The following is a 68,430-nucleotide window of genomic DNA, read 5'->3' on the forward strand; positions in this document are numbered from 1 at the left end:
CAACGCAGACCATGATAAACTCAGCAGCACGACACCTAGAACTCAAGTAACAAACAGGTGAGAGACATGATCCCTGAAAGAAAAAATACAACAACCGGCAGCCCCGGCGCGTGCCGGGGCCCCGGCGTGCCAATGTCAGGCAAGAAACTCCGGGGAAACCTGCTCTCCACGGGAGCCGAAACATCCCAGGGTTTCCAAGACGTGACGTGTGGTTCAATGTTGCGTTCTTAAAGATTACATGGGGAGGAAAAGAATGAGCCAGATTATTTAGATGGTTGTTCTTGCTTGGTAGGAGCTACTCAGGGAAACTTGGTTCCTTCAAATACCTTTTTCGGATTCAGTTTTGAGGCAATTTGAACCTCCCACGTTCCTACAGCACCCACTGCGTTCCTGACTCCTTGCCCCCCGTGCAAAGCCTTTACCATAACCAGTTTGGGGTTTTGCTGGTTAGAATTTGCCAAAACAGCCCCCATAGGGGCGAATATGGGAGGCCAGGAGAGAACGTGGGTCCCCAGAGCTCCCGTCGGGAATGCTGACGGATCCAGCTGCCAAGGGAGGAGGAAGGAGATTGGGGCCGGGGTTGTCCCTGTGTGAGCAGCACCCGGAGGAAAAGTCCAGCTCTGCCCACAGGTATCGAACCAAAGACCAGGTCCAACTGGACCCTCCTTTTCACCCAACCGTCCTTCCAAGCCGAACTCCTTCGCAGCTACAAACTCAGAGTTGTTCATTTTAACCAAAGCCATATAAATATATTAAAAAAAAAAAAAGCAAACGTTTACCAAGAAAGGAAGAAAAGTTACAGTGAAATGAGGCCTTGTTATTGTCTTAAATCAGGCAGAAGCCAGGAATTTCCTCGGGGAGACTCATCTGGTTCTCAGTCCTGTTCCAATTGCCCGGACGTCTACGCGTCCTCCAAGCCACCTAACATCCCCTTGTCGACAAGATGCGCTTTCAGCGTGTTGAAGATGTGGAGCTGCTGGTCGGGCCGCAGGGTTAGGAACTGCTGGATCAGTTTGCTCGGGTTCGGACCTCTGAAACACAAAGCGGCACCATCAGTGAGTTGCTGCTGGGCCTCGACGCTCTGGGAACCCCGTTTGATCCAAATAATGTCTTAAAATAGCAGTTGTGCTCCTATTCCTCGTGCGCGTGGCTACACAACTATTGTATGATGCAAAAAAAATGGATTTTTGTACTCAATGAGCTCTGTTTGAGACCCAACGGGGGGCATAAGGAACACGGAGCAGTTCAGGGGGGCTGAAATAACCCAGCTTGGGAAACAAGGGTTGCATTCCCAGCTCAGCACGACCCTGGCAAGAGGCTTCCTTTCTTGGAGCCTGCATTTCCCCTCTCATTCTTTGCCTTGTATTTGCCCCAGTTAATCCCACAGGGACAACAACTGTCTCTAACTGGAAGCCGGTGTGCCAGGGCCCTCAACCTTCACCACGAGGCAGCAGGTACCTGATGAAGCTGGCGATGTACACGTTAACGAAGGTGGCCATCAGGTACTGACAGTCAAAGCGGTCCATGATTCCTCCGTGGCCTGGGATCGTGTTGGCAAAGTCCTGCACAAAACAGACAGGATTGCACTAGGCGGGTGCAACACCCAACACTTGCTCTTGCTCCACATACGTCTCTGCTCTATGCTCAGACCCACGCTCTAATTCTTCTGAGAAGATAAAAGTCGCCCAAGAATTAATTTGGCTCAATATGTCCCCTAGCTGGAAGCGTTTCTCCTTTCTGAAGGCCATTAGCACCTGAGGGACATCAAGACTTAACTAAGATCTGTCAGGGTTGAGGAAGGCTCATGTTTGTCACTTGTGCCCCTCTCCTGACTTTCAAGGTATTTTAGCTGCACAGAAGAGTGTTTATATGTAAAACATTACATACAAAACAACAAGGGAAGCCCCGATGATTGCAAAATTTCCTGACTCAGTCTTTGTTCCTGTAACTCAAGTTCTGCATTAAAACGGGGTTTAGAATATCACAGTTTGATTTCTAAGATCCTTCTCCTCACCCGTTCACTCAAAAGGAAAAACGGATTGGGCCTCCCCATGGTATTTTGCTGCAGAACAAACCTCTTCCCTCTCAGAGCTCCCAGCCTTTGATTCACTGGAGCAGAGGGACGTTATAGAGTGGTAGCAACTCTTGATGGACAGTCTGAGTCCATCCAAACTTGGCCTTTGAGAAGGGGGGTGTCCTTACCTTGATTTTGAAGGCCCTCTTAAATCCACTCGCAAAGAAGCCTCCAAAGGGCCCAATGAGGGAGGCGAAAGTGGACAGGGCGATGCTGTGGATTTGGAAGGGATACATCCGGACCGTCTTCTGCGGATGGACAGACAGATACACACGTCAGAGGAGGATTTTCACAGCGCACAGCACTGCCAACTCCTCCGAAATGGGGAAAGAGATAGGAAAATGCTACGGGGCCTCTGCAAATGCCCTTTCCTCACCTCTAAAGGTAAAGGTTATCTGCAGTCTCAACATGCAGCTCAGGGCAAATCCAGGCTGTCCAGCAGGGAGCTGTGACACGGCTCATGGACCATCTCGCCCACTGCTCACCCCATCCCCGTCCTCTCCAGGACTTGGTTCACAACTGACTGAAGCCACCAGACTTGGGCCAATTCCTCTGGGACTTCCACTAACAGGGAACGCCGTTAATCCCCCTCTTAGCTGGGTCTAGCACCTCCATTTCTTGCCACACAGAAGCTTTAAAGCTCCATCCCAGGAAAACCAGCCTTTCCAGAGTGCTCCCGCCAGCGTCCTACCCAGCCGAGCGCGGACTGCAGCACCGCGGGGACGGTGTATTCCTGCAGCTGGAACAGCTCGGAGGGCTCACAGTCCACCGTGAAGCTGTTGGTGTCGTTGTTGAACTCCACGGGGCAGGTGAAGCACCGGTAGCCGGACATCACGTACGAGAGCTTCGAGGAGACACAGAGGCGGCGAGAGAAAGGAGGATTAGCAGGTCCAACCCAAGGAGACCGGGCGAGGAGGGAGCCACGGCCCCGGCTTCATTAAGCAGATTACCCTCCTGAGAAGCATTAATTGGCTGAAGGCACAGTAAGCATTTTCTTTAAGAAGTGCATCTGTTCAGCAAGCTTCAGGCTGAGACAGGCTGCACCGTTTGGCGGAGCGGCCAGTGACCAGCCCCAGAGATGCTCATAAAAACAGGAATATTTTAATACTCAGAGATGACGCAGACCTCACAGCTGCCTATCCTGTTAAAGGCTTCACTTCAACTGTGTGTGTAAGGAAAGCAAGCTGCTGCTTCTCGTGCTCTGGTCCTAAATAGAAGAGTTTAAAGCTCGCCTGCTTTTGGGAGGACAAAACACTGTCACCTTATAAAGGGAAAAGAGCAATGAAGTAAAGTGCTCGGGACTTACCAGCAATCCAAACAAAACGGTGGCAAAAAACCCTCCGATAAAACCTTCCCAGGTCTTCTTTGGGGAGAGCTGCAGACGAAGAGAGAGAAGAGGGAGATGGTTAAAAGCTCTGCCCTACACGCACTAGGCAGCCCTTCCTCCACGGCGAGCTGTTCGAGCACGCACAAAACGGTGCAAAAAATTGGCAAAACACAAAAAAAACAAGAGCGAGGGCTCCGGCGCAACCTCACGCTGCCCTCCTTGTCCGAAAGGCTCCGTTCTGCTTCACGGCCTCGAGCACGAGACCAGGGAACAGCCCTTGGGTTTCAGACCCAAAGAAGCCCCAGGTTTTGCATTCGGCTGCTTGTTCTACTCGGGAGCCTCTTCACCCTCTTTCTTCTTGTTTAACTTCACGAACCTTGATGAGCGGCGTGCGGCCAAAGAAGAACCCGAACATGTAGGCCATGATGTCGTTGCAGATCACGCAGGAAATCGGGACGATGAACCTGGACGGGGAGGAGAACCAGAGCACGTGAAACCGATGGATCCTGGGCATCTCCCAGACCTGACGGGATGAGCAACAGCTTCCCTGAGTGTTCTCCCATGTACACCCCCCTGCCCAGGGCAATCTCACAACACCCGGAGCAACCACCCAGGAGACACGGAGGTGTCAGGCCAACACTCCAGACCAACCAGCACCAGAACAGCCTGTTTTAAGCCCAGCCTTTCCTTCTGCAACACACGGTGTGCTGGTAGAGGGCTGGGAAAACAAATGCTGCTCCAGACCAGCGCTCTGTACAGCCCAAGTAGCACAAAGTGAGTCCTACCTCACTGCAGTGTCACTCAATCTTTTGCTTTTTTACCCTGAACAAGGCAGTCCCTAGCCAAAAGCATCTTGGCCGTTTGTTTCTTTTGAAAGAACTGTCTTATCTGAAGTACAGCAAGCCACGTGGAGCTGCAGGAATGACAGCAAGGCCGGACCCGCAGCGACTCACCAAATCATTCCTTCAAAGAGGTTGTGAATGATGAGGTGCGACTGGGTCACAACGATGAGCAACGTCACGTGGGTCCATCCAAACTGGAAGAGAAGGCAGCATGGAGCCCGCTCTGCACGGAGACGCCGCTCCAGAGGCAGCGGGGAGCTTCCCTGGGAAGACTCCTGCTGCTCCGGGTGCTCCCCAGCCCGCCCATCCCGCACATCTCAACCCGCTTTTTGGCACTGGGAGAGCCCAAGGCTGAGGATGCCCAAGCTGTGTCCCTGTGCGCTGAACCTAGCTGGACCAGTGGCCAAACACGAGCGAGATCCTACGGATGTTTGGAAAAGGAGCCAATTAGCCCTCGTGGTGATGCACCCACCACCAGTTAGTCTCGTGCGGTCATTTCAGCTTGCAGAGAGTTTCTTAAGAGCATCCTCAAGTGCAGAAAGAATTGATGTTTCCAGGGCAATCCGATCAGGGCCGCCTTCCTAAACACTCAGTCTGCTCCCAGCAATTTTCCCTCCAGGCAGAATTACAGTGGCACAGGAGCCTCTGCTGGCACCTTTTCCCCTACACAAGCACCTATATTATTCATCCTTCTGCTCCGAGCAGGGGCAGCCAGCCCCTGGGTTCAACCTTACCATGTAGAACTGCAGGCGATAGTGTTTCTTCACCAGACTCAAGACAAACATGCAGAAACCTGGTGGGAAGCAGAAGAAAAATGAACCGATGGGAACAGATTTTCATCAGAAAGAAAGGCTTTCTTCTCCCCATGACAGCGCACAGCTCCACAGGGGGGTTTATTCTGAGCAAAGCAGCAACGTCAAGTGGGGAAATGGGCTTTTCTGGAAGCCACAAAATACAATTTCCTATAAATAACACTTGAACAGATTGCAAATCAAGCTGATCATCCCCAGCGAATCAGAGGGTTCTTTTCCAGAGAGGTTTCCCTTTTCCCTCCCCGTGAACTTCCTTTCACCACGTTAACTGGACACGCTACGGATACTGCATCGGATGGACGCTCGTGAGAAGAGTATTTCAAGAAACAAAGATTTCCTCCCTCCAGCAGAAAACATGGTCTTTACCTGTCAAGTACAGAGCAAAAGAAATGAAGCGGTGGTATTTGCTGAGAATTCGCAAGGGCTCCTCTCTCTGCACCAGGGTGAAGAAATAATCCGTGACGGTCTCGCCATAGAAGAAGTAGTTTACGCAGAGCAGGAAGTACCTGCGGGTGGAGGCACAGGTCTGTTGGGAAGAATCCTAAAAGCTTTCCGGAGAAACGGGGAAAGAGGCTGATCCCCAAGGTCTGAGCCCTGTGAGGAGCCGCCCTGAAGGTGACGGCCCAAACTTCATCCTGCCCCGTTTGGAAACGACGCCGTGGTCTGAACATGAGTGCCATGGCCCGAGGATCGTGGAACGGGCTGCCCAGAGAGGTTGTGGAGTCTCCTTCTCTGGAGATCTTCAAACCCGCTTGGACGCAGCCCTGTGCCACGTGCTCTAGGTGACCCTGCGTGTGCAGGGGTTGGACTGGATGATCCCTAGAGGTCCCTGCCAACCTTGAGCATCCTGTGATTCTATGAGGCCCCGCGCCATGGAGCGACCGTGTCCGTGCGGCGACAACCACTCGCAGCATCACCCACACGGGTCGCGACATTCGGATTGCGGCTCTCCAGAAACTGCGGGACAAAGCCTGTCGTGACAGGGTCTAGCAAGGTATCAATCTACTGGGACATGGGGAACATTTTCCTTCCAGGAGCTGCTAACGCCCAACACTGGAAAGCTGACAGCAACCCCTTGGTCTTGATTTTGGAGGTTGGAAGGCAATTCCCACCCCATGGTCTCCATTTTGGACCTTGGGAGGTGATTCCTACCCCGTGGTCTCCATTTTGGAGGCTGTGAGTGATTCCCACCCCATGGTCTCCATTTTGGAGGTTGGGAAGCGATTCCCACCCTGTGGTCTCCATTTTGGAGGCCATGAGTGATTCCCACCCCATGGTCTCCATTTTGGAGGTTGGGAAGCAATTCCCACCCCGTGGTCTCCATTTTGGAGGCCGTGAGTGATCCCCACCCCACGGTCTCCATTTTGGAGGCTGGAAGGTGACACCCACCCCGTGGTCTCCGTTTTGGAGGCTGGGAGGTGATTCCCACCCCGTGGTCTCCAGTTTGGAGGCCGTGAGTGATCCCCACCCCGTGGTCTCCATTTGAGAGGTTGGAAGGCAATTCCCACCCTGTGGTCTCCAGTTTGGAGGCCGTGAGTGATCCCCTTTCTGCACCTCCTCCACCACGAGAGGCAGCGCATGAGAAGGAAGCGGCCACCGACTCACCAGCTGAGGGTCCTGAACCAGGGCAGGTCGTACGAGTGATACACGTTGTAGCCGATGGTGATGATCTCGTGGAAACACTTGATCTGGACGCACATCACCTGCACGGGGACAGCAGGGAGCTGTAACACGTCCCGCTCGGACGCTCCTCTCCTCGGGGAGGAGGAAGAGGAGGCTCTGAGCTTCCTGCACCAGCGACGGGCCCCGCTGCCCACCCCAGCCACCTCTCGGGGACACCTACTATCATCATTAACACCATGGGCCCCAGGTAGATGATGATGAAGAAGAAGGTGATCATCGCCAGCGTGAGGATGCCTCTCACCCACCAATTCTTCCATCTAGGAAGAGAAGGAAAGAGGTTAGAGAGCGGCCCAAAGCCGCACCAAAACGGTGATGATTACATGTAGCTGCTCTTCCCGCGGAGCAGCCCACGGAGGACATTCCCAGGTGGATTTTCCCTCTATTCCACAGGCCCCAGCGGCAGGGGAGGCCGCTGCCCCGCGCTACCTTGAGGACAGGTTGGAGAGGGCCCTGTTCAGGACCTCCGGAGTGTCGTCGGACGTGGGCACCGGGGCCGAGCCTCCGAATTCCGACTTGCTCTCGCTGTCGGACGCCGTCTCCCCATCGAGCTTGTTTTCCGACTCGGACTCCTGCAAGCGGGAGAGAGATGCTAGGACCCGGAGAAGCCCGGACCAGCCCCGCAGACGCAGGACCTACCTCCTGCCTGACACCAAGACAACGTGAACCAACAGAAAAACAACATCAGGGGTTTCACGTGCTCGGAAAAGTTGTTTTTATTCCCCTGGCATCTCAGCAGCAGCAACAGAAACAGATCTGATCCCTTGGAAAGGCGAAAGATGCCTGAAAGGGGATGCGGAAGCATCTCCTGAGGGCCTAAGGGACACGGGCTTGTTAGCAGGAATTCCTGCAAGGTTTCCCAGTGCCCAGGCACGGCTCCAAGCAGGAGGCTCCCGGATGGACCTTCCGAGTCCTTCAAATGCCGGCGCCAAAAATAAGGCCGAGGAGGAAGGACGCGGCTTATCGCCGGGGCGCAGGCCGGGCCGCGAGGGAACCCGACACGCTGCCGGGACGCGGCGCGCGCCACCGCTGTCCCTGTCCCCGGCCCTTGTCCCCGGCCCCTGTCCCGCTGCGGCACGTCGCTCCGAGCAAAGTCCTGCATTCAGGGAGCTGCCTGAACAAACACCGGCGAGGCTGCGCGTGGCCGTGCGAGGCGGGATGAAAAGGATTCCATCCCATTCCTGACTCCCTTGCAGTCTCCAGGGGTGGTTTTTCCTCCAGCCCAGCTCGTTAGCACAGGACAGATCCAAATTTCCGCATTTTGCCCACGGTTTTGTCAGCAGAGCTTCATCCCGCTCCTTGCTAGCCCTTGGATTTATTAAGGAAAAGCCATGCAGGCCCCATCCGTGGTCCCAGGAGCTCCCCCATCCAAGGCACGAAGGGATAACGAAGCCACAAGGTAGCGGTGGCTGCAGGCCAGGTGCTTACGGCACCATCGGATGGAGGCAGCTAAAAATACCGCGGCGTTGCCAGAGGATCCAGAGGATCGTTCCGGAGCGGAGCCAAGCGCCCGGCATCGCAGGCATCACCGGCATCCGGCTGCAGAGGCTGGACACAAAACCCTTGGGCGCCAATTTTAAGGCAACCCAAGTCCCCATCCCGTCCCTCGTGGAAGCGCGAGGCTCTTGCCACACAGTAAAAGGACCGAACATTGGAATGGGAATGGCACGAGGGGAAAAGTCACCCGGCAAACGGATGGAGAACGCACGTTTTGGCACCTTCGCTTTGCAAACAACTCGGTGGCGGAGAGCAGCTTTTCTCCCAGTTAGCTCCGGGAACAGGGGGCCGGGATCGCGCGGGGCATCGCGCTGGAGACAGGCTATGGAGAAGCCTCAGTAATTGCCGCTATTTTTACTCCCTTTATGCAAATTGCAAGCACCAGGCTGCAAATCATGAGCCCAAGCAGCCCAGCGAGGTGCTAAATCATTTGCTGCAGCCTGAGCGCGACGCGCTCGGGCCGGGTCTCCTTCGCCCAGGGGTGGCTCTGGCAGGGAAACAACCTCCCCGTGGCGCTTCCATCGTTATCCATGAGCTCGGGGCCGGCAGCAGCCTCTCAACGAGGGTTTCGGTCGATGGATTTGCTTTAAATGCACGTTAGGAGTGAGCCACGGGAGCACAACGCCGTAAGGACGTCGATACCTCTCCTAAGCATCCGTGCTGTCCGATAAACGCGACAGCAAAGGTGGAATTTCACCTTCCAGGTCTTAGGAGGTGCATTTAGGAGCATCTCCATGAGACCTTCCCTCTCTGACCTGCTCATCCTTTTCTGTCTTCAGGGGATCTTCAAGATCTTGGGATTGGAAGGAGAAAACTGGGCTCCCGGCTGCCTCTCTGTGTGGTTTGGGGTACGTCATGACGGCTCCGGATGTCCATCAGGAAGAATTCTCCACAAATCCCTGATCCCAGGATTTCCACCGAGGCCATGCATTATTCAGGGTGATAATAACTGTGTCTAAGCCTCCGCGACGGGCTCCGAGCTTCAGCTGGAATAAGCAAAACCCTCAAACGGCCACCTAAGAGTCCTCCTTGCGACAGACTGCGCAAACAGGGAGATAAATACACTCAACTTGCAGCAAATTCCCCAAGGAATCGGGATTTTCCTCCTTCCCCAGCCAACACACCATCCTCCCTCCTTAATATTGCAACAGGCCTCTCCCGTGCATTAGCAAATGCAGCCAAAATTGCTCCAGAGGACAGAGGCTACTCTGCAAAGCCATTTTCATGGAGCTCATCCTAAAATCAAAGGCTCTTGGCCTGGGGCTGATGCTCACATCCCTCTTTAGCCGTTCAGGCCTTGGAAGCAGCATCCTCTGATCCCTGAACCAAAGGAGACAGAGGCAAGGGAACAGATCCTACTTGCACGTTATCTTTGGAAAAAACGTACATCTGAGCAACGTTTGCAAGTAAATATTTTGTCCCCTCAGAGAAGTTAATAGCAAAATGAGTAGCCTTAGGTTTTTTTAACCACTTGCAAGTGGTGCGAAATCGGTGCTCGCGCCTCGGCCGGTCGCGGCGCCGCAGCCGCGAGCGCTCCGGTTTTCACCCAAGGATCCCTGACACCGTCTCGGTTGCCATAGGAACAAGTCGGATATCTCCCAGCCAAAAATTTCCTGCCCAAAGGAGAGGCCGAGTTCAGCCCCGGAGGCCGGCAGATGACATTAGCTCAAGAAATCCCATCATTTGTGCACCTTTCCGGCAGCGAGGCCCCGTTTTAGTTGGATTTCCTGCCGGATTTTAACAAAAAGCAGCGATGGAAAATGCTAAAACGCTGCTAAAGAGAAACCTCACGTTGCTTTTTGTGGCTGGAACAGCTGGGAACAACCATGCGGAGGCCTCTGCTATTCCCACCTCGGAGCAAGCACCGTTTACAGGCAGCTCCCGCCTCCAATATCTGCAGGATCAAAATTGATGTAATTAATCTATGTAAAGGTGATAGCCTCGCTTATGGAAATTGCAAACGTGGCTCCGTTCCTAGGCAGATGCAGAGCCAAGTGCTTGAAGTTCTCTGGTGGGGAAAATGGGTATATAACCACTTTCTGCCCCAAAAGAGGCTCCTGAAACAGCCAAGTTAGTTACGTCTCTCTTGCCCTTCCAGCACGACGTCCCTGCAGGGTGGCATCGAGGGGAGCCTGCTCGGCTTGCTGCCTCCAAAAACAACGGTGAAGGTCAGTTTTCCCTTCTGTTGATAAGGAATTCCCTCCCCCATCCCGAAGGAAAAACACATTCCAGCCCAAAGCACGCAGGGAAATTAGGACATGCCTATAAATGGAGGTGATAACATCGCAAAAAGCAGAAGCATCTGCACAGGGGCCGAAATAACTGGAAAAAAAAAACAACTCCTGTTGTTGTCTCGTGTGCCCGAATGGAGCCGTCCGCTCCGGGGTTTGTTTATCCCGGGAAATCTAGAGGGTTAATGCTGCAAGGGCTTTGCAGGAGCTACTGTATACAAAAGAGCCCAAAAATAGGCTGCCGGTTCTGGCATTCCCCCAGGATTCCCTATTGCTGAGAAAGGAACCTGCCTCCCCTCCAAAATGGGAATATTTTGCAGATAGGCCCTAGCGCGAGGTCTCCCCGGCGTCTCCCGTGGCCCTTCCCGAGCCGACGGGCTTTGCTGTCCCTGCAGAGCCGGGGAACATTCCCAGGATGTCCTTGGAGCTCCAAGGCCAGATGTTAAAGGAGGCCGGTTCGGAAAAGCCGGCTCTGAGCCCTCGTGTTTCCCGCCTCGTGCAGCACCCTACGGAAAACCGGCCGGGAAGGGAAGATCCCTCTGCCGAGAGGGCAAACACAACTCCAAGGGATGCGATGAAACTCCAGCTGGATGTGAGGAATGGGTCTAGCATCTGCAAGGGAGAAAAGGATCCGTGCGGGAATGGCGAGAGGGCAGGATCGGTTTCAATCTCGAATCTCTGCTCTCTGTCCATTAGCGGCAGCGGCCGAGAGCCCTGGAGTCCCCAGGGTAAGAGAAGAGGCGCAAACGGCACCACTTTCCCTGGCTTTTAGAGTGAGCAGATATGGCTTTTCGGAGAAAAAGGCCGTTCTGCATCACAGCTCACAAAAACCAGCGTTCTCGCACGCCCGTCTCCATCGAACCAGCGGTTTCTCGCCTCAAAACGCTGGTGCCAGCGCGGGGGGAAAGGTCCAAGCCGCGAAAGGACATGAGGAGCAGAAAGCGAAACCGGCTCCTGCCTCCGCGCGGTCACACCAGGGCGAGGTGGGAACGAGGACAAAACAACCGGCTTACGACGTTCCGGATCCGAGCTTAAAAACAACCCTGCGCCGGCAGCACCGGATCTGTTTTTTTTTTATGTTGTGCTGTTGCATTTCCCCTGGGCTGCTCCGTGCTTAGCCCTGCGGCTTGAGGCCCCTCCGAGCCCTCGGTTCCGAGGGAAAAGCGGAGGAGCCCTTCGGAAAACGCATCCTTGTGGAGTTCACGGGATTGCGCTCCCTCTGACCTTCTTTAGCAACGCGTCGCGATTGCAGCTCGGCCCTGAAGCGACTCCGAGCGCTCCCAGGGGACGCGCTCCAACTCCCACCAAAGTCCTGGAATTAGGCAAAGCCCGGATGGACTTTTTTTTTTCTTTTCCTGCTGCAAAGGAAACTGCAACCGAGACAAATGTATTATCTAGAGGATAACAGGTTGGCTCTGTGCAAAGCAAAATGCTGGCAAAAAGGGGGGGTTTATTGTCATTTTGCTGGAGATCAGTAAATCCGCGCGGCAAGCGGCTTCATGCCGGCTATGGAAAAATAAAAAGGCAGGGATTTTAGATCAAATCAACTCAGCCTGTTCTGGGCACTGCCAGCCCTTCCCAGCCCTATCCTGGCTCCAATCCTGCCGGAGGATTCCGAGCAATTTGAAGCCGGGGGCAGAGCGGTGCAATGGGGATGTGCACAGCGGTATTAAACGCGCTATTCCCAGTGCAAAAGACGTTTCGGGGCGACGACTTCGTGCAAGCAGCGCGGTTCGGGCGGCAGCAGGGAACGGCGAGGCGATGCACTTGCCGAGGGCAAACGGGCAGGCCCGGGGCGGCCCGAACAACGGGCGCCATCACCGCGCCCGCGGCGGAGCGGGACGTCGCCCTCCGGCCCCGGTTCCCGGCCCGGTCGGCATCGCGGCCGCTCCGGGGGTGTTTTCCCTCCGCGGCTTTTCCCTCCCTCCCGCTCCGGGGAGGCAGGAGGGCAGATGACGGGAGGAAGCGGAGGAGGAGGAAGAGCCAAAACGGCTTTTTTGTTGTTGTTGTTTTTTTTTTTTTTCCCCGAGGAAATTGGGAGGCGGAAAAAAAACAGGAATAAAAGCGCAGGGAAGCGCAGAAGTTCCCGGCGGCGCCGCGGAGCAGGCGAGGCTGAACCCCCCCCCCGCCCGCCTTGATGCGCAGCGTCACCCCGGCGCTCCCGGGGAGGAGGAGGAGGAGGATGGAGGGGGCAGGGAGGCTCCGCCGCGGCCCAGGCCCCGCCGCCCGCGGCCGCCCCGCGGCTCCCACCTTGTCGTCGGCCTCCGGCGGCGCCGCCGCCCCGGGCCGCAGCCGCAGCTCGCTCATGCCGCCCCGCTCCGCGCCCGCCGCGGCCCCCGCTGCGCCCCGGCGCGGCCGCCAGGGGGCGGGCGAGGGCAAGGGGCGCTCAGCCAATGGGCGCCGCGGCTCGCGCCGGGAGGGGGCGTGGCCGCGCCGCCCGCCCCGCCCCTCCGCTCTCCCGTGGCCACGCCCAGGTGTACCCGGATGTGCGCGCCGCGCCGCCATGATGGGTGGGCGCTCCGCGCGCAGCTCCCCGCCGCCCGCCTTCGCCTTCCTGCGGGCGCTGTGCCACCGGCGCCGCGGTCCCTCCCGCCGCTGGGTCACCCGGGGTCCCTCCACCGCGCGCCGGGGCGCCGCGGGGCCCGCTAGGCCGCACCGGCCGCCCGCTGACGGCAGACGCAGCGCAGAGCCTCGTGGCGTGCGGGCGCGTGTAACGCGCGCGCTGATTGGCTCCCGCCGGAGTAGCGGGTGGGAGCAAGGGGAGGAACGGCGCGACGATTCGCCGAGCAGTGGGGCAGAAGAAGGGCCAATCTGTGAGGCGAGTGGCGATTGGACAGGATCCGGGCGAGGGCGCGCTGTGATTGGCACCGCCCGGGCGGGGGCGTGGCCAGCGGGGTATAAAAGCGGCGTTTGGCGCGCGGCACCCGTTGGTGGCCGCCTCCCCCGTTCGTCGTCGCGTCGCTCCGGTCGCTGCGAGGATGTTCGAGGCGCGGCTGGTGCAGGGCTCGGTGCTGAAGCGGGTCCTGGAGGCCCTCAAGGACCTCATCACCGAGGCCTGCTGGGACCTGGGCTCGGGCGGCATCAGCCTGCAGAGCATGGACTCCTCGCACGTCTCCCTGGTGCAGCTCACGCTGCGCTCCGAGGGCTTCGACACCTACCGCTGCGACCGCAACATCGCCATGGGCGTCAACCTCGCCAGGTGCCCGCGGCCGCGCGCCGGGGGGCCCGGCCTGGCGGCAGGGCCCGTCCGGGAGGACCGGAGGGACCGTTGGGGCGGGGGGGCCGGCCCGGGGGAAGCGGCCGTTGGAGGGGGAGGGGGGAGAAGCCAACCCTGAGGGGAGCGACCGTTACCGTCATGGCGGAGGGGGTTGGCGCTGGGGGGAGCGGCCGTTACGGCCCCTCCGGAGCAGTTCGACGTTGCGGGGGGAATGGGGCGGCCCGGGGCTGCCCGCAGGGTCCGCGGTGCCGGGGGGGCGCGGCCGGGAGCCCCCGGGGGGGCGGCGGTACCGGGGGGTGTCGCGGGGGGCGGCCGCCCCTCCCCCCTCCCCACAGCGCTCTGGCGCCGTTTTTCGCCGCGCGCGCGGGAGGCCCCTGCGTGACGTCACTGCCGGCGCGCCGTGGCGGGAAAGCCGCGCGGGGGCGCGAAACGGCTGCTAAAAAGGAGGGTTTGGGCCCGTTTCGGGCCGGAGCAGCCGCGATGCAGCCGCAAACGGAGCGGCCGCCGCTCTCTGGACGTGGTTTAATACCCGTGAAACAGCAACGAGCGCTGTTGTCCCCCTCGCCCACCGGCTGACCCTGCTGTTGTTCCCCCAGCATGTCCAAAATCCTCAAGTGTGCTGGAAACGAAGACATCATCACTCTGAGAGCGGAGGACAACGCGGATACGCTGGCTTTGGTGTTTGAAGCGCCAAGTAAGTGACATCTTATAGCCAGCCCCTCACTGAGACCTTTCGGGTGACCTTCCTGGGGGCATCGGTGGCGTTCCGGGTGGTGGGACCAGGGTACGCTTAGTCCAGTTGACCAACATCTCCATGGGGGGAGAGGGGAAAATGAAAAGTCTTTCCATGACCCCAACAGATCCTCTTGTCTTAACTGCAGTGCTTTTATGGGCAAAACTTAAATTGAGGATAATGTCTTTAATTGCTTTTTTTAAGAAAAGTTTAGGCTGACAAAGTGTTTCTTTTAGATCAAGAGAAAGTCTCTGATTATGAGATGAAGCTAATGGATCTGGATGTGGAGCAGCTTGGAATTCCAGTAAGTAGCAACTTGAATTTCTCCCTGGATTATAATATTCTTCTTGGAAGCAAAATATTCCCTGTGTTCGCATCAGGCCTAACGTTTTTGCTCATAAAGACAATGGAGAAATATCTTTTAAAGGAGCACAAAGTCTAGTGGCTGCATCCAGCTTCCTGGAGAAGTTTAAGCGCCCCTTCCCTTGCAGGAGCAGGAGTACAGCTGCGTGGTGAAGATGCCTTCTGCCGAGTTCGCCCGCATCTGCCGGGACCTCAGCCACATCGGCGACGCCGTCGTCATCTCCTGCGCCAAGGACGGCGTCAAGTTCTCGGCTAACGGAGAGCTTGGCAATGGCAACATCAAGTTGTCCCAGACCAGCGACGTGGATAAAGAGGAGGAAGCTGTAAGTTGTGTTAACGCTTGGCTCTTGTTCTTGCTTAGGTTTCCTCTAGTGGTGTATTCTCTGAGGACGTGGTTTGGGTTTATTAGACTCTAACCTGGTAAATGTTCTCCTAGGTGACAATAGAGATGAATGAGCCTGTCCAATTAACCTTTGCTTTGAGGTACCTGAACTTCTTTACCAAAGCAACTCCCCTGTCACCTACAGTAACACTCAGCATGTCTGCAGATGTTCCCCTTGGTGAGTAAACAGCCCTGTTCTCACCTTAGGGCATCTCAAGAGATCTTGCCTGGGTGTTTTTCTGAATAATATTCTCAATGTTGTGTTTTTTTTTCCAGTTGTGGAGTACAAGATTGCCGATATGGGACACTTAAAATACTATCTGGCTCCAAAGATTGAAGATCAGCAAGAAGGCTCTTAAATGGACTAGGACTGAGGAAATCTCAGCTCTTTGGGGAAGACAACTGGCTTGGAGAAGAAAGTTGCATCCATGCAGTTTATTAGCAGTGTCAGTGCATGGGGCCATCAAATGAGCACTGTTAGGCATGTTTTGTAGATATCTCTGTAAATATTTTTCAGCTTACTATTTTGCTATACTGGTGTCATTTGAAATAGGAATTTTTGCTGTTCTAGTCTATTCCTGTACCTCCAGTAGCCTTGTATGCTGTCCTTAGGTGGAATGCTGTACTCCTTTGGATTTGTAGAGGAGGAGTGCAATATTTAACATGGGTAAAGATGACCTTCTAGTTTTACCTGTCAACTGCAGTTCCTTCAGGCTTCTGTTTAATGATGCCAGGAGTTTGTTCTACCTTTGTGTTTGTTTTCAGAGCGGTATTTTGGAAAATGGAAATAAAGAACCTGGTTTGGAGTTTTTTACCCTGCTGAAGTTTGGGTGGACTAAAGTCTTGGGTGTGGAGGGTGTTTGTTTTTGTAGTCAGACGGATGGTACCTTTGCTCCTCTTCTAGAAACTGCCTGGAATAGGAAAAATTCTGCTTTAACTGCTCTAGAGTCCCCACGTGGCACCAATGGCTGTAAGTGGCAGGCAGGGATGGCCCTAGTTCTGGGTTAGCCCTGGCCCGGAGGGTTGAAGCTGAATAAATAACACCTGTGTGAGGCTGCTCTGGGCAGGTGGGGTTTGTGCATGTTTAAATGCATCAGCTTTGCAACAGCTCTTCACTAAATGCAAGAGCTGACCCCCAGGGACAGTTCCTTGTACCTGTCATCGTGCTCCAGACTTAAAATTAAGGAATATAGAGCTGGACTGTTACAATGAAAAGCAGCTTGCCCTGACCAGGAGGTTGTGTAAATCTCTGGTTTTCAGCTGTGCCTGTTTATAGTTTAGATCTAAAATATAATGTAAAGTCTATAAATCTATGTTTATACTATAAAAGAATATTTCTATAAATATATAAAACTATAACTTAGGTTTTCCAGTATGGGTTTAGGGCAAGTCCCTGCATGTTGTGTGTGTTCGGTGCCTTCTGTTGATGCCTGCAGGGCAGCCTGCAGGGATGCCCTCCTGATGGAGGGTGTTGCAAATCCTGTTCCAGGGTGTTGTTAGTGAAATAGGCAAATACAAGGCTTAGAAAAAAAACAACTTGGGTCTAAAACTGGCTCTAGAAGCCCTTGGTTGTGTAACGCAGCTCCCGGGTGGTTTAGCAGGAAGGTTTCACAAGGTGGCACTGCTGGGCTGGCGTAAGGCAGGAATGATGCAGCTGGCACCCTGGGTTTCTGCCTGCCCCCTGTCCTTTATTCTTAATTTAGTAGCAAATAACTCTTCTTTAGAAAGCTGTTAGATTTCTCTTTTCTTGGGGAAAAAAATAGTTGCAACTTCTGACACGAGCTTCAACTGTCTGTGGCTTGAGGGGGTGCTGGATTTATCCTCTTGAACTCCATGAAGCTGGTGAGGAATTTGGTGTCAAGAAAAACAGATTGAGAAAGCCAGACCCAACTCAGCTGCCCCAGGTTATAGAATGATGAGGTAAGTTCTTAAGGCAAAAATTGAATTTATAATACTACATTATTGAGAAAATGATTTTTCTTTAAGGACGTGTCAGTGCCATAAGCGAAACTGGGCTAGGAACTGAAGCTGAAATCCTTTTTGGTGTGATCTGCTGTTTTAGAAGTTACTGGGCTCCTATTGTGTCATCTGCCCCCTAAGAGAGACCGTAATAAGACCATTGGTTAAACTGCTAATTCCTTAAAATTACAACACCCCCCTTTGGGAGCTTCAAATAATAATAATAATAGTAATAGGAACTACATTGATGCCGTAAGTATCCAGCTGCCCGTGTTTCACAAATGCATGAACTGCTTTTTGGCCAACACTGCATGCCCAGATACTGTGGGAAAAAAAAATAGTGTTATTTTTTTATCCTGTTTGAGGCAGGTTTTGAGGTTGATCCTTTTTTGTTAATAACCAAGGTTAAATAGAAAAAGGGGGAGAAATAATTCCCGTGTAAGGGGATGGGGCTCTCAGGCATTCGGTAAAACTCGGAGCCTGTTTTATCAATTTAAGGGCTGGTTTTGTAGAGTTTGGGGGCTTGGAGCGGCTGCTCCAATGCCGGGAGCTTGTGTGACGCATCCAGCCCCATTCCGGGGCTGAGCTCCATGGTTTGATCCCAAACGCAGGGATTTCAGCGCGCAGGGAGGGCCCGGAGCAGCCCGCGGGGCCCTAACCTGGAAGGAAACGCGGCGGCGGGAATAAACTTCCTGGGTTGGCCTGCGCGGAAGGAGAGCGCCGGGAAGCGATGGGCCGCGCGCGGAGCGGGTCGGTACCCCGGGTCGGTACCCCGGGTCGGTACCCCGCGCCGATCCCGCGGGAGCGCCCGGACGCGCCGGGATGCTCCCGCTCCGCAGGGAGGCCGCGCTCCATCCGCGGGGTCGGCAGCGAGGCCGGAGCTCCCGGAAGGCCGCGGGGCAGAGCCGGGGGGGCGCGCGCTCAAAATGCCGCTTTTTGGGGGAAAAAACGGGCGTTTATCGTTCGTGCGTAGCGTTCCGTGCTCCCTTCCGGAGGCGTTTTTGCCGGCGATGCGGGTATTTACTGCACCTAAAGCCAGCGTAGCCCGAGCAGCCTCCCGCCATCCCGTTGGGATGCATGGAGGCACCAAGGTCCCTCCGTGTTTATTTGCTTTTTAACGAGCACCGAGCTGCGTTCGGCTCCCTGGCTGCAGAGCTCTGTTCAGCTCGGTGCATTTGTATATGTTTGTCCCTTAAGTGTGCAGTTCTGAGTGTTTTTTTGTGGTTTTGTCCCACTTTTCTGTTGATTAGCAGGGTAAGGCACAGGGCAGGAATGTGCTTTTACACTCACATAAACTGCAAATAATTCCCGGGATGCCCTGGGTTTAACTGCTGGGAATTAAAACCTCGACCCTCACTTTTTGAGGGAGCGAAGGGCAACGGCCTCGTTTTTGTGGAGAGGATGTTGGGGGTCTGCACGAGTCTAATCTGCAGGGGGGAGGATTACGGCAGGAAAAGGCAGCAGGATTTTGGGATCTAACCCTGGGGATCAGGTAACGCTGCAGAGAGAGCACGTCCATCCCGGCAGCGATGTTAGGGATTCTCATTCCCACCGTTTTGCTTTTTTAGCGTGTGAATATATTATTTTTCCTCCCCAAAACAAGCCCGTCCAGGCTGGTTTCCAGTGGTTTTTTTTTTGGCTCTGTTTTTTTTTTTTTCTCTCCTCAAAACGGACCTATTGCAAAACATCCTGCTGCTTGAAAGGCTGCTCTGTGCCCTTCAGCTCGCGGTTTATTTGTTAGTCTCCCTGTTTAGGTGTAGCGGGATATAAATGCATATCTGTGTATTTAAATGCACGTCCGACCTCAATCCGATTTTCTTTCACATATTGCCAAGCCCTGTCCCTTCCCTTGCAGTTGCAGCTCTGTATTTTAGGCTTTTCCACACACAGCTTTCTTGGAAAAGATGCAACTGTTGAAAAGGTCATTCCTTTGCTTAGCACAGGCTGTGTCTCTCCTAATGAACTTGATCCATGTGTCCCGGATTCTGTCTGGTTTGCTCTGATTTTACGGCTCTTCCCTTTGTTTTCCAGGTTCTAGCTGATGCCCGGGCTTCCCTGTTATGATGCCGTCACGCACCAACCTGACCGCTGGGATTCCCAGCAGCAAAGTCAAGTATTCCAAGCTCGCCAGCACCGATGACGGATACATTGACCTGCAGGTAAAGAGGGGGAAAAAATTCCCTTCTCCTAGAGCCTGGCTGCGGAAAAATAGTAGTGCCCTGAGCCTTGCTGGTGATGGGATTCCCAGCTGTGTTATGGCCAGGGGAAACGTGCCGATTCTTTAATATTTGTCTCCGTACAGTTCAAGAAGAGCCCGCCAAAAATCCCCTACAAGGCCATCGCGCTGGCCGTCGTGCTCTTCATGATTGGGACCTTCCTCATCATCATCGGAGCCCTCCTCCTGGCGGGGTACATCAGCAAAGGGGTGAGTTTGACCGCGCTTCCCTTAGGAATGGTTTTCCATGCGGAGCCCCGTGCTGGAGGCGGAGGTTGAGGTTTGCAGGGCTGCGCTGAGCGCGTCCTGCCTGCGATGGGATTTTCCAGCGCTCTGGTTTCCAGCTCCATCCTTCGCTCCTTGCTCTCCAAGGGAAGACCTTTCCCTCGGAGACGCGGAGCTACGGAACACAGCACCGTTTTCCTTGTTTTTCTGCCCTGGCATCAAATCCTCAGGGAAGGGAGCGGGTCTGTGCTGGCCTTTGGCCCTGCTCTGCTGCAGGGACCCGCATTCCCGCTGGAACTGACCCGATATTCCGGCACCTAAGTGTTGCTCCCATCTCATCCCTCTGCTCCAGGGAACGGACCGCGCCATCCCCGTGCTCATCATCGGCATCCTCGTGTTCCTCCCCGGCTTCTACCACCTGCGGATCGCCTACTACGCTTCCAAGGGCTACCGGGGCTATTCCTACGACGACATCCCGGATTTCGACGACTGAACCGCGCTCCAGAGCACCCGGATTCGGCCGGCGAGAGGAGCTTTAGTCACCCCGAGCAAAGGGAAGCGCGTGAGGCTGTAAATGAAGCAAATAGATCCCAAGACGCAGCTTCCCGGTTTTGTAAATACTGCCTTGAGGTGTTGCCAGATTCTCTTTTTAGGGGGAGTTTTAAACATGGGATTGACCAAAGGGATTGCAACATTATGTGGGGAGAACATGTGACTTAACCATTTTCCCTCTTTGGGTTATGTCATGCTGGTTGTTTGCAACAAGTTCTTCTTTGGCAAGGTAATTCCAGCCCTTTTCCAAAAATAGATGAGCCAGACAATTTCAGCAACAGAAGTAGTTGTTTTTCTAACTATTTTCTAGAGTTTATCATACTTTCCAAAGAGATGACGCCTCTCCTTGGGTTTACTCTTGCAAACAAACAGCATAACCATATTTTTTTTCACTCTCTGGCCATCAGAAACATTTCAGGGTACTCCTTGTCTTGTATTTGCAACTGGAATAATGGAAGATAAATGCACAAAAGAGGGAAAACTGCACTTGCATGAAGTAACTCACGTTTGCTACTCCTTTTGCTAGAATTTGTTAGCATTTACTCAGCAAGCACATTCCTCAAGGAAGCATTTTCCCCTGCCACTTTGGTTTTGGCAAAACCCAACTGGCATCCTCTGAAGGGACCGTTGTTGGGTTTTTCTTTATTGTTTTAAGCTGAATAGAGGGGGGAGAATCGGAATCCGGAATCAGGTTCAAGTGTCTGAATACCAAAGTCTTGTTTTTCACAGGTGAGGATATGGGGGACCCTTGACTTGCAGCTGCCTGTATGTATATTTGGGATCATTTTTTCCTCCTGTAGACAATATGCTGGGCATAATTCCCTGGAAAAATCTATGTACTGAACAAATCCACTTTGTATTGTTTTGCTAGCTTCAATAATATGATATTCTGGGCAAACAGCCCCGTGCTGGATGCGAAAGCTCCCGCAGTGCAAACGGTGAGAGCAAGTGCCCGGCACGAAGCAGCACCGCAAAGCTCACTTAAATGTATTTAAGATGAATAAACTTCACTCTATTCTGCCCCCGATTTGCACGCTCCGAGGTAGCAGCAAGGGCTGAGGAGGGTTTTCAGACCCGATACCCGACCTCGGAGGCGTTTCCATGAGCAGGGAGGGCTCCGGCAGCGGGAAGCCGCCTCTGGAAAGCCCTAAAATCCTGATGCTGCTGCCCATTCCCAGCGGCAGGGCTCTCCTCTCCCCGTTTTCCCCCCGTCCTTGCGTTTATTCCCTGCGGAAGAACCCGGTGCCATCCGGCGGCGGCTGCAACCCGGCAATTAGAGCCGCTCTGGCCGGGAGAGCTGACGCAAATCCATGAATCAGCCTCTCCAAGGGGTCACGACGTGGATCCATCCCCCTGGGGGGAATGGGAGCCGGGAAAAGCGAAAGGGGAGGGAAAGGATGAGGCAAAGGGGGAACGCGGGATGCAGGGAGGCTGGGGCGGCTGCGCAGCCCTCGTGCAAGGACAAAATTGATTTTTGCTCAAAGGGCCAGCACCAAAGTCAGTGTAAATAACCCAGCCCTTGAGCCCTGGCCGGGATGGCAATGGCTTCCTTCATGCAGGGATATTTTATGCCTCGTTTGGAGGGGAAAAACACCCATTTCTAGGGGGGGGAATCATTTCTAAGGTTTCCACTCCCGCAGTGGAAACCTTAGATCCAGGCTGCTTTATCCCTTGGAAGTTCATTTATTCCACGCGTGGTTTTCCCCAGGGTTTAAGTCTTCTGTTCCGGCTGTCCAGCAGTGTATGTAGTACCCGACGTTCATTTTTTTTCTTCCAAAATAGCTGAAGTTTGCAGGTATTTTGGAAGAGTGCAGAATTTCACTGCCTTTTTTATTCCTTTTTGAATTCTTGGCGAGGCAGCTGCTGCGGAGGAAAAAATAGTTGGCATTTTTATAGCTCGCCGGGGTGTTGCTCTGCACAGCAGCCTTGGAGCAGCAGCAAGTGCCCAAGTTTCAGGCTTTTCTCTAGCCCGTTAGTGCCTGGATTGAGGTCCCCAGCGCTGTCCTCCCATTGCTGCTCTGTGGGTGCTGCATTTAGATGGTTATGGCCTTATTCCATGCCATAGTGTTGCCAGAGACACATTGGGAAACAGAATTCCCGGGGCTTTCAAAGGCTGAGTTAGCAGCAGCCTCAGAGAGATCCCCCTGAAAATATATATATATATATATATATACACACACACATATATATATATACATATATATCTATAAAGTAAAAGCAGAAGCTCATTTTAAGTCAATCCTATATATATATATATATATATATATATTTTAAGTGGATAAAGCTAATGAAACTTGCAGAGCATCATCACAGCACAGCAACATTCGGGCAAGTGCTTGGTCATGAAATTGGGGAGAGAAAACAAGGAAACAGGGAGACAGAGGAGGCCCTGGGGAGATACAGGCATGAAAAGGAGGATGTGAAAATCAGTATCACGCCCCAAAGGGCTCTGCTCACTGCTGCTTTGCCTTGGAAAAGGAAAATATTTTAGAATAAACTGAGAAACATCTGCAGAGAGGAGGGGGAATGCGACAACTCGCGTGTCCTGGCTGTGTCCCGTGTGCTTTAAATGCAGCCATAAGGCAAATTTTGGAAGCAGCAGCGCAACCTGCAGCATCTGTCCTCGGTTCCCCCTTCTCCAGCTGGCAAAAACTGCCGGCCAGGACCCTTTCCCATCCTTTTCCCACCCCTTTCCCGTCCCTTTTCCTCGCGCCGCAGCCCCGGGCATTGTGAGGGAGTCGCTGTGCGGGTTGTGCTGGCCCCGTCTTGCGCTCAACACGTGCCATGGGGACCTGCACGTTCCCAGGGGCTCCTTTTCCCTCTCCTTGCGGAATACGGAAGCAGCTGGAGAGTTTTAGGAATGCTGGATTTAACTAAAAATAGCCCAGAGAGTTCAGCAGATTCCTCCCTCCCTAGAGAATTATTTTCTTGTGACACAGAGCCAAGGATCAAGGTAAAAAGAAATAGATATATATATTATATGCATCTTGTGGTGGGGGAAAAGAAGCTTAATTGTAGATAAGAAAAGACTGCTCCCAAATAATTGCATTGATCTTGCACTGATGTGTTTTGCTTCTGCAGGCGCGGGTTTTGGCAGGTGCTGGTTGGACACCCGTTACCCTGGGGCCTTCTCCCTGTGTTTTCATGGATTTTCATTCAGGGATTTCATTCCAGGCCAATATTAGGTCTTTTTCTGTGGCCTGTGTAGCCGGAGCTGATTCACGGCAGGAATCGGGAAGGAATGTTCCCTTCCTGTCTTGGCTGGGAATTGGGGTGGATTTGGAGTCCCGATGCTTCTCCCCGTCTCCGGAGCGGCCCGGAGGCTCCTCTTGGAGCTCTTGGCAGCACCGACAAGATTCATCTCTAATTTTTACAGCCCTGCTGCAGTTACGGTAAGGAACAAAACTGCAATGAATCTTCCCCGAGAGGGCTTGTTCTGCTCCGCAAAAGAGCAGTTTTGGCACAGAAAACATAAATTCCATGGGGAATCACCATTTTAGACCGAGCTGGCAAAACGAAGGGGGGAAAAAAAATCCGCCAGTCACCACTAATTAGTTTTATTTTGAAATATTTACTTGGACTGAAGTAGTAGCTGCTCTTAAGTCTTTAAAGGATTAGCTGCCTGCTAGTCTGCCGTGCCTGCAACCATTTATTTAAGCGGGTGCTGCAAATCATGCTGTTAACCTGGGTTTTAACCTCGCTCGCCTTGTCAGCGCGCGCCGCGGAGCGCCCGGAATTGCTGACGTGACGCTGGGATGTCAATGCAGCCGGGTCCTCCGGGTTTCCAGCTTCTGGAAGGAGCCGGAGGACGGGAGAGGGAAAGAGCAATCATTCCATGCTTTGCATAGGTGAGTGTGGCTTTGAAGAGCATCCAGGGCCATAAAAAGTTTATGGAATGGGAGATGCTGGTAAAGAACCTACCGCGAGGAGCGTTGGGTGTCGCTGGTCCCCGTTTAATGGAGGGGTTGGAGTGAAACAACAAAATTCCCCCCAGGGACGGGGTCCCACGTGCCAGGGCGCCGCGCCGGAGCTGACAGCCCTATTCCGCACAGGGAAACGCGAGGGGATTTATTTATATTATTTTTACTAATATGTCATTAGGAAAAGGCCACCAACTCCCGCATTACTCATGTTTCCTGTCTTTCCTAATCCTAACAGTAAATGCAGCAGCATGGGTTGTTCTCCACTGGTTTGGGTTGGTTTTTCTGCACTATTTTGGGTTCTTTTCTGGGCCAAGTCTCTGCGTATCTGATGCTGCAGGTCAAGTGAACCCTCCCTGCCAGAGCTTGCAAGGACTTTAATTTAATAAATTGTAATAATAAATTATTTAATAATAATTTACCTAATATTGAATGACCCAGTGAGGAGCAGCTGGGAGCAGGAAAGCAAGGAGTTAACTAAAGGAAGGGCAACTCGCCGGGACACCTTGGAGCTCATCCCGCGGCTCCGCTACGGATTTCCTTGTGTCCTTTCATCGGCGCTGGGAAAAGGGCTGCTAGTCCTTCCTTTTTCTGGTTTTATTTAGCCCTCCAACAGTGCCTTAAACTGCATGCGGTGGGGAGGGAGCTATAAATAGGGAGCCCGTCCGGCCGCGCGGGAATTGCCGGGATTGCTCCTTGTGACAAGTGTTTGCTCAGCGGTCGGGAAGGCGGCGCCGAGCGGCATCGCTGCGCCCGGGTCCCCGTTTGCCCCTTCGGTTTTGGCCAGGGCCCGGTTCCCCCTTCTGCCTCGGGAAGTTCATTTTCTGGCCGAGCAAATGAAGATTCCCAGGAAGCATCGGTTCAGGTGGTCCCATTTCAGCAAAAAAGCGGCTTTTAGCAGCTTGCTGTGGTGCATCTGTAACCACGTGTCTGCACTGGGCTCGCTGATCCGGGCTTTTGCTGCTCCCTGTGCAGGGCTTTATCCCACAACAATCCTTCTCCTACTGTTCTCAGACATTCACCGGAGTCATGGGGAGACGGATAAGAGCAATGACCAAATCCCGGAGCATCCTTCCCGCCTGGACACATTGGGGATGTTGTTTCCAAACGGCTTGAGGGGGTTGCGGGAAGGAGAGGTTGGACAGGGGCTGCTCCCTGCACAGGGAGGCACCTCCTTGCATCGCCCCGGGGCAGCGGTTGCGGAAAACCTGCTGCATTCCGGGCTGAAAAAAGCCCTTTAAGGGGATGGCACTTGGCCCTGGCAACGCCCTTAGCATTAAGTTGCAATAAGTCACCGTGGCCCCGTCCTGCCCGCGCACGTGTCACCGGGAGCTGCTTTATCGGGGCAGCTGGAACAACAGCCACGCGCGGGGCTGCTGCAGGGCAGCGACCGGATTGCTTGGAGCCTTTCCTTTTCCATGGAAAGGTTTGTCCCCGGCTGTTCGGCAGCGCTGCCGGCGAGAAAGTGCCGGGAAAAGAGAACAGGGAGGAAAAATCCGCTTGGCCGCTCCCCCATCCTGCGCTCACTGCTCCCAAAATACCAGGCACGTTTCCCGCTTGTTGTGAGGATTAATCCTTATAAAACTAGGGATGGAGAGGGGAATGAGCACATCTCCTTCCCTGCCGTGTCCTGACTCAGCGAGCGCCGTCTCGGAGGTACCAGACACAGCAGCACCAAGAAAATCAGCTCCTCATCCCAGGCACGAGCTGCCCGGCTGAATTAGCGCTGCTAGAAGTGTCCTTGGACACTGTTATGGCCACAGGCGGTGACAGTGTCCGCGTGACGTGGCCCGTGTGCCTTATTTGTGCCCTTATGGCTTCCGAAATCTGCTCTCCCTTTGCAAAATCTTTTGCACGTTGGGAAATGAAGGAAGCTGCCGGGGGTAAATCCACGCGGATGCTCACGGCAGGGATCCCGCAGCTCCGCATAGCTGCAGAATTGCCCTCCTATTCCACTATCGATTTCTCATCAGAATTTGGGCAGCTGTAACTTTGCAGCCTCTGCTATTTATCTTTCTACATCGCAAGCACAGCAATAAATCTCTCTCTTGGAGAGGGAGGCTGTCTGAGGCCTCCGTAATTGGAGTACTCGGATCAGAGTGGTCCAAGCTGCAGATCCTTGGGCCAGAAGTCCTATTTGCTATTAAGAGCACTTTGTGCTAATTAAATCTCATAAAACTCATACCAGGTCTAACGACCTCATTGTACAGATGACAAAACCGAGGGTTTTGCGGTGGTGACGGGCTAGGAAGTACGTCATTCAGTGTGCGAAAAATAGGACTTACAAAGAACAGCCTTTTTGTTTTGCGAGATTTAATTTCTTATTGCATTATGGAGCGGGGAGGCAGCGATCAAGTCACGACTCTCCCCGAGATAAAGCAGATATATGTAGGTCAAGGGACCGGGGTGGTTTTCCACTAGGTGGTGACAAAAAGCGTTTTTTGAGAGGGTGTCCACGCTCCCTTTCTTGATACCATGGCACAGAAACCCCATTTCGGGCTTTTATTCCACTTTTGCTGCTCTGTATTATAGAGGAAGGTGCAAAAACGTGACTGCTGGTAATGACTCATCTTTCCTCAAGGAGTTTTCTCCTCCTGGACACTGGAATCCCTTATCCTTGGGAGGCAGAATAAGGCGGGAATGTGTTCTTTAAAGGTTTGCAAAGCCCAAGGTTGCCTTTGCGGGATGCAGGAAGGATGCTCAGCCCGGAGCGAGGCTGGGATGCTCCCGCACCAACAATTCCCTATGGAGCTTTAGGGTTGCACAACGGCACGACCCGGCTTCAAAATCAACCCGGACCTGTGCACCAACATTCCAGGGGTAAGAACTGCGTATCCTGGAATCATTTCTGCTGCGATTAGATGAATATAATATTTATCCGGCATTATGGAAGCGAGTGTAATGAGCGATCAATGCGAAGAACAGGAGAAGACACCAGGAAGGCGACAGTTTGGAAGTTGCAGAGGTTTGGGACTAGCCAGGAGCACTTGTGGGAGGCCCGAGGCCACCTGGAAGGCCCTTAAATACATTATTTAAATAAATTATTAAATATTCAGCGAAATATTCCCAGAAGAGGGAGGAAGGCCCCAAACGAGCCCAGCTGGTGCTGGTGGACAGGGTGAGCCGAACCCACCCCTGGGCACCCTCCTATCACCCGTAGTGGCAAAACGGGAGCTTTTTTTTATAATTTCAACAAAAACGGGGTGTTGCGGACCCACTGCCGCCACCTCCCCCCCGGCGAGGCTCAGTGAAGCTGGATTTTGTTTCATTTTTCCATTTCTTATCCATTTATTGATCCACGTTCGCTATCCGCTCGCGGGCGGGCCCCGCGCGGGAAGGCCGCGCCATGGCGGCGCGCGCCGCGGGGCCGCCATCTTGGCGGGGGCGGAGCGGGCGCGGGGCCGGCGCCGTCCCGCCCCCGAGCGCTGCCTGCCGGGGCCGCCCCGGCCCCGCCGCACTCGCCGCTGCCCACGGAGCGGAGCGGGAGCCCGAGCAGCCGCCGCGGAGCCGCTGCAGCCCTCAGCGCCATTGCCGCCCGCTATGGCAGGTGAGCCCGCCCGCCCTCCTCCTCCTCCTCCTCCTCCTCCACCGCGAGGCCGAAGCGGCGCCGCCCGCCCGCCCCTCGGCGCCGCTGTCACCGCCGTCCCCTCCCGCTGCCGCCCTCCATCCCCGGCGCCCCGGGGGGCTCCCGCCATCGCGCCGCTCCCCGCCGTGAGGCGCCTCCATGTTGCTGCGCTTCACCTTGCCCCCCCCCCGTGCCACCCGCGCCGCTCCCCCTATTTTTAACACCCCCCTGTATTTTTAATATCCCCCCTTTATTCTTAATATCCCCCCCTTTATTTTTAATACCGCCCCTTATTTTTGTTACGCCCCCCCTTTATTTTTAATGCTTCCTATTATGCTTTAAACGCCGTTTTCAGCCGGGCGCCGCTGCGCTGCCCGTGAGGGGAAGGGGCAGCTACCTGATGGCGCGGCCTCCCTCACCCCAGGCCAGCCGCCCCCAGCGCCCTTAACGTTATATATATTATACATATTTTAAGCGGGGTGGCTGTTATTTTCTGTATTCTGCACCAAAATCACCCATTTTTTAAATTATTGCTTACGCTTTGAAACAAAATGGGTGGCAGAGCCGCCGAGCTTGCAGAGGGGAGGAAGGCAGCAGGTTAATTTTCTCCTCCGGTCCAGGCTGATCCTGTCGTCTTGATGGGCTTTTTAATTTATTTTAATTTATTTTATTTTATTTTTAGCAATTTATTTGGGAGTACGGGCGGTGGTGGAGGCACTTGATATTTCAGGTTTTGGGCGTTTGACCCCCTTGGCTGTCACATGCAGTTTTCCTTTTGTTTTAGGATAGATTTTTTTTTTCATCAGAGGTAAGCACTAACAGAAAAAATCCCGAACAAAGCTCATTCCTAGCATCCTCCTTAGATTTCCCGACTTAACATTAATAACCAAATACTTACGCAGCCCCTTTCAGCTCTTTCTGTTCTTTTGATCATTATTAATCTTAATAGAAGCTCAGAAAAGGTGTGAGCACAGGGAGAGGCTCCTTGCAGGATTTAATTCCTGCCCGTTCATCTTGAAGCCGTTGCTGTCGCATCCTCGACTGAGACAACCGATGCTTAACTGGGTTTCAGGCCCTCTCTTCCAACGGGTTATATCCCATAACCTCTCCAGCAGGTGATGGATAGGGGCTGACATCCCCCAAGGCAGAAGATTCTGTCAGGAAGGGGAAATTCCAGACGTTTTTTAGGATGAGATAAAAAACTCCGATATTAATTTTTTTCCTATCTTATTATTTGCCATGTACGACTGACAGGTAAATGCCAGGCTCCCTGCTTTTGTGCCAAATGCCTCATTTTCATGGGGAATGTCTGCGTATCCTCCCAGGCACTGCGGCCACTAGAACAAGGTTGAAATTGCCCAGCGTAAGCTCAGAAGAACAGCAGGTGTGGTTAGCGGTCTTCCTGACGCCCGGAGTTTGATGCAGGCTGTAAAAAGGTAGCAAAAAAGCAGAATAAATAACTAGAGCAATTAGCTGCTGATGTGTTGCACACTGCTGGAGCATGACGTCTGCCGTGCACCTTGATCTGCCTAGCGATTTCACTGCAGATAAGGTATTATTGCAACACGTAGCACAGGTTAGTAAACTGGAAAATAATCCTTGAGATGTGTGGAGCCGATTGGATTAGTAGCTGATGAGCCCTGGCTTCAGGTCACAATCTTGAGCTTGAATTTAGAGCAACGTGAATATGGAGGGATGCTCAAGTGGACTCAACCCTGGGTTAATAAGGAGGTTAAACCCTGGGATTTTTATCGTGTGTTAGCCAACTGGATGAACCAATCCTTTAGTTTTAATGAAGGGGCATGCAGGAGGTGAGCATGTCCATAAGGGAAGGAGCTAGGAACTGCTTTTCTCCAGGGTGGGCTGGGTTCCTGCTGTTCCTTAAGAGGCCACATTAAGATGGTTTAAAGCTCATCCCAATCTGTTACTTGTCTCTCAGCTTCTTGGCTAGGCTGAAACTCTGCAAGTTGCTTTCTCAAGGCACCTGCCCCTCTTGTTCAGCAGATGCAAAGAGAAGAATGGATATAAGTCCTCTGGACAGGGCCTCATGCTTGTATTTTCTCACTATGCTTCAATAAGGAAACAAATCTGAGGGAACAGAAGCTTTTCCAATAGCGGGATGATTTGGGCTGCATGTTTAGAAGCTAAAATAAAGGCCGTGTCTTTGTTAATTTTAGTTGGAAATGCTTTTCTTCAGGGTGAGCTTAAGGTAAGAGCGGTGTTTTGTTTGGGGATTTTTTTTGTCCTTTTTCCGATAGAAAATGATACAACTGTGGGTTTTCCCCATGTTTCTTTGAAAGACTCTATAGGAGAAGCTGCCTTTATGTGCACTTTACAATTTCAGAGGTTTCTTAATAGGGTAATCTGGAGGTTTTGAGTTAGAATTTCTTTCTTTGAGTCAGTTCAAGGGTTTTTTTTTCCTTCCCAGTATAGCCAAAGGTGTAAACTTCCGGAGGGGACTTTCCTATTCTGCTGTGCCTTGGCTTTGTCAGGTGCTCTTTAGGTTGAATGGAGACCATTCAGAATGAAATGGGGGAATTGACCCATTTTTAGTACAGATTCCTCAACAAGTGTCTGTTAATCATCTATAACGACCCACACTGAACTACAGCAGTCCACCTCTTGTAATCCTGGGATATACAGGGAGAGGAATTGGCACATTCTGGAGAGCTAGTCCCCTTCACGCCGAGGTATTTCGGAAGAGGTAATTATCCTCTAGCTGCTCTTCCATGTAGGATCTTTGCATGAACCAAGACACTGGAAAAATAGGGAACTCAAGACAGAAAAGGTTCGCGGAGCTCTTTCTTAATAGGTTTGTTTGATTTTTTTCAAACACTTCCTTGTGCCTTTATCTTCAAGGTAGCAAGAGAAAGTGCGGAAGGCTGGGCAGGAAGACTTCTCTTGGATCAAAGGTGATAGTTCACATACCGGTGAAAAAAGTTACTTTTATCACATACTGTGTTTATGAAGCCTTAGTGGGTCAGGAGACCACGTGCCAGCAGTCAGTGTGTTTTATTTTACCTGAAAGCTGCAGGAAGAAAATATTGACAGTCAGGATAAGTAAATGGATATGCGTTAGGATATAGTGTAAGGCAAGAATAAAATCATTTAAAAAGAAAACTGTTTGCCCTGTTCTCTAGCTGCTCCCTGGGGTGAGGCACATTAAGCCATTGTGCTAACCTGGTGCTACTGCACATAAATATACTCCCCAAACGGAAATATTTCATTATGGGCAAATATTTTTGCTTGTTAAGTGGTCTTATGACAGCATTTAGTGGAAGCCGGAGCAGAAATCGGCTGACACGTGGAACATTTCCGCAGTATGGGAAGGAGATGCTTAGGTGTTCCCCTGTGTGTTTATTTCTGCAAACACAGGCAGAAGGTATCTACCTTTGGGCATCTAGGCATTGAGTAATTACTACCAATTAATTAACTGTTATTAATTACCCCCCAAAATATAGTATTTGAAAAAAAGATTGATTTTTTTGCTGTGGTTATTTTGTAAGAGCAATGCATCCTTTGGAAAGGGAATCAGGATTTTGAACCATCACTGGCACTTGTTGGGGGGAAAAAAGTAGGAGGGGAGAACTATTTTTTTGCTCTTCCTAGAGCTGCTTGTGATAAGAAGCATCAAGCTGCAGTCTTTTTCCTGGCCCTGAAATGATTGAGCGTTGCAGTTTTTGTAGCCACACTTCACAACAAATAGGTAGATGGCATCAGAAGCACAGTGGAGGTAGCGACCTGCCTTCTCCCTTGTTTTTCTAATCCACCATGTGCTCTCGGAGGCTACACTTTAAGAGCTGGGTTTTTGGTACCTAATCAGTCTAGCAAATACTGAATTTTTATTCCTAAGTCTGCAGAGAGCCTCGACCATTTCCTTGGCTCTCAGTCCAGCTGTTCTTATGTTTGCAGAGCTCTTAGCAGCAGGGAGGTATCTGTATTTTTAGTCTTTCGGGCTCTATGTGGTAGATCAACAACAACTGAACTTGTTTGTGTGTGTGTACACTGTAATCTTATTGGATATAAAGCAACGTTTATTTGTTATCCCCTCTGTGGTTACAGGTACTGAGGTCTTAATTCCCTTTTCCATTTGCTGTAGGTGAAAATTGCTTTAAGTATACGGTCAAATCGATACAAGCAGTGAAAGGGAAGGTTGATGCAACACTTAGATGTTTTTGATTCGTTTAAAATCTAGCGACAGCAGAACAGGCTTGGATAGGTCTGTGTGTCTCTAAAACTTGGGGTCTGGATTTAATTCCAAAGCAAACTATTGTAGCAAAATAGCGACTTATGGGGGAGTCTGCGCGCGCCGTTAGCCGCGCGCCTGGATGCGGCTGGTAACGTCGGGGCTCTAAATGCAGTAACACACTTTAATTGGCCTCGCTCTCGTTTGTTGCCGGCCATGAAACAGCAGCCTAGGGCAGCGGAGCCTGTTTGGGAGATTGTAAAAGTTAAGCGAGTGCGATGCAGCTCCGAAACTTTAATAGACACTACCTTAAACACTTAGTAAACTAAGTGCCCTCTTAGCTGTGTTTATATGATGAGGTGTTTAATGTGCTGTTAGGGAGTTTGTCCCGCTCTCTTGTTGCCCTAATATTAGTGCTGGAAGGGAGCACTGGAAATCCTTGAGCAGTGGAGACTGCCATTAAGCACATTTTATTGATCACTATTTCTTTTCCAGGACGGAAGTAGTGAGCTTTATTTATTTATTTATTTTTTCCCCCTTCTCTGGCCTTGCTACTATTATCACTTATCTTTGTCTTGTATTTAAGTGTATAGTTCGGTGTTTCCATTTTGTGGTGCCATTGGAAATACATATATATAATATGTGTGTGTGTGTGTGTGTACAAATGTTGTCATTGCTATGCCAGATCTTGCTTGCTTTCAAGTAAAACAGGCACCTGACGACTTGTTTTGACTTTCACTTTTTATTTACGAGCTTTAAACGGAAGTTTAAAAAAAGCTGCCTTGGGACTTCTTGTTTTGTGGGCTGAATAACATGGCCCTGAGTTAATGGTTTTTATTTGCCTGCGTTTTGATAAGCTTTGAATTTTGATTGAGTGTTTGCATCCTAAGGACAGGAGGATCTGAAGCTCTGCGATTCTTGTATCTGTTAAGCTATAGTGTACTAGCTGCTCCATGGATTGTAGCAGACTTTTCCATTTTTAATCCAGAATGAATCACATCTGAAAGTTGTGTCAGATGTTCCCGATTCCCGGAGCATCTCAAGGGTTATATTTTTACAGAGCAGGGTTTTGGATGAAAACTTAGGGTGCAGTTTCCTGCTGAACATCTCATGATATGAAGGCCAAATTAAAAGCAATAATGTGGATTTAGGCTGACAAAAATAAAATCGAAGCTCCAGACCCCTATTTCAGAGGACTGCAAGATTTAACTGCAATACTCTCCTGCCCTTCTGTGTCTTTTCATCTATAGGACCCATGAAAGGCTGTTTGTTGATGCTAGAAGTGTGTATTTGTAGCAGCATCACTTAATTTTGTGTGCAGAACATGGTGAGCCCCTTCTGTGAACATCATGTAAATGCAAAGCAGAAAAATAAAACCTGGCCTGGTGCAAATGGTGAACTCCAGTGCTGGCCGGCCCCTTCCTGGGATGCCTTGTGGGATGCTGAGGTCTGTTAGCTCCGAGCCGGGCTCCTACTCCGTGGATTTCAACCAGGCTGGCAACAGTAACAAACAACAACAGTAAAAAATCTGACGTCTCATCCTAGGCTGTACTGTTTTGAAAATGATTTTATGATCAATATTAGATATTTTAAGTCGCACTTGGGTGTACTGCGCCTTCCTCTCTCCGCCTGCTCCATTAAGATCCACATAAAACCACTGTTTTTGTTCTGGAGGCTGTTGTGACAGATAATGTTTTGTTGAATGGCAGGTAATAGATTTATTGTGAAGACAGCACAGCATGCGGGTATCTTCAAAGGAGAGAGCATCTGTATTGGTCTTTCCTCCTCTTAATTATTGGAACGGGAGATTTTGTTTGAGGGCACAACATGTAACGAAAGGGTAATACTCCAAATAACAACAGCAAAGGAATCTTGCATTTTAAGTGACACCAATTAAACAGGAATAATTGATTTGTCTTTAGTACTGCTATATGGATATCCACATAATAGTCCTAATGTTAAGATACAGAAAGCAGTAAGATCCAATACTGAAACCACACTCCTGGCTACAAAACGTGTTGCTTTACTGGCAAAAATCACAAGAAAAGTGTGCCATTAAACACTGCCAAAATATTTTTTTCATAAAAGGCTTGTCTTGCTGAAAAGAAAAGGCTTTCTTTCAATGAACTATAGCTGCTATAAATATTGTTCTAAGTAATCTGAACTATGTCAAAATATTATCCATTTTTGTGATTTCCTGAGCAATCAGTCCAGTATTAAATGGACCGTTTGATTCCTGTTGCTTTGGTTGGAGGAGAATTTTCATAAAGCCGTCTCAAGCATTTTCGTTGCTCACCGGGATACTTAACGCATTTATTTTTATTTAATGTGTACTTAATTCAGGGCTTACATTTGGAAAAAAAATTATCCAAGCTATGGAGCTCAATTTTATTGTGTTTCCCTTCGTGCTAACATGTTGCGCGACACGGGCCAGAGCTCCGCTACGGTTCAGCAGGTCCCTGCCGCCTCCTGTCTCTTGCTAATGGTCCCCGTGCGGTGACAGGGCTGGATTTGTGAATGTTGGGAACTTCCTGGGAGCAAGTGGCATTCCCAAATGCGGATTCGGGAGGAGGTGACCCAAGATCACAGAGCACGTAAACGCTTTCACCTCGCTCTCCCTAAAGTTCCCTAAAGGGAATTTATTAAGCGGGTCTGGTTAGACACAGGCCTGTTTGTGTAAACACTTCCCGCTTGTCATGAAATTAATAAATTAGTAATTGGTTGGCTTAACAAGTGGGAATAAAACGCAGGGTTGCATACAGTTGTTGAGTGCGTGGGCAGAGAGTAAATCGTGCTGGGGCAACTTGAAAATCATTAGTGGCTGTAATTACTTGGTATTTTTTTTCCCTGCGGAAGGATAAGTGACTCTGGCGAACGGAGCGGCGCGTTGCGAACAAATCCCACGGGACAGGCGCCCGGTCAAGGTTATCGGTGGGAAAACCTCCGCAGCGATGGCTTAATTGCCCATGGCCTGCCTTTTGCCATGGAAGAGCCCCAGCTGGAGCAGGATGAAATTCCCTTGCTGCTGGTGGGACTTGCTTTTGGGTGGGTATTGCAGAGGCATCAAAAACTGCCCTTGCAACCATCAGTGCTCCAGAGCCAGAAGTTATTTGGGCTGCAGGGTTAACGTGAAAGGTGCATGCACAAAAGCACAGGAAGAATCATGCTGGCTCTTCCCCCTCTGTGCTTGGAAGCCTAGGAACATTTTTCTTTCTCCCCCCTGCAAGTGGGTTTAAATTCACTGTTAATTCCCAGGAAAGATTTCTTGAAATAATCTGCAAGGAATGAAAGGTCACTGAGCAAGGAGGGCATAACTCTCCCCGCTGGATAATTAGAAAGAAAATTAAAAAGTGTGCTGAGTTGGAGATGGACTTTTGGCCATGCTTTGAAGATTAAAAGGGCTTTTTCCTTTCGGAGGAAGGCGGTTGGGATCGGTGGGAGGAGGAGCCGCCGTCTCGGCAGTGCAGAGATGCTGTATTTGCCCTTCGCTTGCTGAGCTGTGAATGAGATACCAGGACCACAGAAATAAATATATCTGCTTGCTTCCTCCTACTTGAAAACTCGTAATTTTGTAGACTTCTACCTGGCTAATTGCTGTTTAGTGCAGGTAGATTTTTGTAGGCATGCGAGCAAACAGTACTGTTCAGCTCAAAACTCTGCAAGAGGTTTTGCCTTTAGAAAACGAAAATAGCAGGAGCTTACGCTAAAGACTGGAACTTTCCAGGTTCGTTGTACAGCCAGTAACCAGCTGGGTCTGCTGCTTTTTTTAAAGTCCTGCACCTCTGGGACTGTTTGCAAGCAAAAAAAATAAGATGCGATGAGCTAAAGCATGAGTGTGCTAACACACTTTTGCAGCAGAACAGCAGCAAAATAATATAAAGGTAATGGGAAAAGATGACAAAAAGTGCAACTCATCGGACATAATGGGCAGATGTTTCAAGTCTAGACTTAGGCTATAAATTTGCATTTCTCCACTGTGTTTTGTTATTTGTGGCATCGAATGGGGCAGCGAGAGCGCCGTCATGCTGATGGTGGGTTCTGTTATCTGCCCGCAAGTGCACCTAGAAAAGCTCGTGTGCTGTTTGAGAGAGCCAAAGAGATGGAATTTGTTGATGGATGTGTAAAAGCATTTGAATTTTTAGTTTATTAGGTTTAGGCTAATGTGTGTTGCTGCCTTGCTGGGTTATTACATACTTCATTTTGGTGGTGTAGTGTCTTCTCCTGAACATGTCTTGAAAATCGCTTGCATTTCTTGTCTGGAAAGCCATAAATGTCATTAAGGGCACTTCCCTCTTTGTTATTTATAAGTTATAGTATATGTTATGTTATATATAGAAGAATAAGAAGTCTAATTTGACTAATCTCCCAAAACCTGGAATTTTCTTTTAAGTATTTACAACTATGCAATTGCAGGAGTAGTCCTAAGAGACACTCTGTGATATGACCAGTAAGTGAATTCAGAATTTAAAAGGAAAAAGAAGAAACATCAAACACCAAGCACAGCTTTTCTGTAACCTGAAAGATGAAACTTCACTTAATACGCACCGATTGGAGGCCTCTTTTCTGGTAGAGGGATGAACCTTTAAATGAATTGAATCCTGTACGAGAAACACACATGATACCAGGACTGTGCAGCATTCAATGAATTAAATGGTAAGCTTTCAAAGCAATTTCAATAATTCTTTGTGTGTATTTGATAGCGTCATTAAAGAAGAGAGCATTGAATGTTTCTGTATTAAAGGGTGTCTTCTGTTGAGTGCTTTTCCAGCAAATTTATAATTCAGCGGATTTACACCCGTCTTGGTAAGATCAGACTTAATGGCCTTGTCTTTCTGCTGTTTAAAAATGTGGGTGGAAGCGGATCTGTTTATTCCCCTCTTGTGTGCTGCTCTTCTGTTTGTGTCATGTTAAATGTATCCTAGAGGATTACCATGGGAGGCTGCTCTAAAAACCGAATCCCTTTGACCTAAGGAATTCCCAATGTGTTATGACTTTGCTAGGCAGAATTAGACTACTCCCAAACCATAGCAGAGAGGTTGAGCGTCTCCAGCAGGTCGAGGGAGGGGATCCTGCCCCTCTACTCAGCCCTGGTGAGGCGACATCTGCAGTATTGTGTCCAGTTCTGGAGTATTGTGTCCAGTTCTGCAGTATTGTGTCCAGGTCTGGGCTCCACAGGACAAGAGGGATGTGGAGCTGCTGGAGAGAGGCCAGCGCAGGGCTACGAGGATGATCAGGGGCCTGGAACATCTGCCCTATGAGGAGAGGCTGAGGGAGCTGGGCCTGTTCAGCTGGAGAAGAGAAGGCTGAGAGGGGACCTGAGCAGTGTCTAGAGGTACCTCAAGGGAGGCAGTGAGGAGGATGGTGCTGGTCTCTTTTCAGTGGTGGCCACTGATAGGACTAGAGGAAATGGCCGGAAACTGAAACACCAAAAATTCCATAGGAACTTAAGGAAAAATTCCTTCCCAGTGAGGGTGCCAGAGCCCTGGAACAGGCTGCCCAGAGAGGTTGTGGAGTCTCCTTCTCTGGAGATCTTCAATCCCGCTTGGACGCAGCCCTGTGCCACGTGCTCTAGGTGACCCTGCGTATGCAGGGGGGTTGGACTGGATGATCTCTAGAGGTCCCTTCCAACCCTAAGCATTCTATGATTCTATGATCTTGCTGCCACAAGTGAGGCATCCTATGCCTTGCCTTGCTAGTGGAAAAGATGCCCTTGCAAATAAGATCTGCCTTTTTCTGCAAACCTTCTCCTGAGAGCACGCCTTCCACCAGCTCTATGTATGTGAGGCGTCTGCTTGTCAGAAGCCTGTCGATTTTGGGGTTTTTTTTTCTGTTTGTTTTAGATAAATTCTGGAGCAGAGAACCTCTCCTTGCGGGTTATCAGTGATTGCATCAGGCGAACCCTTTCTTGTCGTGTTTGTTTTTCCTGTTATCAGCAGACAACATGTGAAGGTTCAAAGGAGTGATTTAGTTGCGGGGGCGGTCGCCAGCGCTGGGTCGTGTTGCTCTCAGCCTCCGTCATGAGGAATTTCCCGTTTTGTCTCATCCTTACGGACAGAGAAGGCCGTTTTCAACAGAGTAGTAGCTGAATTGTCGCCCTACCTCCAAATGCAGCAGAATTATGAAGGATAGCCCAAAAATAAGTTTTCTAACTCATATTATCGCCTCTATGTTGTCAGTTAGTTTACCTCATCAGTTTGTTCCCTCCTGGCATTTACAGTATTACAGAATATTACAGTTACAATATGCCTTGTGAGATATTCCACTGTCTGGAAAAACTGGCTGCGGGAGCTGCATCTTAACATTCATCTGAAGTTCGTTAGTGATTAATTACCTGTTTGCTGTGTGTGATTTGAGTCGAACAACCTGTGGTTAGATCGGCCCATATGGGTTATGGAAGCTGTGTTTGAGTGAGGACATCCAGACTGTTAGCAGTTTTATTTCCCTTTTGTGTGAGTGAAAACACTTGGGATTCAGAAGTTAAGAACAGAAGAAATAACCTAATGAGTAGAAACAGAGCAGGTGGAGGAGGTAACTTTTTGGCTTTTCTTTTTCAGTGAAGATTAGTGTGGAAGACAATGTGATTTTGTTATACGCAAACGTTGCATAAAGCTGTCAGTGGAGATCATTGGCTTCCTCCTTTGCATTCTTAGCAAATGATGAATAAGTTGTATTGCACGTAACAAGTATCAGTTTTCAATGAAATGTCCCTCATCCAGGAGCGCCTTCCTTGCTTGAGGGAAAAGCACATGCCAATTTTTGATCCTCTGGTGAGCCACAGCCTTCAGATTTTGCTTCCCCAAGGGAGCAAAACAAGTGAGCAGATCTTTGGCAGCCCTGTACAGAATTTTAAATTCCATGGTGCTCCCTTAGCTCCTTAAGCGAAGGGAGCTATAGGTGGCGCCACTGGCCTGCCTTTTGCCTCCCAAATTTGGGTTCAAAATGTGCCTTTTGAGGCAAGGGAAGCTCATGGCTCAGTACTGGGCTCTTACCCACGTTGTTAATCATTTTGGATGTTTCGAGTCTCCCTTTTTTTGTTCTTGCCTCCCTCCCTAGTCTTGTCCTGGGACTCTGAGCATCACTTTTACTCAGCTTTTTCCATTAGTCAAATGAATGAGCCCAATGCAGCATATGCTGTGTATTTTAATGAGCTTACCAAAAACTGAAGTGCTTAACCTTGTGTTGGAGATGTGACTTCTGGGGTCCGGGACTTCACGCTGAAGCCTGGCTAATGGCTACTGTAAATATTCCCTCCCAAGGAACACAACTCCCTCCAAACACAACTTGGGTTTCTAGAGTCGCTCGCTGCTCATCATGGACATGGGTGGTGGAAAATCACCCTCCTCATCACAGCTCTTGAGCACGTAAATATTTACCAGGTTTGATTCTGGGGGGCTGTCTCTCCTGCTGGCTTTTCTGCCCGTAATGCTGCAGGTTGCATAAAGCCCTCGAGGTTGTAGGTTTGATTTGGACGCGCTCTGCCGTCACTCGGAGATCGTGTCTGGCCACTCCACCTCTACAGCCGGGACGTGTAGTAACAGTGTACGGCCGTGGGGTGTCTTTCCCTCTTTCGGCTGTTGTGTAATGCCCGGGTGTTTTGATTGGACAAAGTACAGTTATACAATGTAGTGAGCCTCAACCAGATTATAAAAATCCTTCTTCTCTATGTCTGCATCCTTTCAGACGGCGACTTGCAACTCGAGCTCTTGCGCTTTGCATAGGCTGGACGCAATGCTGTAGCGGAGCTGGCTGGGACGAGCCCTGGGAGTTTAGTGCAGGTTTCCTAAGGTAAGAGCCACTTCCAATTCAAGTGTTGATGGGGATGGTTAGACATATTCAACTGCTTTAGTGGGGGCATTATTATTGCAAGGTGAAAATCACTCTTAATCATGACAATCTTAAGATTTGCATAGCTAAATTTCAGTATTTTTAAGGATCTGAAGACTTTTCATTTTAAAAATATTGGTGTTACTGCTGTAGAGAGAGAAGGAGACATAAAAGTATTTACAGTCTTTCCTGTTTACCTGTACACTCCGTCTTCCTTCCGTTTAGTTCCAAAATGAGAGAAAATTACATGAGGTTTCTTCCAATAAAAACAGGGTTTGAGAATGCCTGGCCACAGAAGTGCAGCATCTTGGTTAGTTTTTGGAAATGTGATATAAAATATCTAGAATAAGAGACTGTTAAATAAAAGGAAAATATTTACTTAAAGTCAAGCTTAATGGAACCATTCTATATAACAAAGTTGTTAACTGTGTAAACAGTTAGGAGGCTTTATATTGCTTACCAGACGAAAAATTGTTTTCCTCGAGCCAGGAGACTCAAAAGTAGACTCAGGAATGCTTAATTCTTCAGAAAGAAACTTCTCATTCAGGGTTGAAAAAGCTGGCATGTTACCCAGGTTTGTTTTAATAAATGGAATTTTTCCTAGATGAGTCTCTCGCTTCACCTTTGTTTTAACATGATTAGGGTCTCGAGTGAAAGTAGCTTACATCAAAGTGCCAGGAAGAAGTACAAAGCAAGCTGAGAAAGGAACCAGTGTGTGTTCAGACTGCACGGTGAAGGAGCTTAATGAACTGTGTATTAACATCCATAATAATGTGGAGGTATCTGAAATCTTAATTATTAATGCGCCACAGGGACACTCTGGAGGCCAATACTGTTTTCACTTGAGTTAACTTGTGCCATAGGCACCACGGGAGGTGTTCTGGGCTAAAAGTAAGATTATGAAGCAGCAGTGCATTTCATAAAGAAAACTGAGGCATTTCATTCGTGTTTACAACGGTTGAGGACGTTAAAGGTGTCATTTGATATCAGTTACCTGTTATCGAGCTGTATCTTGATTTGCATCTCCTGGATTTTGCTTATACCTTTCGAAATACGTTCTTGGAGCTTGTGAGCTTCTCTTGTGAACTTCTCCCTTGGCCTTTCATTAGGACTCTTAATACAGACCATTAACTCTCTTGCAGAGAGTGGTACACATATAGCACAGGCATTTGGCAAAACTTTTGCCTACAGGAACAGCAAATACAGAGAGAAGTGGGGTAGAAGATGAGCAAGGAGCAGCTTGACAAATAACTTTTAACCAAACATGTCCCTTCAGGTTGTCCTGCGTCTTGGAAATACTCCTGTTTCACGTATCTTTATTTCAGAACGTAGCTAAATTAGCTCTTCTAAGGAAAAAAACAATGATCAACTGAAGGTGTAATTTTGAAAAGCTTGTACGATCTTCTGTTAAATATTTCATTCAGTTGGATTTGAGGCAGCTACTGAACGAGCTCATTCACCCGGGAAGTTAATGAGATTTAACTAATGTGCTTTAAATGGAGAGAAGGTTTGAACTCCTAACTTTCCTGCGTGTCTTTGTGCGGACATGCTCTCCTGTTGGTCAACTGCTAAGACGTACAGTTCTGGCCGGCAGTCAAAATACCAACTACTTAAAAATCCATTAGTGCCTCCAAAGAAAGAGGGTGTTTGCCCTTTGAAGACTGCCTTTGAAGCGGAGCGAGAAAGCAGGTCGGGACCAAGCCTCTTGAAGGAACTTTGAAAATCTTACTTTTAAAAGCTGACTTTTAGAAGGCTTTGGCATGATGAGCAGCACTTTGTCCACTTCTAATGCAGGTAAAGGGGATCGATGCCTTTTTTTAGTGTTGCCAACTTGAAATACTCTTCTTTCATACCTGTGGATCTAATTGCTCTCCATTGGGGCAGGGTATCAGCTGTAGCTTTTAAAGGGATGATAATTTTTTGGTGCCCTTTAAGGGAAAGGAAATCTGGATGCAGTGAGTAGAGACTAATCCTAAGAATTTTTGTGAACGAGGCCAGGTTAGAAAATCGCCCAAGGAACCGCCTTGCTGCAGACTAACGCACGAAGGTGGTTTTGCTGCGTGTAGCAACAGAAGCAAAGCGCAGGTGCTCCGCAGCCTTTCCATGTCTGTGAGACAGTCAACAACCCTTGGGAGGTGGAAACAAATGCCCTTTGGGCTCATCTCCGTGGGCAGGGAGCGCCGCGGAGCCGCATCCCGGTGATCCCAGCGCCAATCCGGAGCCGTAGCAGCCCGGCGGGGCCGTGGTCTGCGCACGGTGTTTTGCCTGCGTCGTGCCGAATCCCAGCTGGGATCGTTAGCCCCACGGATGAGGTGCGTGTCTGACCCCCTTGCAAAAAGGACCTGCTTGCTTTGCAGGAAAACATCAACATTTTGGACCATTTTGAGCCAACTAGATGTTAAGTGCTTTCTTTTGATCACTTGTAATTTGGTCATTCGTATTTCTTTTTCTGATAAAGCACTGCTTCATTTTAACGAGGGGAATTTCTCTGGCCTGGTGTGTTGGTTTGTTAGTGAGCGCAGACGGCCATGGCTGAGCAAAGGCCAGGGAGGCTCCGAGGCTCTCCTGGTATGGAAATTGGGATAACTCGGGACTTGCGAAGGCGATGACGAGCGTAAATGCAAATCCCAACGCCTCCGGCTCCGATTTAATGTGGGCAAGGCCAGGTGCGTTTAATAACAGGAAGCGGAGTCTTTGTTTCTTAATACTTTAATGGGGCAAAATCAGAGGAGAGATTTTGCACAACTGGCTTGACTAGAGCCAATAACAACCTGGATGGAGCTGCTGTTCCGTAATTAACTGGGAATTGCCTTGCTTTTGTGTTTAATCGTTTATCTGGCTGGGGATAACTGCACCCTGTAAGCAAACTTGCCTAATTGGAGCCTCCACAAAATTCCCTAATTGTCCGCTTTGCCTGGCTTGGGTTTAAAAGCCGTCCTGGTGCCCTAATCCGTTTGCGGCGGTTCGATGAAGACGTTTCTTTGAAACGTCCCTCATTTCTTGGCATCCCTCCTGTCGCCTCCCGGGGCGGTCGGCATCTCTCGGGATACATCCCGGCTGATCCCAGCGGCGCGTCCGCCGGCCCCCCTCCTCCTCCTCGTCCCCTGAGGAATGCTGGCTGGCAAGCTCCGTGCTGCAGGATGCAGCCTCTCCCCGTGCCGTCGTTGCTGGAGAGTGATATTAAACAACGTGGCCTAAATGCACTTCTTGGTGTATCTCTCAAGTAAACAATGTCACTGCTGTGCGTTTGGAGGTGACGCAGTGTTTTCGTAGCCGTCTGCCGCTCCAGGAACTAACGTTTCGTCTTGACTCGTGGCCCTAGCGGATCCTTTTTGGAAACACGTCGAACCGGGGACTGATGCAGCAAGGAGGATTTTAAAACCGGCAGCGTGTTCTGCCCTGCCTCCAAACTGGATCGGTTTTGACAATAAAATACCCCAAAGTGCCACGAGTCCAAGTCCCTTTACGTGTCCGTCGGCAATAATACGTTCTCAGACTCGCAGGACACCTTGTTTTGTATTTAGACACACGGTGTGCTTATTTTCCAGAGGTGCCAAATACTCGAAACTGCCACTGCAGATGGTCAAACTTGAGATCTCCCATAGTCAGGGTTATTTTCCTTAAGCGTTTTGAATTTATTTACAATTTAGGTGAAATTAAGCTTGGTTGTAAGATTGGACAACTTCTGGCTGAGCATCCTCCCCACTTGCGGCGGGAGGAGCTGGTTGATCTTCACATAATCCTCACTGCTAATTGAAAACAATAAATTGGAGTTTGTAATTAAGCTCTCACCTTAATTTGATTCTAATCTCCTTAGCGAGTGCTGCAGACAGAGCTCTTTTGGCTCGTGAGCCATCTGTAAAAGCCAAGAAGGTCCCGTGCTGGATCCGTTCCGGTCTGTGCGACGTCTCCCCGAGGCGCAGCCCTCCGTCGAGTGCTCCCGGGAGCTTTTCCATCCTTCCTGTCTAGAGAATTTGCTTTTCTGACATCAATTTCATTTATAACCACCGGTGTTGTCCTTTCCTCTACAAAATATCCGCCGCTCAGCAGCGTAGAGCCACCAAATGCAGGTCAGTTGCTCCATTTCTCCCGCGGAGCTGCAGAAAAGAGGACCACGGTTATTGATTAACCAATTAATTCCCTTGTGCTGCTTCTGCCAGGCTGGGAAGTGTGGCAGGGGCAGCACTGAGATTTCCATTCCTCCTTTTCCTGGTCCCTGCGGGCTCTTCCGCTGCTTTGCGGAGCAGCAAAGCGCTTGTGAATCTGCTGTGGTTTCTCTCTGTGGCTGTAGGTGTAGAGTGTTGCTTGCTGGTTATTAAATGCTCTGGCCCCATCGTGCAGGACGGGACGTCGCTTCTGAAAAAGAAAGGCTTGCACCGTGCCAGTGCTTTGCAAAACCAGTCGTGTTTAGTGTCCAGGGTGACCGTGCTGAAGCTGCGAGTGCAGGGCCCTGAGTGCTTCGTACCGCAGTGCGCTCGCCCTGCAGCTGTCCTGTTTGTCCTGCAGGGCCGTTTAGACCGTCCTGGGGCCTGGAGGCCCTGCCAAACTCCTTCCCAAGGGTTACCACATCTGCAGTATTGTGTCCAGTTCTGCAGTATTGTGTCCAGTTCTGGAGTATTGTGTCCAGTTCTGGGCTCCACAGTATAAGAGGGATGTGGAGCTGCTGGAGAGAGGCCAGCGCAGGGCTACGAGGATGATCAGGGGCCTGGAACATCTGCCCTGTGAGGAGAGGCTGAGGGAGCTGGGCCTGTTCAGCTGGAGAAGAGAAAGCTGAGAGGGACCTGAGCAGTGTCTAGAGGTACCTCAAGGGAGGCAGTGAGGAGGATGGGGCTGGTCTCTTCTCACTGGTGGCCACTGATAGGACTAGAGGCAATGGCCGGAAACTGAAGCACCAAAAGTTCCACAGGAACTTAAGGAAAAATCCCTTCCCAGTGAGGGTGCCAGAGCCCTGGAACAGGCTGCCCAGAGAGGTTGTGGAGTCTCCTTCTCTGGAGATCTTCAAACCCGCTTGGACGCAGCCCTGTGCCACGTGCTCTAGGTGACCCTGCGTGTGCAGGGGTTGGACTGGATGATCCCTAGAGGTCCCTTCCAACCCTAAGCATTCTATGATTCTATGATCCCCAGGGCTGCTCGTTGCACGTGTCAGGAGCTGAGCGTGGAGGCTTGGCAGTGTATCCCAACACAGCCTTGCTTCCCAGGCCTGCCGAGCTGGCGGTGCCGACGCTCCGAACCGATGCAAAACAAACCAGCAGCTGCCACCAGACATCCCTGTTGCCCCACGCATGTTGTTTGCCACCCCAGCCTTGCTTTCCCAACCGCTGCGTGTCCCCAAACCTCCCGGTAGCTTCGTGTCCCCTCCGCGCCGGGACCGAATCCCGGGAGACGCGGGTTGAGGGCACCCTCACCTTTCCCCGGATTCCGCGGATGGCCGAGTGGCTGTTGCCTCCTGTGAACTCTTGCACGTGGACATTTCCATTCCGGAGGTTATTCGTGCAAACACTGACTTTATCTAAATCGCTGTGAACCCGTGGCAGCTTCTGGCCTTAATCCCGTGTAGATATTGAAGATAATTTGATACAGTCAGAGCTATTAACCAATATATTGGCTGCAATTTCATTTCTCCCGCTTCCATTTGATCCCAAGCAGCAGATAACTTCATGTACTGTATGGACTTATCTAAGTTTTATCTCTCTAAAGGAGATTTCAGCCTCTGGTGGGTTGGGGTTATTAGAGGTAAAACATAATAAAACATCCGAGTCGCCTTGTTTAGCTGTTGCGGGTTGTTGGATAAGAGGTTTGATAAAGAACAACACCCTTTTGGGTGACCTGACCTGCTGCCTGTAGGTTTCTGCCTTGAGAGGGTGGTTCTGGTGGTGAGATACAACTTTTCCAAAGGCCTGTGCTTGGTGCCTGTGCCATACAGGGCATTGCTGAGCCAAAGTCACCGTGCTAATTTGATTAGCTGCGTGCTAATTTGATGCTGCCCCTTGGGAACCTTCAGCTTGGGGATCAAAACAGTTTTGTCTTAGGGCTGCTGCTGTAAAGAGTAGAGGAGTTGCCCTTTATGAGCTCCCATGGTGCATTCCAGAACAATTCCCAAGGAATTACCCTGTCTTCCTTGAAGGCGGCCAGTCTTAGTGTCTTGCAATGTAGGATAAAATAAGATTATACCCTCCTCCTTCCTGGACATCGCTGGAGATGCTGGTTAATGCTGCCCAAGACGATTATCTTGCCAGAATACCTTGAGCTAGATCTCCAGAAGGACAGAGTTCCTGCTCGTGTGACTTTTACACTAGTGTTTTACTGCCACAACAGCATTTTTGGAGGGAAATTCAGGCTTCTTTCCCTTTTTCTTTCCATATTTGAGATTATAAAGCTACCAGAGGAAGTCAAGCCTGTCCCCATCACTGTTCTTGGAGACTTAAAAAAAAAAAAAAAAGTCTAAATTAAACCAGAAAGGCAAATTCCTTTCAAACTCCTTTTATTTTTTCCCATGCTGTGAGGAGAAAAACTCCTCATATCTCCACGCTAAAAGTGGACAAAACGTCTCCATTTTCAAAGTATACGGAAGTATGTGGTTATTGTAAAAAATGAAATGCCTTTTTTTTTCCCAAAACACATTTATAATAGTAAGTACTTGAGCTAGTTCTCTCCTGTAGTCTTAAATTCAAGCAAGGAATGATTAATTATTCTATCTTAATTTTGACTGTAAAAAAAGAGGTCTTAATTAAATCCGTATTAGAAGGTGCTGCTTTCCATCCCATTTTGCTTTAATTAGGAATGCTTCAAGGGCGTTTTGGTGGCCATCTAGTATTTCTTATGTATGTATATGTTCTCTCTTGATCGCTTTGAGAGATAACTATCTTCTTTCACCCCAAGTAACCAGAATTTTCTAGCAAATGGGTAATTAACAGCTATTAAAAGGCTCTAAAATATTAGTACTCTGTAATTTTTCAAGCAGTCCTAAATTGCCCCTAGCAGAAGGGATTTTGTCAAGTTTAATTATTTTTGCAATTTCAGGAGACGTTTGAGCTGCTGGCGTTTTCCTGGACAGTGTTTTGGAAGGCTTTAAAAACTACTTTTTGGGTTTTCTAATATTCACGCACTGAGTTTTTTGAATATCCATGAGCTGCATTTCAACCTCTGGCAACAGCGTAGTCAAAAACATATTTAACTTGCTTTTGAAGCCCCCGGTGCGCCCGCAGTGTTGCTGCTTAAATGTGTCCTTGGGTTTTTTTGCCCAGAACGTCGCTCCGTGGTTTTGAAAAGAGCATTTTTCAGATCTGGATCTACAGCTGCGCTCCCCTTGCTGAAGCTGGATGGGACCGGAGGCTGCAACGCTCCGTTCGCTGCGGAATTGGTCGCGCTGTCCCGTGGGAAGCGCTCACATCTGTTGATTCATGCTGCTCCGCCTTGGAAATGGCCAAAAACGTGAATGATTGTGTCCTGGCACGTCTATTTTGAGGAATAAATGTGGGAAAACTATATGGTAGTGGCCCATCTGGTAAAACAAAAGCGACCCGGGGCTCTGTATGGTCTTTTCTCTTCCTGTGCCAAGCCAGTAGTGGTGCTAATTGAAGGGCAGGCTGAGTTTTATCCTGAATTAGTCACTTCTGCGTCATGAGGCAGATAACTTGGTAAGTCCCTCCAGAAAATGGAATGGTTTTGGCTAGGGATGTACAAACAGAAAGGGTTTCTGTCTGCTTGGAAGAGGTCATTGAACGTGAGGCGTTCGCTGCTTTGTTTGCTCCATGTGCTTCACTGTCAGGCTCGTGTAAGCTGGGAAAGTTTTTATTTCACAATAACTTATGTTAAAAGGAGGGGTTTGGCTGAGAAGGAAACTCATAGATCCACAAGTTTTAATTCTCTGATAAAGTACAAGTATTATTTGCAAGAGATGTATGTGGCAAACCATTTAGCTGTCCCTCCAGGGCTGAAAGTACCAGATTACTTTGCTCTAAAAAAAAAAGAAGAAAACAAAAACTATGGGAATTACAGCACAATCAAGCCTAAAAAAAAAAAAAAAAAGTACTTTTAAAGTGCTAATAATGGCTGAAGGCCACAAGAGAAGAACGAGAGAATTTCAGTATTCCAGGAATGATAAAAGTAGGAGAATGTTGAGCATGAAGGGGAGTAAATTTTGCAGGGCTTGTGTGTTTGGTACATACATCTTTTAGCTAATCCTGAAAACCTGAAGTCACCTCTTCATTTCCAGGTGCTGTTGATGGTAACGAGACGAAGAGCACCCTGATGCTCCAGCTGTGCTGCTCGGCGCTTGTCTGATCCCTGCCGCGCTTCACGAAGGACCTAGTGCTGTTAGGACCCCTCTGTCCCCTCCAGAAGCATCCCTTGGGGTGCTGTATGCAAGTCCTTGACGTCCTGGAAACCATGGGGATTGGCAAGAACACCACGTCGAAAGCCGTGGAGGCGGGAGGCTCCACAGAAGGCAAATATGAGGATGAATCCAAACATCCCACCTTCTTCACGCTGCCCGTAAGTAACACACCTAAGAAACATATACTCAAGGTTAATATGAAGCATGGACTATGGCCGTGCTGTACAAAACCTCTATCTAAAATATAGATATTTAAAAATATATATATGCTTGTGTCATTTCGGTTGGTTTCCTGTTTGTTTATCCAGTTCTAGAGAAGGACTTGTGATCCTCTGGTTCCCAGGACTAAAATAACAAGAATAAGGTATTTCTTCAGTTTCTGTTGCTGAAAGGATCGGAAATCACTTCTACAAGTCAGCTAAAACCCTGAAAACCTGTGGCCTGTTACTTTGTCTATGGTTATGTCAAGTGTGTGCTCCAAAGCAGTGCTGAGCATGCAGAACCTGCATCTCCCAAGGCAGCTTGTGGTCTTGGGTTGGAAGAACAGATTTCCACGCTTAAGAAAGCATCAGCCCTGAGAGAAGTGTGTCTCGAGTCGGCCGTCTGCAAGAAGAGCTGCAAAATTTCCTTGTCTTGTCCCACTCTTTTAGATTTTCAGCATTGAACTTGACAGCAAACTGTTGTGCTCCTGTACTCAACATGAGCTGTGGGCGCGGGGAAAATGTCTTCTACTGGTTTGTTCTTCATGTTTTTCTTCCTTGTTTGTTTCTTAAGGTCGTGATAAATGGGGGAGCAACATCCAGTGGCGATCAGGATACCGAAGACACGGAGCTCATGGCAATTTATACTACAGAAAATGGTATAGCAGAAAAGGTATGTTGAGGTTCCCTTCCACAGGAGAAATCCAGCCTGGCCTTGTCAGCGTTAGTATTTGTTCACCCAAGTTTTGCTTCACTCTGACTTGCTTTCTCTCACCAAACGTGCTGACGTGCAGGTTCACATCAGGCTGTGGCCACTTTTCCCTCCACACGTCACACACGTGATTAGAGAACTCGAGGACTGACTCGGCAAACACGAGGAGCGGTTTATGCCCTTTGCCCTGCCATCTGAATCCAGAATATGCAATTTTTGGTATTTCTTCATCATCGCTGCCCTTTTACACTCTTTCCCCGATAAGGTTCTTCTGTACTTCAGTTGCTTGCACTTTTGTTTTTAGGCAAATAAACTGGTGGTGTGGAGCACCTTCTGAAGGTCTGTCCCTGGTGCAGTCTTCCAGCCTCCTAACATCATGCACTTAATTTTCAGATCCCTTTTTTCCAAGTAGGGAGCTGCTTATTATTTTCTGGCAGCTTTGTGAGTAAACAGCTGGTTCAGAGTTAACCTGTAGCTTAAACCAGTAATTCTGAGGGAGGCCTCATAAAGCTACGCTTCAGAGGAACGTTTTAAACCCTGCAGCCTGTATCTGATTTAGTCTCTCCTTCCTTGCAGCTAGTCTATATGTAGAGGCCTGTCTTGAAAACATCTCTACTACCATGTTGATAACACTCATGTTTTAATGGACAAATTGTGGCAAGTGCTGTTGTGTGTGACGGCTGATTCTGAGTCATGCTGAGACTAGCACAGAAAGAGACAATCTGATAAAAGCCTAGAGCAAAAGTGGTTGGGATGAAATTGTGCAACTCAGATTAGCGATCTCTAGACATTAAAGCACGTCTTTGGCCTGTTTTTTTATTTTCCAAACCTATGTTTTTCTCCTTTTCACTAGCTCCACATGATCACCACTGCAAATGATGGATGATAACGTGCCTTAAGAAGACAGTGAGCTTTTAATCGACCAAATCTTCTTGAGCTAAACCTTTACTGTGTCTTAAATGAATGAACAGTGAAAGGAGGGGCTTTAACAATTAGCAGGCTCATGTATTAAGACAGCATTTGAGGCTAGTATTTCTGCTAATCTAGCCAAATCTCTTGCTTTTTCACTTAAAATAACAGTGTGTGCATGGAGCGTGATTATTCTTGGCTTTCCATTCCTCTTAAGATATCATTTAACAACAACAACAAAAAAAAGCAAGCAAAAGACCCGGTATAAAAGGCTATAAAAGAGAACTGAAATGTCCTCGAGTGCCGGAGGGTGCCTTGTGCTCACATCCTCTCGCAATATTTGTTAGCTCAAACAATAAACTGTTGGCCCACGCGAGCAATAACTGTAGCGCTGCATCTCGACAAAATAAACAGTAGTGCCCTGCTGATTGCTTCATCAGATACAGAGCTGATGACACACTGATTTCTCCAAGGGCCTCTTACCGGTTCCTCGCAGTTCCTCAGCTTTCGCTTGGCCTTTCTGCTACTGTTTTATAAGGGAACCTTCATCCCTTGCTGCTGCTCTTCCTCCCTTCTAGTTCCCAGCAACTCTACTGCTCAGTCTTGGGCTCTTTTGGGTCAGCTCCCTTTAGGTCTTATCTCAAGGTTTGATAAAACTGAAAGCTGCTTCTGCCCCTTCAGAATAAGCCTGGCTTTTGGAAGGAGGAATATCCTGCCAGGCTTTTTGCTGTTACAAGCATTAGAGCTGTGTTTCTGCTGATCTTTTGTTAGCTAGAGATGCAAAGGGGATCCATGTTATCACTGCGTTGAGTTCTAAGTAGCAACTGCAAAACTGGCCCCAGCAAAGCTAATTTAATCAGGCTGTCACTCAACGAGGCTATAAACAGTTGCTGCGACCCAGGCACTGCGTGAGAAAGACTTCCCTGTATTGCTTATCCTTCAAAATTTGAAATTTCCTTCCGTCTTTGCATAGCTCCATACGATCATTCCCGCTCCCTGAGTTCAGGTTAACACACGTAACTCGGTGGCATTTGCTTTCTCAACAGAAGCAGGGGGTGAAAGGGAAACAGCATGGGTCACTTGTTTGCTCTGACCTTGTAGATGATAAACCAGATGGAGATTACCTAAGCCTACTCCAAGCATGTGGTGTGATTTTGAAGAAATTAAGACCGTTTCAAGCAAAAAATCACTCCAGCAAAATCCCCAGCCTTTGTGTGAGGCTGCTTCACGTGAGCTTAGCAGTGGGTTAAGTCAGAACAGTAGTTACATAAGGTTTTATTCTGCGGCAAAAAACGATAAAATCTGATACTTCCCCCTGCTTTTGTTGTTGGCATTAAGTCTTTGGAGCTTTGTGTTTTGTTCTGGGGAGCCAGGAGGAAACAATTCCACTTGGCTGTGGAGAAGGCCAGAGCGTGGTCAGGCTGCAGCTTCCTGCAGGGCTGGAGCGAGTTCGCTGGGTTTTCCAGGCTGGCGGGGGCCGTATGCAGTTACAACCATGAGGGTTTCTCCCTTGGGCTCCAGTGCTGGGGAGACACAAAAATAATACATGTCGTGGCTAAAAATGGTTAACCAAGATGAAAATTGAGTAAGAATTAAGCTGGGAAGCAGCTTCCATAATAATAAGGAACTTCCTTGCCCGTGATTTAGGGCTGTTAGGCAAGAGAAGCTGTTTGACATAGTCACTTTTATACTTAGTTCCTTTTTTTTTTTCATAAACAATCTGTCACAATGATCCCATTTTCATAGCGCCATTTGGCCAGCAGATTGGTTATATCCAAAAGGAACAATTGTTGTGTTTAGTGTAAATAAGCAGGGAACGGTTTATCCAAATGAGTCTGGTGCAAATGCAGGAGGGACAGCTGGGAGAGAGGCCTGTTCACGTGGAGGAAAAAGGCTCCTAAAAATGCAAGGTACTGACGTTGCTCGAGGGTAAAACCCCAATTTCGGAGCACTTAGGAGTTGCTGCCAGCTCAAGCTCAGTTTCTTCTTATTATTCTTGTTATAAGTTTATTCTTATTATGCAGCATTAACTTGAGGTTGCTCTGTGTCCTTCACCCCCATGTTTGGCAGAGCTCTCTGGCAGAGACGCTGGACAGCAGCGGCAGTTTGGACGCGCAGAGAACTGACATGATTTACACCATTGAAGATGTTCCTCCTTGGTACCTCTGCATATTTCTGGGCTTGCAGGTATGTTTCAAAATATTTGTTAACGTTTTCCCGGTAATTTTTTTAATTTTTTTTTGCACTCGTGGATGCAATGATCTTATTCTTCCTGTGCTCTTCAAATGTTTGAAGAAAGTGGTAAGACAGTTTCTTTTGAAGTAGGTCGTGCAGGAAAATTAATGTGTTGCTGATGACCTACATCACTGCTCGCTGGCATGTGCATTTGTGTGATTTGCTTAATATTTAGCCTTTAAAGCTGCTGCTTAGTTAAATTAAGAGAACAAATGCTACGTGGTAAAGCTTCAGAAGGTGACATGCCACCTCCTGGAGCAAAAAGGTGGAGAGGGTGAGTGGTTTAGTGCCGGCACCTTGAATATTAAGGCTGCTACTGTGGCTGTGTCACTTCTGCAAGCTCGATGGCACCCTCTTGTAGTCATCACCATGCAAGTCCTGCCCCTCACTGCTAGCTCAGTCACTCAGTTGTTGTGGAGCAGCTCTCATCGCCTCCTTCCTCACACGCTGATAAAAATCTATCCCGCAGGAATGCTGGGAATTGGTTACCCTCTCCAAAGCATGCCGAGATCCCCAAGCAAGCACCCTCAGAAGCATCCTTTTGACTCCTGCCTTTCCCCAGGGGCAGGGCTCCTCTTTTGGCCTGGGTTGATGCCCGTGGTGGCCGGTGTTTGTTTCTTTGCTCTCTGCAGTTGGACTGGAAAAGAATCAATGAGCAGCTGCTTTCTGGTGCTTGGGCACTTATTTGCAGCCTCGTTGAACTGTGCACTGGGTTCCCATGTAAGCTAATGGTCTTTCACCTGGTGGAAAATGGAGTTATTTACCTGCTTTGCTAAGTTCCCTTTCAGCACAGTTACCTAGATACTCCCTGATCAAGAACAGCAGCCATGGAGCTGTGTAAATAATCCAGTGGATCCTCCATAAACTGGGATCATTAGCAGCAGCCTAACATCAGCTGAACTCGAATGTCAGAAGAAATGTTTAGAGACTGGGGGGAATAACTTAAAAGCAAAAAGAAAATCAGGTGTGCAAGACAAGATGGTCTTAAAAAGAGCTTTTAAGATGTCTGCTGGAGTATTAAACACCTATTTTCTGTCCACAGCATTACTTGACGTGTTTCAGTGGGACGATAGCGGTGCCCTTCTTGCTAGCTGATGCCATGTGTGTTGGGTTTGACCAGTGGGCTACCAGCCAGTTGATTGGGACCATTTTCTTCTGCGTGGGCATCACGACGTTGTTACAAACCACTTTTGGGTGCAGGTGAGATCCGGAGCGCGTTCCTGGGGGCTGAGACGCTGCTTGTGAGGCTATTCCCATGCTGGAAGTTCACGGATGTAGATGGAGCTCCAAGAAATAATTAGTCGGTTTCCGAAGGATAAACGTGAAATGCGAGATAGAGGTTCAAGTACAGGACAGTTAATGAAAGCTTTTGGAAAGCTTCTCCCAAAAAAAGGTGGGTCTGAAATACGAGGAGACGTTCCAGGGTAAAGAAAGTACAGCCATGGGGTGGGGAGGAAGGAGAGGAAAGAGCAAGCCATGAAGACAGAGAAAACAGAAGTGTTTCTGGGAGGAAGAAAAAAAAATCACACACCTTCATAAAGAGGCTGCTTATTTTCATTAGTTTCTTGAAGGATTTTTTTATTCTTCTTTTTTTTCCAGAAACTTAGTAGTTGTTGGGATTTATCCCAAAGCAAATTATGTGCTTGTTTTGTTCTGCTAAAGCACTTGGAGTAAAGCAGTAGGGTCTGTGGAGCCACGCCACAAGGTAAGGGTAGAACTCATGTGCCGACCTGCAGCCCTGACGCCTTCCAGTGCAGGTGCCTTTGGGTGCAGAGACCTTCCTAGCTTGTTCCTGAGCTTGATCCAAGCCTCTGAAACGTTTTGTTTCTCAAAACCTGTGCACATGCAGTGAGAAGAGGACACGAGCGACTTTATTCTCCAAGCTTAGTGTCTCTGAGCATTGCCTTGCCCCTCCAAACGAATTATTTGCTGTTATTTACCAGCCACCCTGAGTTGCAGGGAAGGATCCTTCAGTGAGCCTGGAAGGATATGTATGTGTTAGTGTGGTCTTACAGGAATTCCTGTGAGGATCCTTCAATCTGATTCTCCCTACAGGGATGATATTAGGTCATACTAATATTTGCAATAATCTGTTGCTGCTAAAAAAAAAAAAAAAAAAAGTATATTATGGGCTTTATTTATGTGAGGTTAAAACTCTTTTTTTAATATAAAATGACAGTTGTACAGTAAACACTGCAGAGATATTTAGTGTAATGCTTACTTAAACTTTTGTTGACTCTCCCCGTGACAACCAGCAGTAGATGGAACCCGCAGAGTTATTTTTGCATCTTCTTGAATAAACAGAGAAAGATAAATAATACGAGAAGGAAAGTGCATATTGGATTAGGCTGCCCTCCTGTCACGGCTCGAGCGGCTCGTGTGTCATCGCGCTCGACCCGGGGACAGCGGGAGCTGAAATCCTGCGTTCTGCTCCGAAACGGACCAAAAACCTCCCACGGTTTTTAAAAATTATCTAAAACGGAGCTGTTGTGTGTGGAAAGGTTATCCCAATAGGGTAAAGAAGGCAACACCTAGGATTTATCACTTAGAGTTGCACCTTCTCCCTCGACCTCATCAGAAAGAGCTTTTTAAGCTTCCTGAGGCTCCTTATTTGGGTTCAGGCTCCTCTGGGGATTTCTTCCTTTCTCGAACGCATCTTGGGCACTTTTTTCCTTACTGCTTGCTGGAGAGTAAACCTGGGTTCCTGTCAGAGCAGGTCTGGTGCCATTACTAGGAAATACTCCACCCTGCATCTCCCACCTCTTCCTCAATCATACATTATATTTTAATCCTTTCCTGGCTTCCCTTGCCCTGGGAAGGGCCAGTTTTGTTGGTGCTTGGGCCTTAAGAATCGGGGACTTGAGTGTTTCAGGAGGAGCTTTGGGTGGCTGAAGGTTTTGCAGCTCCCACACGTGATTCTGTCGTCGATGCAAGGGTGGGTCTGGGCTAGAGCAGCCACCTGGTGTAAGTGACACTCACAAGTATTTATTGGCAAGCCCGTTGACCGAGAAGGATTTCAGCAAATAAAGCCACGCTGCTTTCCAAAGGGCAAATTCCATGGTTTAAAGGCTCTTCAAGATGGAATTGGCTCCGTAACGTGGAGTCATCGCGGCCGATTTGGTGCCCGTACTAATTTTAGGAATTTGAGCTATTTATTGGATTATGTAAACTAGAAGATTTGGCAAAGGCTCGTGGTGGTTTCTGTGACTGAGGCCATCAGACAGAGCATTAATGCACTATTTTAGGTCTGTTGCTGTGCCCACCACTAGGCTCTGTACCCATTGCTCCATCCGTGTCAAACGTTAGGGTAACTAAAGCACTTCCAGCTGCCTTTAATGGCACGGGGAGCTCTGTCTGCCCCCGTCCTGCCCTGCCAAAACGTCGTTTTAATAATCTGGACATGAAAATCCAGTGTTATTCCAAATATGAGGTGGCACTTGACACAAATGGCTTAGCAATGGGAAAGCTATTCTGTAAAATGTGTTTCAGACTGGAGCTGTCTGGGTAGATACTCATCATTGTTGGCAGATGTAGAGTAATAAATAAGTTAATAAGTGAGAGGGTTTGCTTTGTTTTCTTCCTACAGGAGGAAAAAACAAGGTAGTTGAGCACTTACTGGTATTATTGTTGGTATTTTATTTGGGAATCTGAATAGCTGTTCATTTAAACAAGCAGCACAAACCCGTAGCTCCTGGGAATGTTTTCTGAACACTTAATCCAGGTGGTTCAGAGGAATGGCAATTTCTGATTTCTAAGGTATTTGTTCCCCTTAAAACTTTGCAACTTTCTGTTTTAAACCCCAGAATTTTAAGCTTTCGCATCAAAAAGTTAGGCCTTGTTGCAGGAGGAGTTCAGTGGCTTCTGGGTTGCATACAGCGAAGCTGATTCATCCTGCATGTTCTGTCCAAGCTCTTTAACACTCATCATCCAGCTTCGTATTATTTTTAAAGGGCGAAGTTTGAGTTCAAACGCCCCCAGCAATTTCTGTACGTTGTGCCCCCAACCCGAGGTTGTGCAAGCTGGTTTGAAAGGGCGTCCTGCGCAATTCCCAGCGCGGCTGGAGCGGAGTCTCGGCACGGCTGACTCCACGCCTGGGGAATGTTGCTGCAAGGCCCCTTTGCAAAAGCATCCGAGGGGGCCGGAGCGCCGCGGAGGTGGAGCAGAGGAGTAGCAGCTTGTCTCAGGTATTGCATCCTTCACCACGGGCTTGCTCAGGTTTGCCCAAGGAGCCTTGAAGAAGAAGGTGAATCATTCACTCGTCACGGGCACCGTTTCTTCGCCAAACAGAAAGCTTTGTTTTGTATATTTATTTTTGCTAGGAAAAAAGCTTATTAGGGAATTAAGGTGCAAGTCAGGTTTGCTCAGCTGGCTCATGCATTTGAAGAAGCCTGAAATTTGGACATTCTCAAGCTTGCAGTACGTGGGTCTGCCTTTTAGAGCACTTGTGGCCCAAACTCCTTTCCAGTTGTTAATTCAGCTGTTTCAGCTTCCTGCATGTGACTTTTTACAACTGCTGTTAGTAACGTGCTTCTGTTTTGATCTTCCTTGCAGTAAGCATGTTGAGAGTATTTTCCCCATGGACTTTCTCTTCCTCCCTAGGCTTTTTGTGATCCTTATCTGCATCTTTTCCCTTTCCTGCTGCCTGTGCAGACATTAAGGCACTTCACTGCGGCTGTAAAACTCAGTGCAGGAACTGGAGCCACGTGAGCAATCCAATGCTCCACATGCTATGGTTTGAGATGGATTATGAGCACAAATCATGTTACCATCCCTTAATGACAATGTTTACAGACTAGTTCAAAGTGCTTCTCCTCCAGAGTTAAGTAACATCGGGATTTTTGTCCCATTACACAAGCTACAGCCTATTTGGTAAATACATAGTTGGTGGAGGCAGATGCTCCTTAGTCTTCTTCTAAAAACACTTTGGGGAAGTGTGAACACCAGAGCTAAGAATCTCATCTCGAAACGCTTGCAGCTTTCCTATTTATTGCTGATAGCAGCCTGGAACATCTAATCAGCCCGTCGCAGCGTCACGCTTATTTTCCATAACGCCCAGAGAGGCCTCGTAAAGTGACTCCGCTTGGAGTCACGCGGCTGGAAGGTGCTCCCGACCTGTCCCGAGGGCCTTGGAACGTGGCCGCGCTGCAGACGCTGCCCGTTCAGCCCAAGGGCTGTTAATTGCATCAAAACACTCATCTTCGGGGTCAAAAACGTGTTGGGTCAGTGTCTGCTGCCCACGGGTCCGTGCCTGGGAACTGGCTCTTCTGGCCATTGCCTGGGTGACTTCACGCACGTCGTGTCTTCTGCTAGGGCCTTCGAGCTCTGAGATCTGTTATTTCTCTGCATTTTGTTTTTTTTTCCAGTGAGAAATTCTCATGCTCTGTGTTGTTAACAACCTCCTGGGAAAGCTTAGGTGCGAGATGGACACCTAAATGCAGCGGGGCTCCTGACCCAGTATTGTCACCCCAAAATGTGGGGTGCAGTGGGTCTCCTGACCCAGTATTGTCACCCCAAAATGTATCAGCATCTTCTTTCCTTCTCCACAGGTTACCCTTGTTTCAAGCGAGTGCTTTTGCATTCCTAGCGCCTGCCAGAGCGATCCTCTCCTTGGAGAAGTGGAAATGTAATAACACAGGTAATGGGAATTTCTGCTTGCCCAGTTTGACGTGACACACGGCCCAGATCACAGTGCAAGTGCCAGACGTTTTGATACTGAAACTGAAAGCAGTGAGCAGGAAATATGAAAAACGTAACTCCTTTTGCAGGAAGGAAGCCTCCTAAAAGTGGCCTTGGAGAAGGCTGGCTTTCATTCCCACACAGCCGTGTCCAGTCTGCTGGCTTTATAAATGATTTTATGATGATTTAAGCTGAAGCTTAAGGGAAACCAAAGGTCCTGTGGGAGACACTGCGGATACTAATGTTAATGTCTGATGGTAGTTTTCTTGCTTTGATTTATTCTTATTAAATAAACGTCAGCAAAAGAAATACAACAATGGGATAGAAGTTGTTCTAATTAGTCTCACTGCCTTTTTTAAACTTTAAACTTAGGTTTACGTATTCCTTTTTTCCCCTTAGGAGAGTCAGATTTAGCTGCTGGGAAATGGCCCAGGCGTGTCGACACCTCAGTACTCCAAAATGTGTCAGTACCCCAGCACACACCTTGTTGAAACAAGATGCTGCCTGATAACCTTTGATTGCAAAGTAATTTTTCACTACTTCAGCACGTTGCAAAGAACCTTTACAGCATCTTGCTCTTAAACCTTTTAACCTCCAAGCGGTGTCAGATGGGGTTTTAACCACAGGCCAATTCATCATGCCATGTACGACCTAAGTTAGCAAACAACAAACATGAGAGTGTTTGAGTCCTAGTGGGCAATTGAGTAATTCTCCATTCACCCATTTATTGGAGTGGGAAAAGAATCCCTAATTGACCTTCATTTCCGAAAGTTAGGGTTAATTTTTTTCCCCTGCTCAGTGGTACGGTGGGTAAAATTAGTGGTTAGGAAATGTAAACATGTTATTGGGGAGAGATTACTGCTTGGTTTATAGGGCTGCAGATCTATGCTGTGTCCATTGGGGTCTGGATACAGCTTGGGCAGAAACTTCTTTTGTGAGAAATTTGACTTCAGGTTTGCAAAGCGGTTGAGGAATAAAAACCTGTTTTGTCTTTTTTCTTTTTGTAAGATATAACAGTTACAAATGGAACAACAGAGCTGCTTCACACTGAGCACATCTGGTATCCCAGAATCCGAGAGGTAATGTAGGAATAGTCTTTAGTTGCTGATCTGTCCAACTTCAGTTAAGTTTCTCATGTAACCATCTCCGTGTTCTCGTCTTTAAGTCACTGACGTCTTCTTTCGCTCCGATTTAATTTTGACTACGTCCCTTAAATCATTTCATGGAAATCTTTATTTTCTCACCTGGTTCATGGCAAAAGCAAATACAATGAGTTAGTTGCCACGTTCAGAGAGATACGCAAAGACACGAGTGGGACTAATATTCTTCTCGTTAAGGCTTTGCAATTAGTGTTTGGCCGTAGAAGTGTCCGTCAGCCGGCTTGCCTGCTGTCACTGCTCAGGGACAGCACGCAGATAGCAAATCTCTTCGTGTCCGGGCGTCTTCCGTTGAAGACGATTCCGGTGAGACCTTGGCTCTCCCCGGAGCCTCGCTGCAACGCACCCATCCCGTCCCCCGCAGCATTCCCGGGAGCCCCGTCCTGCTCCGCAGAGCCCAGGACGAGGCTCGTGCCCGGCGTCCCACGAGGGCGGTAGCTAGCGTAGTCCCAAACGGAGGCGTGTGTCATGGAATTTATCTCCCATCCCGTCGCTTGGGGCTGCAAACCTTTTCGTAATTAAAACCCACCCCTCTCTCTTCCCCATGTTCAAACCATAGCTACATCCTGCCAAGAGCCCTGCAGCCAAGAGGGCTGACAGTCTCCTGAGACCACAACGCTGCTCTATACCAGCTTCTAAGGAGCATTTGTGAAAATGCAGCACACACTCTGCCCCTAGGAGCTAGGAGCATCACCTCCGTGGCGCCAGCAGCCCTTGCCGGTCCGATCTGAGAGCTTAAAGGTTAGCCTGGAACCCAGGTCTCCTGTCTGACAGTGTGATGTGCTATCCACACAACTACCAGACTGGCCCACTGGTCTGTTGTGGAATAGTTTTGTGGAGAAAGCCATAAGTGTTATGCTTAAGCAATAAGTCACTTAAACCTAATGAGCTGTTTTATGACAAAAAAAAAAAATGCTGAGTTCTTTGTCACTGAATTCTTTAACTGCGGTTTATAAGCCAGAGCACAAAAAAAATGAATGTTTTTTCCTTTGAGGTTTCACTGACCGGTCTCTTTGCCCTTCTTGTGTGCTCAGATCCAAGGTGCCATCATCATGTCGTCGCTGATCGAGGTGGCCATCGGGCTGCTGGGCCTGCCCGGCGCGCTGCTGCGCTACATCGGGCCGCTCACCATCACGCCGACCGTCGCGCTCATCGGCCTCTCCGGCTTCCAGGCGGCTGGGGAGAGAGCAGGCAAACACTGGGGCATCGCTATGCTGTAAGCACTCCCTGGTCAGCACGCAGGAATTGGGGGAAAAAACACACGTTTTCCCCACTGCCAAAGGCAGAAGGGCAGTGCTAAGTGCATGAAATTCCCACTTTCCAGCCGCTCCTTAGTCGGGGTGTGTTTTCCCCTCGTGTTTCAGGTTGGTTTTGCTTGGAAGATGCAACCCGCAGCTGCCAGGGCTGAGTAACTTGGTGCTTTTCAAGTGGAAGGTTGAAATGAGATGGGGGACAATCCCATCCCCACAAAAAAGGAAGGAAAAAGGAAAGGTTAATCTTAACCATAAGAGGTATTCGGTGCTCCCCTTCCTCCTTGCAGCACCAACTTGCCATCCCAGTGATTTTTATAATATTAGGATTTCACTAGTGCAATAAACTGTAAAATTTTTAAATCAAGTTTCACTAAGGTTTGACTGGGATGAAGGTTATATGTCCTGCCAGCTTCCTTCCCTACCCATTTCTGAGATAATTCCTTCAATTGCTGATACGTAAGTAGACAAAAAGGCTTCTGGAGTGAATTTCAGGGTATAATCTGCCTATTTCTGTAGGTATAAAGGCCAAGGAAATGTACGAATTAGGAATAGCAACATGAAAGAGAGAAATAAGACAAAATGAATGACCAGAATACAAAAGTTTCGTGTGAGATGGCATGAAAAGTCAGTCAAAGGAGGGTAAAAAACATGTTTTTAGGGAGACTAAAACTGGCAGAAGCAGACGAAATATTTGATATATGTCGAGTAATGCTGTCCTGGCTCTGGAAATGGAAGGAATGACTTGATGAGATCAGGTTCTCATCTAACTAATCTGTTTGCACAGTACTTTGAACATGTAAACTGTTCTGTAAGTGCAGCTCATGATTAAAAGGGCTATTTAGTTCTCTTTTATCTCAGATGTTAGCATTGTGAATACTTTTGTAATTCTATTATGTTAAGCAGCTGACCCAAAGGAACGTTTTATTTTTCTGTAAAGCAAATTCTATGCGAGTTGAGGGCTAATGTTAAATTAAGCAAGTAGACCTTTGGTGAATTGGACACGGAAACCTGTAATTTGAGTTGACAGGTTGCAAATGGAAAAAAATAAATCAATTTAGGAACCGGGTTTAAATATTTCCCCGTGAGTAATTACTCTCTGGCTTCTGCCATGCAAAAATGTGCCCGAGATTGTTGAAAATGTCTCTGTAGCCATTCAGCCACTCAGACCTGAACTTTCAAGATGTGGCACTTGAAGTTGTCTTGACTGCTCTGCTGAGATAAAAGCAATTGCGTTGCTGTCTCGCCCAGCACAGTGGTACCTGCAGGAGGGCTGTTATCCACTCTTAGCTGCTGATGCTACTTGACAAGAGCTTCAGTTTCCCAAACAATTTTCTGACCTCGTGCGTTCTCGAAGGCACCGGGCTGAAATACTGTAGTCACAAAGCAGGGTCACAGCATGGGTTGTAAAAACACAATGTAGGCCCAAATCTGCCTTTGCTTGGAAATCTGGCAAGCAAAACTGCTTTGGGCATGCAGAGATTTCACAGTATTTTGACGTGCTCTCTCCCAGTGCTCTACCTGCAAATGGAGAGGCAAAATTCAAAGGTTGTGGTGAAAACTGCCTCTCTCTCCTGCTCTAGCCTCTGTCAAGCCACTAAGAGGGGCTTTTTAATGATGTATGTGTCCTCCTTGGGGTTATTCACAGCCCTGAATCACAGGAACTGTGAGCATCCAAGGCAGCCCCTGCTAAAAGTCCCTCTTCCTCTAATGGACTTTGGGAGAGATGCCAGAGTGGAGAAGGTGCCTGGAGCGTGCGGCGAAGGCCAGAAACGACCCCCTGCTTGTGCAGGGCTCTGAATAAAGCTGGGTTGGTCCTCGCAGCCTGAAAGTTTTCTGAAATACTGGAATAGAGCAGGAAGGGAAGCTTCAAATCGTTTTTTTTTTTTTTTTTTTTTAATCAGTGATAAAACATAGTCTCGAATTTCAGGAAAAGCTTTTGCCTCTTCAAACAGTTTGACTCTTTGTGTAGCTTTTTTGACTGATGTGATTTACGGGAGCAGGGCAAAGCAAAGGATATTGCTGAAGATGGAGCAACACATAGACCGAGGTGTTTTAGCTGCTGTCACATTCGCCCCCGTGTCTGTCCTTCCAGGTGTCCCTATTTTCTGCTCCGAATGTAACACAAACTGAACAAACAGAGTTTGAGTCACAGAAGATCACAGCTTGCCTTTTCCCCAATGGTTCTATCTCCAAAAACCTTCCTGTAATCTGTCTTCCTTTCCTGGGTTCGTGTATCTGTTTGCTTCTGGCAGTGTTGCACCACTTTAAAATACAAATTATGGAGCTTTGGGTTTCAGGGAGTAGCAGTGTAATTAAAATATATTCTCTCCCAATGCTTCGTCTTATGCTAAATCTTTAAATTTCCATGTATATATTGGGTTTGAAGAGCCTAAAGGGCTATTGAGTTTGTACTGGGAAAGGTTTTTAGCCTATTGATGCTAATGATGTGTCTCTCTCCTCTCACCCTCCTCCTCTTTTCTCAGAACTATTTTCCTAGTATTGTTGTTTTCTCAGTATGCCAGAAATGTCAAATTTCCCTTACCAATTTACAAATCCAAGAAAGGATGGACCGCGTACAGGCTGCAGCTTTTCAAAATGTTTCCTGTAAGTAGTTATCCTTCAAAAGAAAACGTGGAAAATCCCATTTTTCATGTCTTTTATTCTCTTTTATTAAGGGGTAAAACAGATTGCAAAAACAAGATAAAAGCTTGGATGCACTTATGGGAAACTTAACTCAGGGGCTCATTTGCTAGGGGAAAGTGTCTCGGGTAGTCTCGCCAGCTCCCGTTCTGGCTGCTCTCCCTGGTGGAGGTGATGGAGTGTGGGTGAAGGTGTGTTGATGCCTGCAGTGAAAGCCCAAACGGATCCCTCCAAAAAGGGAGGGCCCGATCGTTATCTTTGGGATTTTGAAAGCGCTGCTTGGTGTCCCTGGGTGAAAGACTTCCTTTTATTTCTGCGCTGAAGTTAAACGAGTGAATTCTGAACTCGTTTTAAGAGCTCGTTTGGAGACCTTCCCGTTTGTTATGAGAGAGAAGAGGCTTATTCTGATCCCGAGGCTTTTGTAACGGCACCTTTGTTAAAGAAAAATCACCTAAAAGATCCATTAGGGGGTTCATTGTTCTTCAGCCAGCAAATATCGCTTCAGATCACACCAAGATCAGCGCGTTGGGGAGGCTCCGCGCGGCACCCGTGTGCTGAATGTTGTCGATAATCATGAACTTCACGCAGCTTTCTCCTCCCTCCTGTCCCAGATCATTTTGGCCATCCTGGTGTCGTGGTTGCTGTGCTTCATCTTCACGGTGACGGACGTCTTTCCCCCGGACAGCTCCAAGTACGGCTTCTACGCGCGCACGGACGCGCGCCGGGGCGTCCTCCTGGTCGCGCCGTGGTTCAAGGTCCCTTATCCTTGTAAGTGGGTTTCCTTTTTCCTCTCAAGGCCGAATTTAACAACACACCTGCGAGCATCTTTCCTGCCATTTCTTTGCAAGCATTTACTAAGTCTTTTCTTAATATTAAATTCTGATACGCTTTGCCTATACAGGAACTGACAGTGCACTAAGGGAATTACAGCTTTTCTCTAGTATTTTATACTTTACAGTGGTGGCTTATGGCCTCTTTCACAAAATATCAAGTGTCAGTAGCATCTGCAAGAGAAAACAAATTGCTTTATGTTGCATCATGGGCAAAATTGAGTATTTTGCTGGCCACCCGATAGTTTAAAGCTGTTAAAAGCTGTTGGCTAAAAGCTGTGGGATGGGATTGCACAACCAGTCCACGCTTGTGTTGCTCAGAAGTTAATGGTGGTAATAGAGTCATATTCTACCAGAACAGAGCAATAGAAACGGTTCTGAATTCCAGCATGCCATAATGAGCGGCTTCATTGTGGTTTTCCATGTGCTTTGGTTCTGATTAGGCTTTAAAAGAAACCACTTCTAAAGAATGACTTGCAGGACCTTTAATGGAAGGGTTTGGCGATGATGATGAGGAGGAGGAAGGTGGTTCTGCCCCTCGCTTAGGCCATTCTTATTTGTAAAGCCTTGTTCATTCATGTTGGTGTGACTTAAAACTTTCTTTTGTTGCGAGAGACTCATCTATTTCAAAGAGATAAAAGCATCAGGGCAATTGCTGCAGAAAGCCTGCCAAGCTTTGCTAAGGGCTTAAATTAATCTTATTTTCTCTTCAGCAGAAATTTGGAAACAGAAGGTGTTTGTGCATGGTCGTAGCTGCTTTTTTGGCCGTTGTCTTGTGCAGACTAAACTCATAACTAAAAACGGCGTTTTTAGAAAAATCATAATTAAGTGGCATTGGCCTCACTAATCGGATTTTTTTTCCTCCCGTCCCCACAAGCAGCAGTTGAGATTCATGTCTCCTGAACAGGAGGAATTTTTTTGGCGGGGTTTAGCCTTTTTTTCAAGCATGATCAAAGCAGTTGTTTAGGCACTTTTTTCCCTCTGCTCCTTTAATCTAGTCAAACTTGCCAGACAGCGTTACCGTAAAGGAAGCTGGGTTCCATTAAAGATTAATAAATGGCTGTGCGTTTTGATATCTAAATTTGTTTTGGGTGGAACAAGAGATTTCAGTTCTTTTCTCTTCACAGTTCAGTGGGGACTGCCAACAATTTCAGCCGCCGGAGTCATCGGGATGCTGAGCGCCGTCGTCGCCAGCATTATTGAATCCATTGGGGATTACTATGCCTGTGCCAGGCTGTCTTGTGCTCCCCCTCCACCTATTCATGCAATAAATAGGTATGTCAAAAAGCAAATATTTATCTATATTTCATGCTACTGTTTTACACTTTTTCCTTTTTTTACCCTGAGATAAATCAGGAATGTGTTTCGATATTAGGTGTTGCAATTTAGCCAAACACAAGGCCCAAAGACCTGAAACACAAGATGTAGCTGTAGTTTTGAATTAATTTTGATGCTAAAGGTGCCATTGGCAACCTAGTTCTGTTTCTGCTGGCATCTGTGGCACTTGCTGCTGCTGTTTCAGTAGGGACAAACTTCTGCATCGGCTCTGCAAGCTGTATAGCTAGTTCAGTTCACCTGAAATGTAATTTTAGGAATAGAGAAGGGCTTTAAGGTTAACCTCATTATTGGTGTTTTCTTTGGTTCTTTAAGAATGTGAATATCTAGACTGTGGATATGTGATATCCAGAGGATGGCACCTATATTGTTTCTCCAGGTGTTGGAGCTTGAAGCACTGATGAAAATAAACCAAGCAAGGCAAATAACTTGGCACCTAGAAAGCATGTGATGAAAAAGCACTGTCTGAAATGAGGCCGCATTAATGCAATTTTGACTTTTGTTTGTGAATTACAGAGGGATTTTTATTGAGGGTCTTTCCTGTGTCTTGGATGGAGTGTTTGGGACAGGGAACGGATCCACTTCTTCCAGCCCTAACATTGGTGTCTTGGGCATCACGAAGGTATGTACATCCCCTTGATCAGCTGAGGATTCAAATCTGATTTTGTGTTCTGTGGTGGCTGCCTCGTGTCTTTTTCAGCTTTCACATATTATTTACATATGACTTTCTGCAGAAAAAAAAAATGCCATATTTAGAATGTCTTTAATTTGATTGTCCTGACCATTATCTGGTGGAAATTGATTCCTGAGAGTGACCCCAAAAATCTTTTAGGTTAAGGCAGAAACACTATTAACTGTATAGAAATTGATGCTCTTCTAGCCACTTGGCCCTGAAAGTGTCAGTAGAAGAGCTGAATATTTTTAGTTTCTCATTTTGGCACATGATAAAACGCAATTTGAGGCCCTTGGATCTTATCTACATCTGCACGAGGACGCGGCAGTGACACAGCCAGAGCAGGAGCTGGCAGTCAAGGTAGTTTCCAAGTTAAATATCCCCTAAATATTTGCCCATTCATGGTTTATAGAGCTCTGAGCATGCTTAGGGGATTTCATATTTTTGGGGGTATTACCCAGCAAAATATGTAAGCTCTGGAGGAATTCCTATGGAACCAGTAGGATAATTCACGTGCCGAATTGTCCATGTACTCAAGTGCCTCTCTGAACCCGGGGGCCTTGGGCTGCAGATAGATCTGCTTGACACTGTTAATTTAACCTTGCTAAAAAAGACCCAGAAAATTGCTGAGAGTAATTTATGTAGTGAATACGCACATTTTGTTGCGTTATTGGGCCTGGAAGCTGTAAATTTGCTGCTTACATGTGGGAATAACTCATCCCTCTGACTCAGTGCAGCAAAGATGAGGAATTTATCTTCAGCCATTTTTTTTTCTTTTCTGCACAAAGGACGAGTCTGTTTGCTTTTAGGACAGAATATAAATACTAATAGCACCATCTGCTGTCTGTGTAAGTCTCTTCCTTTCAGTTGCTGATGGAAATTTCCTAGAAGAAATTCTGGTTACAAAGAGCATCGAAGAAAAGGTTTATTCAGTTCTGACCTCTGTTTCTCCCACTGACTTTGTAGCAGCAATTGATATCAGTTAACAGCACTTTTTTATTAGCAGGCTGTAGGAATAAGAGCACTTTTTGCTCTGGAACAACAGAAAATGGATGTTTGACCGGCAGCTGTTACAGAGAACAAACTTCAATACAATTAGATTTGTTCGGAGAGCAGCATTCCAAGGGAATGTGCCTCATCCTCAGTGGCACAGCTGGGCAGCCACGCTCCCATGTTTTGCCTTGTTTTCCAGTCTCCGTCCTCATGCCTAAAAACCTAGTAGTTTGCAACTTTAAAATTTGTCTCAAATGGTCTGTTTATTGTTTTGGGTTTTTTGGGCATGTATATCCAGCTGTTTGTGTAGGAAAAAAAAAATCCCCAAATGTTCTTGAGCAAAAAACTGCACAGTGAACATCTCCTTCCTCTAACCGAATGCCTCCTGTCTAACTGTTGAGCAGTGAAGAATATTTGATCAGTAAAGTACTTTAACCCTAGATGTTCCTATTATATCCTTTCTTAAACTGAGATGGTCTGATGGTAGCATAAGTTTAGTCCAAGAATATATACACATATATTTTTGCATTTATTGAAACACTAGCATGATGCTTCCCTTCCTTCTCGTCCTGTATAGGAGGCACTCAGGTTGGTCACACATAATTAATCTTAACTTCTCTGTGAAGCTTAATTATAGCAGAAATCTGCAAAGAGCTTTGCTGGAAACAACCTTTGCAGCATAACACATTTTTGTGTGTCTGGTACAGCTCTCATGCAAGTATAAAACTTTTATATTGTACATTCACACGCAGCAGCTGCTCTTACAACATCATGCTGGGGCAGTGCTGCCCTAAGTTGAGTGCTTAAAATAAAAATGGGAAGGAAATGAAGATGTTTGCCTTCCAGCATTAGCGCAGGCAGGTTTTGCATCTGCAGCGTGTTCAGCTCTGAGGTTGGAGGGAGATGTTGTAAAATGTCTGTGTGCAAAGTCTGCATCTCCTCCAAGCGAGCGGATGTAACCAGTATCTGTGAAGTAGTCTCAGATACGTCAACTCGGACAAAATTCTGGAGGGAGAATGCAAAAAATTATAATAATGAGGGGGGAAAAAAATAAAAAAATGAAAGTGTGAAGCTGGTATAAGCGCAGCCTCTCGCAGTGTCTTCTCCTTGGTGCTCTCTCTGCAGGTGGGAAGCCGGAGGGTTATCCAGTACGGCGCAGCCTTCATGCTCCTGCTGGGAATGGTGGGCAAGTTCAGCGCCCTCTTCGCGTCGCTGCCCGACCCCGTGCTCGGGGCCCTCTTCTGCACCCTCTTTGGTACCGAGTGTTTTGTTGCTGCTTTCATGCCCTGGGTGGCTGGGATATCTCTCTGCTCCAGCTTATTTTTGTTTTACACTGTCACATTTCCCTAGCAAAAGGCTGTCTCCGTGCTGAGGCTCGTCTTGTTTTTATTTAGGAATGATCACGGCTGTGGGACTGTCTAATCTCCAGTTCATAGATTTAAACTCTTCGCGGAACCTGTTTGTCCTTGGATTTTCCATTTTCTTTGGACTCGTCCTTCCGAGCTATCTCAAACAAAACCCGCTGGTCACAGGTACGCACGGGAGCAAACTTTGCATCCACATGAGCATTCTTTTATACTCAATATACAAAGTACAAACAAGTATAAAGTAACATAAAGAGCAAAGAAGAGTAAAAGCAAAATCCTAATGAGACAATAAAGGCTGCAGATAATGCAGATGTGTTCAGAAGTGGACAAATACTGAGATGTTGAGAACAGAGGTTGATGTTTCAATGCTACAGTAAGGTTTTGCCCTTTTTAAAAAGTTTTTTTCGTCTTCTTAGATTATGAAAATCCCTTTCTGTTTTTACATCTTTTTTCATCATTTGCATCTTTTTAGGTTATAAAAATCCCTTTCCATGTTTTAATTTTCTACTTA

At 48.5% G+C, this 68,430-nt stretch overlaps 4 protein-coding genes across 4 annotated transcripts in view; 3 read left to right on the forward strand and 1 right to left on the reverse strand.

Annotated features, from left to right (window-relative positions):
- Window positions 1-790: 790 nt before the first annotated feature.
- Window positions 791-12,784, reverse strand: CDS2 (CDP-diacylglycerol synthase 2). Its single transcript, XM_088537862.1, has 13 exons — window positions 12,714-12,784; window positions 7,165-7,307; window positions 6,899-6,995; window positions 6,661-6,758; window positions 5,422-5,561; window positions 4,978-5,036; window positions 4,355-4,437; window positions 3,778-3,865; window positions 3,381-3,449; window positions 2,766-2,918; window positions 2,203-2,322; window positions 1,459-1,562; window positions 791-1,031 (listed from the first exon to the last, which is right to left on the reverse strand). Exons 1-13 carry the CDS (start codon window positions 12,768-12,770, stop codon window positions 902-904), a joined length of 1,341 nt encoding a protein of 446 aa, XP_088393988.1. The 5' UTR covers window positions 12,771-12,784; the 3' UTR covers window positions 791-901.
- Window positions 12,785-13,433: 649 nt separating this feature from the next.
- PCNA (proliferating cell nuclear antigen) lies at window positions 13,434-15,788 on the forward strand. The gene is made up of 6 exons (XM_010225347.2): window positions 13,434-13,662; window positions 14,277-14,374; window positions 14,650-14,717; window positions 14,905-15,099; window positions 15,213-15,336; window positions 15,435-15,788. The coding sequence occupies exons 1-6, from the start codon at window positions 13,442-13,444 to the stop codon at window positions 15,515-15,517; spliced, it is 789 nt and encodes a 262-aa protein (XP_010223649.1). The 5' UTR covers window positions 13,434-13,441; the 3' UTR covers window positions 15,518-15,788.
- A 2,040-nt stretch (window positions 15,789-17,828) lies between these two features.
- On the forward strand, window positions 17,829-20,075 carry TMEM230 (transmembrane protein 230). Its single transcript, XM_010225346.2, has 4 exons — window positions 17,829-17,867; window positions 19,149-19,276; window positions 19,420-19,542; window positions 19,910-20,075. The coding sequence occupies exons 2-4, from the start codon at window positions 19,178-19,180 to the stop codon at window positions 20,048-20,050; spliced, it is 363 nt and encodes a 120-aa protein (XP_010223648.1). The 5' UTR covers window positions 17,829-17,867; window positions 19,149-19,177; the 3' UTR covers window positions 20,051-20,075.
- Window positions 20,076-47,938: 27,863 nt separating this feature from the next.
- The window catches only part of SLC23A2 (solute carrier family 23 member 2), a 21,457-nt gene continuing 965 nt past the window's right edge, over window positions 47,939-68,430 (forward strand). Inside the window, exons 1-13 of the mRNA XM_010215340.2 lie at window positions 47,939-48,097; window positions 48,714-48,812; window positions 51,831-51,947; window positions 53,038-53,195; window positions 57,542-57,630; window positions 58,680-58,750; window positions 59,863-60,044; window positions 62,565-62,685; window positions 63,333-63,489; window positions 64,679-64,826; window positions 65,403-65,508; window positions 67,678-67,807; window positions 67,947-68,084. Coding sequence (XP_010213642.1) covers window positions 47,966-48,097; window positions 48,714-48,812; window positions 51,831-51,947; window positions 53,038-53,195; window positions 57,542-57,630; window positions 58,680-58,750; window positions 59,863-60,044; window positions 62,565-62,685; window positions 63,333-63,489; window positions 64,679-64,826; window positions 65,403-65,508; window positions 67,678-67,807; window positions 67,947-68,084 — 1,648 coding nt within the window. The 5' untranslated portion in view covers window positions 47,939-47,965. The remainder of the gene's footprint in view (window positions 48,098-48,713; window positions 48,813-51,830; window positions 51,948-53,037; window positions 53,196-57,541; window positions 57,631-58,679; window positions 58,751-59,862; window positions 60,045-62,564; window positions 62,686-63,332; window positions 63,490-64,678; window positions 64,827-65,402; window positions 65,509-67,677; window positions 67,808-67,946; window positions 68,085-68,430) is intronic.

Source organism: Tinamus guttatus, unplaced genomic scaffold, assembly GCF_059628265.1.
Source record: "Tinamus guttatus ecotype Peru unplaced genomic scaffold, ASM5962826v1 Tinamus_guttatus_pri_ptg000866l, whole genome shotgun sequence".
NCBI classification, from domain to species: Eukaryota; Metazoa; Chordata; class Aves; order Tinamiformes; family Tinamidae; genus Tinamus; species Tinamus guttatus.

What these genes read in the sequence shown, in the direction of transcription:
- TMEM230 (XM_010225346.2), top strand. Translation starts at nt 19,178, where the DNA reads ATGATGCCGTCACGCACCAACCTGACCGCTGGGATTCCCAGCAGCAAA. An exon ending in ACGGATACATTGACCTGCAG is followed by an intron (nt 19,277 to 19,419) that starts GTAAAGAGGGGG and finishes GTCTCCGTACAG; the next exon opens with TTCAAGAAGAGCCCGCCAAA. An exon ending in CGGGGTACATCAGCAAAGGG is followed by an intron (nt 19,543 to 19,909) that starts GTGAGTTTGACC and finishes CCTCTGCTCCAG; the next exon opens with GGAACGGACCGCGCCATCCC.
- CDS2 (XM_088537862.1), bottom strand. Translation starts at nt 12,770, where the DNA reads ATGAGCGAGCTGCGGCTGCGGCCCGGGGCGGCGGCGCCGCCGGAGGCC. An exon ending in CCATGGTGTTAATGATGATA is followed by an intron (nt 6,759 to 6,898) that starts GTAGGTGTCCCC and finishes GTCCCCGTGCAG; the next exon opens with GTGATGTGCGTCCAGATCAA. An exon ending in CTCTTTGAAGGAATGATTTG is followed by an intron (nt 3,866 to 4,354) that starts GTGAGTCGCTGC and finishes CTCCCCGTCCAG; the next exon opens with GTTCATCGTCCCGATTTCCT.
- PCNA (XM_010225347.2), top strand. Translation starts at nt 13,442, where the DNA reads ATGTTCGAGGCGCGGCTGGTGCAGGGCTCGGTGCTGAAGCGGGTCCTG. An exon ending in ATGGGCGTCAACCTCGCCAG is followed by an intron (nt 13,663 to 14,276) that starts GTGCCCGCGGCC and finishes TTGTTCCCCCAG; the next exon opens with CATGTCCAAAATCCTCAAGT. An exon ending in TGGATAAAGAGGAGGAAGCT is followed by an intron (nt 15,100 to 15,212) that starts GTAAGTTGTGTT and finishes ATGTTCTCCTAG; the next exon opens with GTGACAATAGAGATGAATGA.